This window comes from Pan troglodytes, chromosome 5, assembly GCF_028858775.2.
Source record: "Pan troglodytes isolate AG18354 chromosome 5, NHGRI_mPanTro3-v2.0_pri, whole genome shotgun sequence".
In the NCBI taxonomy this organism is placed as follows: Eukaryota; Metazoa; Chordata; class Mammalia; order Primates; family Hominidae; genus Pan; species Pan troglodytes.
In genome coordinates, this window is record NC_072403.2 from 144939150 (window position 1) to 145011238 (window position 72089).

At 36.9% G+C, this 72089-nt stretch overlaps 1 long non-coding RNA gene across 3 annotated transcripts; it reads left to right on the forward strand.

The window, feature by feature from the left end:
• The first annotated feature begins 22986 nt into the window (after positions 1-22986).
• On the forward strand, positions 22987-41416 carry LOC104006981 (uncharacterized). 3 transcript variants are annotated; one of them, XR_008548670.2, is made up of 5 exons: positions 23008-23499; positions 29542-29627; positions 31430-31483; positions 34988-35165; positions 41094-41416. It is a non-coding gene; the product is annotated as an uncharacterized LOC104006981 (long non-coding RNA). The 3 variants fall into 3 exon arrangements; XR_001718742.3 differs by lacking the exon at positions 29542-29627 and having other exon boundaries at positions 22987-23499; XR_681019.4 differs by lacking the exon at positions 29542-29627 and having other exon boundaries at positions 22987-23499; positions 41189-41416.
• Positions 41417-72089: the final 30673 nt, after the last annotated feature.

Consider the following 72089-nt stretch of genomic DNA (forward strand, 5'->3'; position numbering starts at 1 on the left):
GAATAGCAGCTCCCTTCCAATAACTAAGTCTTTCTAGGGGTCAGGCTTATTTTGTTGGGGATTTCCTCTCAGGCTTCCTGCAATAGCAAAATCCCAAAGACTCCAGACATATTCACCCCTCTCTGATTTGCCCTTAGAGTTGAAGTGAGACAATCTCTCTCTCTCTCTTTTTTTTTTTTTTTGGTATCATATGCCCATGAAATGGAGTTGATTTTTTTTCTTGTATATGTCTTAAAGTTTCTCTAAATCTCTATCATGAACTGGCCTTACTTCTGTAATTTTAAAATGCCATTTTAAGAGTAAATATATGTACTGAAAAATACAAATTTTATTTTGTGAGTTCCTAGCCCAGGGATGTTGACTGCTTAGCAAGACCTTTTTCCTGAGCTAAAGATCAAGATCTATATTTTACCTTATCTCAGGCAGGATAAGCAACATTTACAGATATTTTAAATTGAATAAATGGAAGTTGAAGTTAAGCCTTTAGTTCATTTTTAGATGTCTCTAGTTTTGTTAAGTCATCTGATTTTTTTTTGTTCTTTGTTTTTTTTTTTTTTTTGCTTTTAACGTATAGCTCAGTCTGTTAAATAGAAACTCACATCTTGACCCTGGCATTTAATAAATTCCTTTGAAGGTTGCTTTCAAAATAAAATAGAATATTTCCCATATTTGCTATAATTATACCTCCCACAAAACACGCAAAGGATATGTGAGAAAATGTTTCTAATTTACATAGTGTCTCCTAAAAGTTGGTTTGAACTTGGAAAAGAGCTAAAACTATAAATATTTTAAGGGTGTTTATGGGCAACTACTAATTTGTTCTAAGCCTACGTTTCATATATTTAAACCCTATTATAATGACAAAGTTCTTGACATACACTGTGATACTTATGCTTTTAGATAGTTTACATACTTTATTTAAACAATTCTCATTTATTTACTCCATAAAGTTTGATTTTAAATTGTCTAGGAACAAAGATTATGGACTTTTTTGTTCTTTAAGCATTTCTTCCTGGTGATTATCTAAGTATTTAGTATATACAAGTTACTAAACGAAACAACCAACATATTTATTGCCCACTTATTATGTGAAATATTCAATAATAGGAATTGAAGGTCATTTAAGAGAAAAAAAGTGTAGTGCATTGTACTTGTCCCCAATCTTGAGGAAACAATCTATGTACACATAGAAAAGAGTAACTATGGGGCAGCACCTAGTGACAAACAAGTGACAAAGTTGATATTAATGTAGATGAGTAAGTAGCCATGCGGAGGAGCAAAAAGGATAGTCATGAGCCTGCCATATAGTAGGTGCTCAACAATTGCTGTTTGAGTGAATATATTTGTTAAATTAAGTACCCAGTAAGTACTTATTGTCCCTTATTCTTATAACGCCCTGAAAGAAGGCATCATTAGCATCACTTTTGATGAGAAGAAAATAGACCTTCATAGAGGTTCTAGGTAGGAAGCATTCTAAGTGGTACAGTAGGGGGTTTCATAGCCACATCTGTTTGACTCGAAGATCTATGCTTCCCCTCTCCAACTGTATTGCTTCTTGTAGACAGAATGCTTTTGCTATGGACACCTTGAAAAGGTGGACCTACTTTTGCAGGGATGTTCATTTGTTAAGTCATTCTTGCAACAAATGCTGACCACTCATAATATGCCACGCACTGTCCTGGGCACTGGAGATACGATGGTGAGTAAAAGTGGACAATGTCCCGTATGAAATTTAAAATGTCTTCAAAAGGATAGCAATAAAAATACCACATATCAAAAAAAAGTAGTTAGAATGAATAAAACCTACTATTTGCTAGCACAACAGGGTGACTGTAGTCAATAATAAATTAATTGTACATTTTAAAATAACTAAAAGAGTGTAATTGGATTGTTTGTAACAAAAAGAATAAATGCTTGAGGGAATGGAAAAATATCACAAACTTCGATAAAAAGTTGAAATTTGAATTGTATGAGAAAGAAGATATGCGTGGTACTAGAGAGCTTACAGTAAATAGACTTGGTCTTATTAAGGTGTTCAGGATCCTAAAGTCTGAAGAGTAAGTAAGCTTGAACTTTACAATTTGGAAAATAAAGAATATTCCAGATCCAAAGGATGAGGAGCAAAAGGGAAAATGGTGATTAAGAAGGTCTAATTATGGCCAAAGGGATCATGGTGCAAGATGGAGCTGAAACAGCAAGTAGGCACAAGGCCATTCTGGGTCTGAAACGTCATTGTAAATATTTTTTTCCTTTTTCTGAGATCAGTGGCAAGCCAGTGAAAAGTTTTAGCTGGGGAGTAGTGAGGTTGAGGGAGCAATGGAGAACATATGACAGAACGTGCAGATGGATTACAGAAGGCCAAGGTGGATTTGGATAGACCAGAGGGGAGGCTTTTTTTACACCAGCCAAGAGACTGTGGTGGCTGGTTCTACAGGGTTCATAATAAAGACTCAGGAAAAGGAGTAGATTTCAGAGCTTATTTAGGAGATAAATTAGCATAATTTCGTGAGGGATTGAATGTAGCAAGTTTGTTAAAGAAAAGGTAGGTCTCAAGGATGAGCTCAGGTTCCTGGTTTATATAACTTGATAGATATTAGTTCTCTTCACTGTGACAAGAAACAAAGTCTGGAGGGGAAGATATGAGTTTATTTTTTGACATACTAAATTTGCAGTACACTTGAGACTGGTTGGTAGACATATGAAATCAGCTGCTGATTATATGCATCTGTAACTCAAACAAAGGTCTCAGCTAGAGAGATAAATCTGTGGGTCGTCTGAGTGGAGGTGGTGATTGAAGTTGTGAGTGTAAATGAGATCACCTAGGGAGAGATATAGAGCAAGCAGAGGAAAGAGCTACTAAGCACGGAGCAACAACAACCTTTAATGGCCAAGTGGAAGAAAAATGTGCTTCTTAAAGCGACAGAAGCATGGTCTTCACCTGTGACTTGGCCTGGACTCACCCTCACTGGGGCGGAAAGAAGTAACAAATAAAATAGAATAAATGAATAAAGAGAGAGGTAGAAAGTAAGAGAGTGTTATATCTGAAAACAATGGAAAATAGTAATATTAAAAGGAAAGAATGGACCAGTAACTTTGAAGGCTTTTGCAAGATCATCTGAAATACTTTACATGGAGCTAGAGAAGAAAGAGGGAATTTCTGACTTCCTCCCTTCCTGTTACAAAGAATTGAGGTGGAGATATAAATTACTCTTTTTTATTACTGGAAAATATTCATTGGATGGATGGATAGATAGACAGACATAAACATAGATAGAGATACAGATATGGATATGAAACCTAGTCCATTTCTGAATAATTGCTACCCAGGAGACCTTAGGGCTAGACTGAATGAAACTGGGGGATAGGGCTCCACCACTATCTCCAGTTTCATTGCCAACAGATTGCCCCATAGAGATAGTACTTACATTACTAATACAATATGTAATGTATTTATCCAAAGGTCATTCATGCTGTCTAAAATAAATTATGGTTGGTTATATTTCCAAAACTGATAGAAAACCTGCTGTTGTTAATTTCTCAAACACACAGCTATTTCAAGCAGAAAAATTTTCACATAAAGGAAACTTTTTTTAGGGTTTTTAAATTTGCTTCATTTGGAAAGTCAACTTATATCCTCAAAATAACTTGAAATTCTTTTCAAACTTGGTTTTAACAAAATATTTTTGTTGCCTCATTGGGATTGGAAGAAATGTCTTGTCATTTAAGAAAAAGCTTTAAATTTATGCATACATTTGGAATTAAAATGATTTAAGTAAAAAAATGACTAGATCACAAGATCTCAGAGACAGTCTAGAAAGAGGAAAAATTGGGAAGTTGATACTAGATCAGATGCTGTTGCAATAGTCCCAATTTAAAATATTTCTAGTTCTAGACATCTACAGCGGGAAATGGGAATGGGAAAAAAATCAGTTTCTGGAAATAGGTAGAAAAATTGATATGATGCCAAGACTAAGTAGAAGTGAAGGCATACAGTTGAGATTCAGCAAATGTCTCCATTTTGTGGAAGAGGAAATTCAGAGAGATGCGATAATATGTCCCCAAACACTTGTTTAATAAGTTGCAGACCTGGAATCTATGCTTTAGACTTCTGACTTCAAATGCAAGGCTTTATCTAATATAAAGCCATAACAAATGCTGTTAGAAAAACAAGTTAAATATATAGAAACAGAGAGTAGAAAGGTTACCAGGGGCAGGGGGGTGGAGGAAATGGAGAGATAAAAGGTCAAAGGGCACAAAGTTTCAATTATGCAAAATGAACATGTCTAGGAATCTAACATACAGTATAAAGATGATAGCTAAAAATGTTGTATATTGGAAATTTGCAAAGCGATTAGATTTTTAGGTACTTTTACTACATACATACACGTAAAAGGTAACTATATGAGATGATATGTTAATTTGCTTGACTGTGGTAATTATTTCATTATGTATATGTATATCAAACATCATGTTGTGTATCATAAATATATACAATAAAAAGAGCTAAAATAAGTAATAAAAATTTCATGGAAGTATGTTCTATAAAACACATTTGATTAAGAAACAAAATGAGTCAGAACTCTCTTTCTGATGGAAAAGTAGCTTCCTCAAATGAGTCCTTTCTTGTAAAGAACTAGCTAATTACCACTGGCTCTTGATGGAGAATGAAGAGAGTGAGGATGGTCTATCTTGGGCTAGCGCATGGTACCTGCCTGGCCACACTGAAGATACACACTCTCAACACAGTTGAACCAGGGTAGGTGGTTGGACTAACACCTGCTGGTTCATGGTTCCACAGTGAGTTACCATGCTGGAAGAAATGACATAGTGACTATGGATTAACTCATGCCCAAGCCCTCAAACTTCCTATCTAAGGATTTCAGGAAAAAAAGAAAAAGAGCAAAGTTGATCATTTACCTTTTTTTTTTTTTAAAGCTGAGGGAAAAAGACTGTGAAAAAAGACAAACATCTTGCAAAGAAATAGAAAATGAGGCCTTTAAAGACGTTTATACACCCCAAAGAAATCAGCTCTTATTTCAGTCAGGATCACAGAAGCCTTGGATATATTTTATATTTTCTTTTCAGAAGTGTAAAAAAATACTTAAAAGTGCATATATAGACTGAACATAGATTTATTGCCAATGACTTTTGTAAGGCGGGTGGATTGAGGCCGCTAATGTAGGTTTATGAGTACAGCTGGTCCATTTAACAGCAGGTTTATAGGCACTCCTCAAGAGCGGCCCATGTCTGTAGAAGGTATGGTATCACACAGACTCTGTTGGACAGATGGGCCCATCTATGGGCAATGCACTATAAACCAACCCATAACTACTGCAGCTGTGACCATAAACCTTTTTAGAAAACAACTAGAAAAATCTGACGTAGAAATGTTTGCTGTGTTTCCAAATAGAAAGGTGGAACAGGCAAAGTGAGTGCCAAGGCAATGGCTTGGATGAACTTACCACAGACTCAGGTTAAACCAACAAAACCTACTTCACTCTCACTCTGCATTGTTTTCATAAACCTCTGTTGAAGGATCAATGGCAGCTCATTTTCTGCTTTTAAAATTCTGAGTGCCTGAGACCACTGGTATTCCATTGAACACCCAGTATTCCTCGAATAAGTCACTGTGATGTTGGTACTCACCTACAATGTTAGTATAGTGTTTGCTTACACGGGCATACCTTGGAAGATTTGTCTCCTATGTAATGAAGATACATTTCAAAGCTGAGATTTTTCATCTGTTAAGAAGGCATTTTGCTTTTCCTCTGACATTTTGAAATATTTATTTTTAAAACAATTTTGTGGAAAGGACCACCAGCAGACGAGTTAAGTGCATTATAGAAATAACTATGACAGGATTTTTGTTTTTGTTTTTTACTAAGGTAGTAAGAGAGCGAGTATACTTAATTTATAATAAATATGGCTGCTGTCCAAAGCCCCTTGAAGGATAGAACCATCTCTTAACATATTTTTGTATTTTCATGATACCAAAAGTTAGAATTTGCAGGGAAGTCATTGTCATTTGGTCAGTATAAGGATTTCATGTTAAGATGGGATACACAGATGAAATTTCCTTTACTTACTTATGTAATACCAACAAAATTTCTCAATTTTCCCTTCTTTTGGTTTATGTTGACCAGTTGCAATTTGTGATGTTTTACATGTTTTTTTAAATTACCTATTAAATAATATTTTTAAAATATGTATAAAAACATCTAGATTTTATATGCCATCATATTTATTTGAGAGAAATAAATAGTGATGGGAAATGGTATTGTGTGTATGTGAGTCAGTATGTGTTTGTGTGCATGTCTGGTCTGTGTGTGTAACCTTATTATGAGACTGACCTGGTCTCTGGTCTCTATCTTTTTTTTTTTTAGTAATTTACTAAATCTGATGAATCTACTTGGGCACATTTTGGGTTGCACTGAGAACATTTTGTGGTTAATTAATATCGCTTTGATGAAGGAATCTATTATTGACTTTATAGCATACTATAGTTAGCAAGTATGATTCATTCCTTTTTAAAAGGAGGAGTATTTCTTACATTAGATCCAAATGTTTTTATATTTACCTCTGTAGTTGGTTCCTTTACTGGACTTGCAAAATAGCTAGTAAGAGGCTTAAATTTCCTATTATCATAGTATTTAGTCAGTTTATAGAATATTTCTGAAGGCTGATTTGATATCTTGTACATTGTTGTAGAAGATTACATTACTTGTTCTCAAACAGAATAAATGGGTTTGGGTAAACTCCCATTTTCTCTAGATGACTTTTTAAATTTTGGTCTTTTTGAACCTAGGTGAGTAGAAATCAGGGAGTACATGAGTATATATTATTTGGAGGAAAATTGGATTTCCCAATGCAGAATAACTAAATCATTTCAAGATGACTTTTAAAATATTTGAAGAAAATGTAGATGACTACTTATGTGTTTCAGAAGAAAATTACACAGAACTATGATTATGTGTCTTTTTCTTCTGAAGAATAATTCAAGTGATTTAATGTGATTATGGTTTAGATGAGAAAGGAAGCAAAACAGCCCCAAAATCTGGATAAGCATTTAGCAATAATATGAAAGGTGACCTAATTCAGAATTGTAAAATGACACCCAGTGGGATATTTATATTAATACAGTGAATAAACATATGGGATTGGAAATTTCGCATTCAAATAGAAATTTTCAAGTCACCCAGAAAGGTAACTAGATTATTTTTTTATTTGAAGAATAAATAACACTACTGTGAAGATGCCTGAAAAATATTCAGGGTCCAAGAAGTCGTCATATTCAAAATTATCTCTAGTAAAGTCAACCACTAGAATAAGACTTAAAAAACAATTAAAAATAACTTGTGGAGATTTACACATTTCAAATACTTTGATGTATTTTATCTCATTTACTGATTACAATAATCCTTTGAGGTGAGCAGTTCAGGTATTATTCTTCCATTTTGTAAATGAAGAACTTAAGGCCCAAAGAGATTAGCTATTTTTCATGTCTCACAGCTAGTAAGAGGTCTACCTTGACCTTCAACACAAGTCTTGAATTAAAATTCACATATTACGTAAGTAGAGGAGGGTAAAAGAAATCCAATTCCACTCACACTACTGATGATATTAGTGTTGCATTGGAAGCTGAAAAAAGAGAGTCTCATAGGAAACAGAATGCAGGACAGTTACATTTATTGTAAGAGGGCCATTGAAATATGTTGCCATTTATAGCACTGGTTTGGGAGGGAAAAGTTAAGTCACACTCTGGACAGCTGAAGGGAGGAGCTGAATGAGCACATTGGTGATGATGTATGAGATGTTAAGATGAAAGGACCCAAACACGAATGTCACTATTTGACTAGAGCCAGTCCCACATGGGTATCAAAGTGAACCAAAGCAACTGTGGAAAAGAACAACATATATTTCTTTTATTTTTAACTTTCTTATATTTTTAAATATATAAAATGATGGCTCTTCACTTTAGCAACCTTGGGTCGAAGATGGAAGAAAAAAACCACATCAGAAGGAACTATTTCATTCAGCCACCACATCTGTTCCAGTACAACTGGACATTCCAAAAATCTTTTGTGCTTGTTCTATCATGCCAGATATTCTATCTGTTAGAGAAGAGGTCACAATATATTATCTAAAACTCTGACTGTTTAATTTACTTTAACTTTAATTTTTGGATTGTTCAGTGATTACATAATTTGCTGCATATTCCTTTAAGTTTATAATTTAATCTTAGCTGAATTATTTTAAATATAATAATATACTGTGGTTGTTTTCCATTTGATAGTATCTTGAAGAAATGTTAAATAGTCCCATCTATATATTTTTCCTATTTCATGATGAGGATTTTGAACTTAATTCTTAGACATGGGGAGCCATAGATAATCTTATTTTATTTAATCCTCTTTATTTCTTCTGTTTGCTTGCCTTCTTTAACATTGATCAAGTTTTTCCATTCCTTTTTTCTCCCATTATAATTTGAAAGCTTTATAGTCTCTTTCTCTATAAGAGATCAGCCTTAAAATTTAACATGCTACTGTTCTTAACACAGTCTGTGGTTCTTAGAAACCCTAACGTTTCTCCTAGCCAATAAAGGAACATTGAAGCAGCTTCACTCCAGTTTATTTCCTATATGTAACAGTTATCCAGTATTTTACTTCCATCTTATTTTTATATACTTCCAAATGAATCATTTAAAAATATATAACCAAACCTTATTTATAATTGTTCAACCATTGACCAATTTTATTTCACATCATTGCTTATTGCATTCTATATATTACTTCTGTGTTAAATTTTCTTCTTAAAATACATTTTAAAAGAGTTTTATTCAGAGGAAACCTTGTCAATTATAAACTCCTTCAGAATCTTTGTCTCAAAACTCCCTTAGAGTGTTTCCTTTTAAACCCCTCTCTCGAAAACGTTGGTTTATTTGTTTTGCAGTTGTTTTCACTCAGCATGATGACTTGATATTCCATTTTCTTCTGACTACATCCTTGTTGAAGAAATCTGCTTTAATCTAATCATTGTTCTTTTGTAAGTAAAGGGTTTTTCTTTTTTTAAAAAAAAGATTTTCTAAATTTGTGGTTTTCTGCAATAATTCGTTTAGATAAGGAGTTACTTTTACTTATCATGCTTGGTATAATATTTATTTAATTTGAGAATTCAAGCCTTCATCAATTTAGAAAAATTGTCAAGGATCAACTCTTTAAATATTGCCTTCTTCATATTCTCCTTTTTTTTCTTTCCACATGTAACTTACAAATAGATTGTATCTTGTCATTCTATATTCCATATCTCTTAATCTCATTCGTGTTTTCCAACTCTTAATATCTACCTTTTCTGTATTTGGAACAATTTCTTAGTTTTTTATTTTTTAAAACAAAATTATCTATCTTCCAGTTTAGCAATTTTATTTTACCTGTGTGTATTATTTGATTCTTTTTCAAGTCTGACATTTTTTTTTCATGATGCCTTTCGGTTCTTATATAGTTTCAACTTTTCCTTTTGTGTCTTTCATCATTTTAAAAAACACTTACTCTGTATATTCTGTCAAATTATTTCTATTATTTCATGCTATTGAGGTCTAAATGTGCTGTTTCTTATGCCTTCTGAATCTTGTTCATGGAAGATTATATCCCTGGATATTTTATTATTCTGAATTATAAATCCTATACTATAGGAGTCACAGCATCAGCTCATGAGCTAACCAAGCTGATGTTCAGTTCTCATTTTATCCTAAGCACATAGAGAAACTTACTTTTGGTGAATTTCAGCTATGTATTTAGATGACGTGTTTTTATTTTATCTTGAATTTCTGTGTGTTGGAGGTGAGTGGGCTTACAGGCTGTCATTATGCCTAGTTACACATGGATGAAAAAGGTATTAAACTTGCTTCGGGTAGAAGCTTTACCTAAATACACAAAACTAGGAAGAATTAAAAGTCAGGTTTTTAATTTTGATCGTCAGACTAATGCATTACAGGGATTATTAAGTCATTATTGAATCTCCAAGACAAAAAAATAATGACCCCCAAAGTGAGAATTTGATCAGAATTCAAATGAAGCCTTGTATTCATAGTCATATTATTAATTCTTCAAATAAATAAACCATTCTAGTTACTTTCTAGGGTGATTCAAAAATTTATATTTGAATGCAAAATTTCCAATCCCATATGTTTGTTCATTGTATTAATATAAAAGTCCCACTGGGTGTCATTTTACAGTTCTGAATTAGGTCACCTTTCATATTATTGCTAAATGCTTATCCAGATTTTGGGGCTGTTTTGCTTCCTTTTCCATATAAACCATAATCACATTAAATCACTTGAATTATTCTTCAGAAGAAAAAGACACATAAGACTCACAGTTCTATGTAATTTTTTTCATGATTTATCAATTCTCCTTCCTCTGTGGTGTACTTGAAATAGGACTATGAAACTACAAAGTTGGCCCTAAAATAGGAGATTTGGTTGCTTCCTGCCTCTTTTGCAACAATAATATGTATTTTATTTCAAGGAAAAAACTTTAGAAGGTTTTCTATAGTAGAGTGACTAATTTACTATCCTCCTGGGGAGCAGTAATATTCATGCCAAGAAATTATGAACATTTTACATATCTATGGTTTTTGCTCTGGTGGCCCTCCACTTACTAGCAGAATAATGTGGGAATCACATGAAACAGATGGCCTGTGAATCAGTGTAAATGTACATATAGTATGAAAATAAATGCAGCAAGTGTATGCATATGAATGCACATTTATGAGTAAATACTAATAATTGTTAAAAGTACACTATTGGTGTAAATCACAGAAGTGTTCATAAAATAAAAATTCATATAAATTAGATTTACATACAAGGTGATTCTATGTAAATGGCTATAAAAAGAAAAAATATTCATTTTGTAGATATGATCTAACCCAAGGATTCCAAATCCTTTTGTACTTTACAAATAAAACGAAACTTGGTGAAATTTAAATTGCAAAGAATTGATTTTTATTGTATTAGTCTTACCTATTTTTTTTAATTTGTCAAATTATAGCATTCCTGTCAGCTGTGCTAAGCTATTTGGGAGTTATCTGGGTATTAAAAGAAATAAATAGCAACAACAGCAAACCAAGAAGAAATTCAACTTGCTACAGCAGAGAAACAGGACAAAAATTGATAGCCTGTTTTTGATTTTTAAAACAGGCAATTAAATGAGAGAATGTATTTTTCAAGTCTCATCAGTGTAGCCTTAAAGATTAGGAAAGATCCCATTTTCTAAGCTTTGGGCCTTACGAAGATTCCTGGGATCGGGAAGAATCAAAAGATCTAACTAGCAGAATATGAGTGAAGTGACCAATTCCATGTCTGATGCATAAAAACATCCTACTTGATCCTCCACATTCTTTCTTCCCTGATCTACTGACCAGATGCAGATGACCAGCCGAGGATCCATGAAATTGAAGAATCCACAGTGCTTGAAGAACCACGTGATAAACTTCCCATTTATCAGGATATCCATATTGGACTTACATGAGCAAGAAACAGATTGATGGATTTAAGCCACTGAGATTTGGGTCTTTGTCATATTAGATAGCATTATATAACTAATAAAAATATGTTAAAAGAAGTTTGACAGCACAATTTGATAGCACGACAGGGTGACCATAGTCAATAATAATTTAATTATACATTTAAAAATAACTAAAAGAGTATAATTGGATTGTTTGTAATGCAAAGGATAAATGCTTGAGATGATGGTTACCCCATTTACCCTGATGTGATTATTGCACATTTTTTGTCTGTATCAAAAACATCTGATATACCCCATAAATACATATACCAACTATGTACCAACAAAAGTTAAAAATTTAAAAATTTGAAAGAGGTATTCCAAACCTACATTTCTAGCAATCACAGAGGTTATTTGAAAGATAGCAAATTCTAATTTGCATATAAAAATAACTTATTTTAATAATTGTTTAGCTGTTAATAAATGAGATAAAAATAAATGTTAAAGATACTTGGCTTTGAGGAATAATGGGCTTTTTAGAATAAAATTTTAAGGTAGAAAATCTGAGCATATTAACCTAGCAATGAATAAGCTCTCCAGTAACCAAACTAGACCCTGTGATGGGATCATCTGTACAGAGGATGACACTGTATATTTTATTAGTTATCTATTGCTCCATAATAACTTATCCCCAAGCTAAGCATCATTTGGGATAATATTATTATCCCAAAACTAAACATTGTATCCCCAAACTAAACATCAAATAAGAAACATTTGTTATCTCACACCGTTTCTGACAGTCAGGAGCTTAGCTAATAGCCTTCATGAGGTTGTTGTCAAGATGGTGGCTGGGTCTACAGTCATCTGCATGCTCAACGAGGGCTTGACAATCCACTTTCAAGCTCCATGATGGCTGGCAGACCTTAATTCTTCATCTGGTGAACCTCTACCTCTTCAATGGGCTGTGTAACTGTTCTCATCATGAGATATCTGGCTTCCCCCACAGCACTAATGAGAATGAGGGACAGAGAGAGACGGAGAAAGAATTCTGAGAGAAGCCTCATCGTGAGGAAAGCCTCATTCCCAGGAAAGCCTCAGTCTTTTGCATCTTAATCTCAGAAGTATATACATCTCTTCTGCCATATTCCACTGGTCATACCAACCAAACCTAGTGCCATGTGAGAGGGCAACACAGGAGGCTAAGAATACGAGGAGGCAGGGATCACTCAGGGGGCATTTTGGAGGCTGGCTACAGCATACATAATATAACCTCTTCGATGGTTATGAATATGGAATAACTATCATTAGCATTACAAAAATGTTAAGGTAAAAGCAAATGTTTATTACTTTTTTTTACAAGGAAACACATGTTCATTTTGAAATAAAGTATTTGAGTAATATAGATGGGCATAAAAATAGGAGACGTCTCCCTGCAATGTCCATCCTGTACCCTACCTGCCTTCGTAGTTCAAAATTTTCTTTCATCCAGGAGCTTGTTCCTCCAAAAGAGTTTGCAAATGACAGAATATCTTAGAAACAAAGATTTGTTCAAATTATTTATTTATTTCAACTGATGAATAGAAATTTCACATGTTTATAGTACACAGCATGTTTTGAAATGTGTATAAATTGTGAAATGGTCAATTCGAGCTAATTAACATCTACATTACCTCACATACTTATCGTTTTGGGGTAAGAACACTCAAAATCTACTCCCAACAATTTTTGAGTGTACAATACATTGTTATTAACTATAGTCAATATGTTGTACAGTAGATCCCTTGAACTTATTCTTGAGAAATAATTTTTGAGGATACCCATAACTTAACACTATATTACTCGAAATCCTGGAAGTCCAGGGTTGTATTTTAGGTTCCATTGCTCTTCCAAAACACCTAACACAACAGGATTTTGCAATAAGAACTCAGAAATATTTGCCGATTTGAAACAAATTCAATGCCAAGAAGTAGAGAGATGTATTTTCTACACACAAAAGGAGAAAATCATGTGGGTCTTTTTTTATAAAACTGTTTTTCAGTGAATCCATTAAATAATTGGAAATAAAGAAATCCAGACTCTAAGATATATAGCGTGGCCCCATTTAAATGATGCTAAATTAGCTGAAACTTAGGTACTGTAGCTCCCTCAGGACTTTCAAAGAGTTTTGGCTTGAATACAAGGCTCACAAAATACTATTAGCTGGGGACCTAGGGCATGTTTTCCAAAGGGCTGCTTGGTCCCTATTCATGTAAAACTTTGTTTATCCAGAAGTTTCATAATGTACATTGCTCGACTCTGTCCACCTTTCTAGCATCCGATGACAGAGAAATCTACCTAACTAGTCTTAGTTAACACAATTATAACTTAAATATTAGTAAACTGTATTTTTCCATTAACCAAACAGTCCAGAATATCACATTTATATACAGAACATCTTTATGGTAAAAATTTGAACTGAACTGTGCCATTTATGCTTCGTTTCTTGTCGTAACTATTTCCAACTAAGAAATTCACACACTCCAATCAAAATATTTTTCCTAACAATGGATATTTGTAAGCTTTTATTCCACAATATGAGTGAATCCGTTAGTTAATCGTAAATTTTACCCTGAAGAAAGGTATCAAGAAAAAGACTTTTATGTATATTTTGGTTTCTCAGAGATATTTTGATAGAATAGACATTGGTTTTAAAAGGGAATCACTTTGTTTCATGAAAATCTTCCATCCTTTATAGTCAAAGGTGAACATAGCATAGATTCACCAAATAATCTACTTCAGTGTGAAATACTTTGGTAGAATATTTGCTGCAGGAAGTTTTAGCAGGTTTAAAGACTCTTATGTCATGGATGTTCTTCTCATTTTATGTCACTCAGGTATTATGATCAGCATGAAATTTGTGTGTGTGTTTATTTTTTTTATTTTTTTTATTTTTTATTTTTTGAGACGGAGTCTCGCTCTGTCGCCCAGGCTGGAGTGCAGTGGCGCGATCTCGGCTCACTGCAAGCTCCGCCTCCCGGGTTCACGCCATTCTCCTGCCTCAGCCTCCCGAGTAGCTGGGACTACAGGCGCCCGCCACCACGCCCGGCTAATTTTTTTGTATTTTTAGTAGAGACGGGGTTTCACCGTGTTAGCCAGGATGGTCTCGATCTCCTGACCTCGTGATCCGCCCGCCTCGGCCTCCCAAAGTGCTGGGATTACAGGCGTGAGCCACCGCGCCCGGCCGTGTTTTTATTAACATATAATTATTATGCATATATAGTATGCAACTGTTGGTTGCCAGCACAAGGGCCATTTTCCTCATTTTTCTTAACCAACACCATTCTGATTTTTTCAGATATTTGACAATACTGCATTCAGGGAAGATGCACCCCTTGTCTAAATTTAGGGGATAAACCACGACTGTTTTAAGCCAATCCTTGCAATTCGTCCTCCTTTGTCAGTGAATGTTCAGGGGGAAAATATGTGATTCATTTCCGGATAATGAGACACAAAGTAAGTAGGTTATAGGATTTCTAGGGAAATACCTCCTCCCTGATAACAAGAGAGATGTGCAAGGATTAATGTCCTTTTTATTCTTGCTTTGGAGGCAATACTGAGAGGAAATGATTGAAGCTGCTGCTACCAGCTTATGACCGCGAGAGGAAACCAAATTCTCCCTGAGCATTTGACTTCATTAAGCTGCTGAATTAACCAACCATGAAGTCCTCTACATTTGGACTTCTTGTTATGTGAGCCAAACACAAATTGATCTTTATTTATTTCACTATTTGCACCCCAAAACATCTTAACTGATAGATCATTAGCCATGTGTATCATTTAAGGGGCTAGTTTTATGCACTTACTTTATTCATCTATACTTGATGGAATTTTGTTTCCATAATTGTTAGCAATGGCAACTGTGAATAATGTTTAATATCTTGTGAAGACTTTTTATGTTTATATTTTTATGAAGTAGGCAATATTGTCTCCATTTTACTGATGCCAAAAGAGGGGCTTACAGAGTAAGTACATCAAAGTTACACAGCTGGTCAGTGCTAGAGCTAAGATTTGCTTCTAGATGTGTTTAACTTCAAAGAATGTGCTTTTAGTTACCATGCTGTACTTCCTCTCTACTGGGCAGTGATGCTGCATAGTATCATCTCACCCTTTCAGGTCTTTGTGTTCTTAATGCACTTCTCTTAGCTATCACTTTTTAATGTTTCCCTAAATCTTGCTTTCACCCATTATATTTAGAATTTTCTCAAGTAAACAGTGAAGTTGAAATAATTTTATAGTGAATTTACATACTCACCACCTAGACTCTGCCATTAACATTTTACTATACTTGTCCAATCAAATATTTTGTGATGTTTTACTATCAACCCAATCATGCCTTTTAAAACATTTTCTCCTTTAGTTTTTAGCCGATTTCTAACATAGGCTATATCTGCACATTTTCATTTATAGTGAAGTTGATGATCCCTTGCACGCTCGTTTAGTTTTCTAAGATCCAAGTGTTTTAAGTAGTTATTTGCATATAAATGATAACTTCTCTTTAGTATTTTGCTTCATGTTAGAATAATGTAATGGTGCAATGCTAGCATTAATGATTTAAAATAGTCATTATTATAACCAGGCCAGGTCTGAATTTGTGAGGTTCAGTATAGAAAGGGGATATGTGATGTCACTATAATAGACTCAGATTGTCTTTCATTTACGATTATGTTTACACGATGGTTAATAATTGTGTCATTACATACTTACTGAAACAGACAAAAGGCTTATAACATTCCTAAAGTAGTTCTGGTTCAGAGCACTCATGCCTATTTTTTCTAATTTTAAGAGTTTAAAGAGGTTACTCTCTTGATTCGCCAGCAAGAAAGTTGTGTTTTTGTGTGAGTGTGTGGGTGTGTGTGAGTGAAGCCACAGTTCTTTGTCTGAGACTCCCCTGTGCCCTTTGCAATATGTTTCTGTTTCTGAACTTCTGGCCAGACGTACTTAGGCCAACAGAATAATTCAGCAAAGTTCTTTAATTCAGTTCTAACAGTCCAATTGGGAAATGTAAAAGAAACCAGGTTTGTAGCTTGGGTCTCCAGCCTCCCCTTTCTATTTCCATAGCTTCTAGTTTTTTGGTTGCTCATAACTAAAAGCCTTAGGGTGGGCAAGTGGTGATATTTTAAAACTTATTTTTATCTCCCTATCTTCATTCATATAAACAAATAGTGATAAGGCTCTTTTATTTTCTAGGCTTAAATATTCCATGTAATAAAGGAAAACGAATGTCTATACCAACTCTTTGATGCACAAGATATTATTATCTGGCTTTTAAAGTTTATTATTTGCTGTCTTTTCTCCTAAGGGAAAGCAATGCCTTGTTTTATTGTTCTGTGGTTTCTTTCCTTAATATTAATATTCTTTGCATTCTTATTGTCCACATAATACAAATATTTTATTATCATTCTCTCTCCTTGCAATGCATTTGCTGATCAATTACATGGTTATCACTTATTTTTCATTTTTTTAAACAAATATTTGTTGAACTCTTTTTTTGGGCAAGACACAGTCTGGGACATAGAGATAAAGCTGCCATTAATCCTGTCTTCAAGCAGCTTATACCTAATAATATGCAAAACTCCTTTCTATTTTATCTCCTTCTTTTATTTAATTCAAAATACAATTAGTAAAATATATTTGGTAGTAACAGATACTTTTATAAAGTTGTGGTTTCCTATCCTTTTTCTCCCCCATGATTGGATGGCTTTTTTTTTCCCTCTCAACTATTTGATCTATGTGTGGAAATGGTATTACATATTACATGCTACCTTTAAAAATCAGAAACTTGAATAATTCAAGAAACAAGAGCCAACTTGCAATAAGTCCTGCAAAAGTAAAGTTTTTAAAGTAACGTTGCTTTGGTGCTTCAAAACCTGCCTGAGGAATGGGACCTGAGATTATCTCATATAGTCAAGGCCTGGTAAACATGCTCACACCGTTAGAAAGTGAGAGTCACGTATTATAATGAATACCCATAGTATCGTCCATATTTCCTTTACTCCAAAGAAGCGATTCTGCCTGGTGTCATGGGAAGAGCATAGGCTTGTAGTTGTTCAGAAATTGGTTTGAATCCTACTCCTCCATTTTCTTGTATCACACCTTACCATCTGCATTTATCTTGGCAGTCTGTCTTCTCCAGTGTTTTTTTTATTTTTTATTTTTATTTTTTTCAAGACGGAGTCTCACTCTGTCGCCCAGGCTGGAGTGAAGTGGCATGATCTTGGCCCACTGCAACCTCCGCCTCCTGGGTCCAAGCAATTCTACTGCCTCAGCTTCCCAAGTAGCTGGGATTACAGGTGCCTGCCACCATGCCTAGCTAATTTTTGTATTTTTGGTAGAGGCAGGGTTTCGCCATGTTGGTCAGGCTGGCCTCGAACTCCTGACTTCAAGTGATCTACCTGCCTTGGCCTCCCAAAGTGCTGGGATTACAGGTGTGAGCCACTGCACCCAGCCTGTCTTCTCCAGTTTTATCCAGGGCTGGCTCCTCCTCCTCCTTCGGATGTTTGTTCAAATGTCTCTTCTTTAGTCAGGCCTCTCCTGTCCTCCCTCTGTCCTCTTTGTCCCTTACCCATCTCTGATTCTCCATCTCACTGATAAATACTATGAGGAAGATGAGCCCAGTGAAGTGAGTGTAGCAGGATGGGGAATCACTGGGCTTGTTATTTGGCATCTGTCTCTCCCAGTGGAATGTGGCCTCCATGGAAGCAGGGGCCTTTCTTTTCCCATTCACTGCAATTTCCCCAGGATCCATCTACAACAGTGCCTGGCACACATGAACTGGGCTCTCAAAATAACTGTTATTATTTTTAACCTCATGCCCAGGGATAGACTCTGCCCTCCTACTTTACAAAACAGTACAGTACCTGAGTTTCTCATGTTTTATCACAGGGCAGACTCGGAGTGATGTGATAATATACAATGCCTTAGTGCTTAGACAATTGTTTTGTTAGGTTTAGCTGATTAACTATTTCACTGGGATGGAGCCAATGAGTATAATAATACTGGCAGGTGTTTATTAATATTACAACCTTATTTCCTCCTGCTGTTCAGGATCGCTAGCTTCTAAACAGGCAGACACCTGAGCCTTTTGTGTGCCACATGACAGTCTTGTATTTTTTTCACAGGTGTTAAAACAAAACAGGGATCAGCAGATTTTGTAATCTTGTGTGCTATGAGCCAAGCAGAAGCTGTGCAGCTTGTTTTCATGGCACAGTTCACAGTGGCCAGAGAGGAATTAAGTAGGACATCACCAGGGGCACAACATACTTCTATTTATTTAATTAGGCCTGTGACCAAAGATCTGTTTAAAGTGAGTGGTGGAGTGATAGCAGGTAATTTTTTGAAATATTCCACATCTTCAGTTTTGCATTAGTTGTATCAGAAAATGTTCAGGAGTTAAAATAATTATATTCTTCATGATATTCAACATAATTTGTTAATGAAACCAGATTTCAAGTATTGAAAAACTTACAGTGGCATAGGCTTCCAGTGGTTACTCCTGCCATTTTTCTTAAGAAACTTATCTTTCAGAATGCTCGTTATGTAAGTTGCGCATTCAACAATTAGCATAAAACTCTTGCTATTTGTTTGATTTCCTTTGGCTCATTTCTTTTAGACTGAGAGAGATTCTAATATATGCTAGTGTTTTAAATGTTAATGAAATTCTAAAATTATTTTTAACCCTTGTATAGTCACTTCTTACAAAACCTGAAAATGTTGTGCAGCATTTGACATGACATAGAATGAGAAGTAGTAATTTATAGAGCTCTCACCATCCTTCATGTGTTACTCCAGGTGCTTTCTCAAGTACATATATAAATATACTATATAATATCACTCTTTCTCTATATATGTAAAAACATATATTACTCTATCTTTACCATAATCTAGTGCAATACATTGCAAATGATTAAAGTGAGTCCCTGAGAAGTACAGTAATTTGCTCAGAGTTGCACAGTGAATAAACAGTAGCACCAGTATATAAAATACTTTGTTCAACTCCCAGGTCCCTACCATTTCCATGGTACTAGGGTAATTTTCATAAGATTAAAAACATCAAAATTCCTTTAAATAAAGCATTTGAATGTAAATGCCGAAACAAATGAGAGCAAGGCAGATTTATGTAATAATGTGAGGTTCAAAATGCAATCACAACTAGGGTTAAAAAGAATGGTTCATGGAGCCAAAGAGAGACATTTCAGTGAGTCCAGGCAAGGCCAAGACAACTTGATGCTTCATGATGGTGGTTGTATTACTGGCAATTTTGTGAAATTTTCTTTGAGGCTGCATCAAATTACAATTTGAAAACAGAGTCCAAGTTTTGATTCACTTTTTCAAATCTAGAGAAATCTGGACACACAAAAAGGTTCTGGGGGCCTCTCCAAGGAGATGCTATGAAAGGAAGGATACAATGCCCACTTTTCCCACTGTCCATCAACGTTCCAGTGTTCTGGAAGCCCAAGACCTGATAAAGAGCAAATCAGCTAACAGTAGCAATAGCAGAATAGGGTTGGTTCACTTCCCTGCTGTTTGTCTCTTGGCCAACTATTCTTTTCCATACTTAATCTTACCAGTAAAAGCAAACCCACTCCAGTTCCTCAGAGTCTCTTCATTTTAATCTCACTTTTCTTCTATCTCCCACACAACTACCACCAAAACACGCACACGCACATATACCCACACAAATTAGAAACTGAATTAGTTTCTATTCTTTATTAATATTTATCATATTGGAATTTGTATTTTCTCTTTTAACGCAGTAGCAAGTTTCTTGGGCTTATTAAGGATATGGGATGTGAAAATACAGACTGCTTTCTCGCTAAGAAAGGACTTTGATCATTAAGAAATGAAGCTGGCTGTCTGAATTGAATGAGAGTAAGAGTGGGATAAGGCTCTCAGACATTTCTTCTGCAATTATACATTTATGCTTGACCAGGTTCTGCTATGATAACTTTATTTTTGAAATGATGCATTTTCCTTACACAAATAATATCCAAATCCTGAAAAATTCTTGGGAAATTATGACTTCCAGGACTAGAATTGAAACAATGCCAACCTGAAAGTTTTATAAATTGGGCTCAAAGTGTGAAATCCTTCCAGCTGTTAAATGCATCCCATATCAAATTTATTCACAGTTCTTCAGAATATTTCCTTCTGTCTGAAGACTCCTGCAAATATATATGCCTAGAAGCTAGGAGGTAAACATTCTTTTAAATCCTCTAAAGACTATGCAGAAAGCAAATAGAAAAATTACGTGTATACAGGTCATATTTTTAGATGGTTTTGTAAGCATTTTTCTGTGTGGCTTTCTTAGGCTAAGAATAGCTCTTCTAATACAAAATGAACTATGAGCTATAATCTGCCCATTTTATAATTTTGAAAGCTTTAGGCAATTGCATATAAGAAACTGTGGATTGCAGTCTTTTTTTAGTAGTCGTTGCTTCCAAAGACTGACACATTTCCCTGCTGATACAACAGCTGTATGAGTCCCTGGAAGCAAGGCATGCTCTCTTGACTTCCCCTTCAGCCTTAACCAATTTATTCTGCATAGAGCCTGGTCACATCCTCTAGCTTACAGAATGTAACTGATTTGTAGTCCAAATTCCCAAACTCTGTTTACTATTGAAGAATTCAAATTTTAATTTGTATTGGTGAGAAGCATAAGATTTATTTCGTAAGCTTTAAAACCTTTGACTTTCTGATCATCATTTTATATCCATGCAGGCTTCAGTAGCAGAATATCCCTAGGGAAGCAAGTACTTCTCCAGAAAAATGTAAGGTAAATTTTTTCTGCCTTACCAGATGCAAGAGAGGAAAGTATAGTGAATGGAAGATTGCCTTGATACCTGATCTGTGGATATTTTCCCAGCCTGTTTTGTGAGTCTGTCAAATCCATAGACCTTAAGACATACAATTCCTTAAGATTATTAACTGATTCCAGCTAGTATTTATTTTCATTCAATTCACAACTATTGTGAATATGTAAAACATTAATATCAAAAAATCTATGTGAAAGACTATGTAAGTTATTAAAATAATTTTATTGGCATCTCAAATCCTTATTTATTTATTTTTATAGGTGGCATCCCAGTTTTGCGACTTCTTGAAATCTTCCTTTTGCCTCCTGTTGCACCTTAATGGCCATTAGGAAATGGCCGTCATTGTATCAGGGGAGGTGCCAAGACCAGTCCTTTGCTAGTTTCTGGAGGATATTGCATTCTGGCTATAAAAGTAAAATGCTCATAATATTTATTTATGATTACAAACAAAAACAATCATTCATGGCCTTTACCAACATTAATATTTTAACATATCACTTGCTATTCTCATGTTCTATTCATTTTTAAAACAGAAATTTTGCTACATGCAACAATTATGGGAAATAGTCTTATAAATATGAAAGTTTGAAGCAACGAACAGAATTAACACATATAATTTACAGTTTGAGTGTCATTTAATACTTCTTTATTAATCCATGAGGCAAGTCTGTTCACAGTATAGTCACAGAGGTTGTCATATGGTAATAATAGATCTATAACATTAAGAAAACTATAAGAGATGTCCATTAAAAATATCTCCTTATATGTATTTTTACAACACATCATCAGCTTGTTTATGAACGAGGACACAAATCAAAATAATGACAGATTGCCCAGATTAGGTTAATCTGTACTTGATAATAGAATTTCTTTCATTTATTCATCATTCATTCATTTATTCATTCAACAAATGTTACTTAAATGTTCATGCTGTGTCAGGGACTATGCTCGGAGCTTAAAATACATCAGTGAATAAAATCCTCCATCATCGTTCTTGGGGAATTTACCTTCTAATGAATTCTTCATTTTTATTCCCCAAGCTAGTTTAAATAATAGAAATTTTCATTAGCTTTTCAGTAATTCTGAGTCCAAGAGGCACAAGGTACAAGACATCTAGTCCAAGAAGCACTGGTTCCACCAATGTCATATAGCAAGCTAATAATTCTCCCTGGATGGCTGCCTTTTGTTTTACTTTAAAAGTTATCAATTGAAAATTTATTTTAGGAGATAATTTTACATAAGTATGGCCCATTGACTGGAATATTGCTTTCTGAATAATGACACTGATGTATTACAGAAGCTAAAAACTGAAAAATCCACTACTTTTCTGTTTGGTCTTTTAAGTAGACTTTGTGGCTACTGAACTCTGCTTTCAACTGGGAGGTGGTTCACAGATAAGGCTTCCATTGGAAACATCACATAATGGATTTTCTCCCCAAGTATGTTGCCTATCACTAGGCCTGTCAAAGGTGGATGCACATAGACCAAATCCAGTGGAGTGACTTTTTCCTTTGTAATTTACCTTCTGTGGAAGGTAGGTAGGATGTCCTCCAATGATGCCCACATCCTAATTCATGGAACCTATGACTATGTTATGTTACACAACAAAATGGACTTTGTGATGTAATTAAGAAGAGAGACAATCCTAATCACACAAGTCCTTAAAAGCTGAGAACTTCCTCCTGCTGGGGACAGGACAGATGAGGCAGAAGGGGAGGTTAGGGAGGTTTGAAGAGTGAGAAGAACTTCTGCAGTGGCTGACTTGGAAGATGAAGGAGGTTATGAACCAGGGAATGGGGGCAGCCTCTAGAGGCTGAGAACCTGCTGACACCTACCCACAACCACTAAGGAAATGAAGACTTTAATTCCACAACTGCATGCAACTAAACTCAGCCAACAACCTGAATAAGTCTGAAAAAGGCTTCTCCAGAGCCTCCAGATAAGAGGCCAGGCTGGCGACACACCTTGATTTTGACCTTGTGAGACCTAGAGCAGAGAAACTAGCCAAGATCACTCAGACTTCTGATCTACAGAACTGTGAGACCGTAAATTTATGTTGTATTAAGCCACTAATTGTGTGGGAATTTGTTACAGGAGCAATAGAAAATGAATACACCGTCTGATGTAGTTTAATCAGTTGACATTAGGTAAGTCTTCAGTCATGTTTCTTTTCAGAAATAAATACACAAATTATCATATCCTGGGGGTTTGTGTATTAACATGTTACATTATGTCAGTAAGTGATATTTCTGATAATTTGGCACTTACATATGTGCCTGTATTTCCTAAGTGTTTTATTAAACATTCCTTATTCATTAAGTGTTGACCCTGGTTAAAATATTTATAATACTTGAAAGTGCTGCTGTTTGGTGTTCTTTCTGTGCCAGACTCCTCCCTTTTGTAATATGGAGATTTATTTACAATGGCGAGAGCTGCTATGGGGCTATCCATAATAACACAGAAGTCTTGGCCGACAAACACCAGAAGGAGCTGTCTGGAAGGTTTGAATAAATAAACCTGGGTGGGAAGTATACAGTTATTGTGCATCACCAATGAATGAATCAGGTTGAGTTCCATCCTCCTCACCTAAAACTTCCTTAAGTGAGTGACAAGCATAGTATAAATCAGAAAACCGAGCCATCAAGAAGCTTGCCTTGACCAACGACTCAAATCACATCAAGCAGAACCAGAAGAGAACTTTACACCTGTATCTTCAGCCCCACAGTAAAACCCAATGACACGATGAATGCCATTTAATCTGTGTGATTTCACTATGAAATCTAAACCATCATTTGAAAGGCTGCTGAAGGTAGTACCAGTGACACACTTTGTGCCTAACTCTCTTAACTTTTTGCTCATTTGATTGCCATACAACTATAGAAATCTGATTTTAAAACAATTACCTTGGGTTCCAGGGAATAATTACTTTAATGATCTTTTAAATATTTTCCCCCTAAGAGTTGACCTTGCTGTAAATTCTTTATTGCCTATTTATATGGTGATAGGGGATTAGGCAGGCACTGTTCTTGAGTCTTTACTGAGCTAAAGGAAAGTGGCCAATAGATGGCCTAAAAGAATCATGGGGAAATGTTTAAGGGGGAATTGAAAATTCGGTATTTTCACAAGCTACAAAAACATCCAAAGTCAATGATAAAAACAGATGTATTATGGCAAATTAGCAGTAGAGGGAAACAGAAAATGTCGTTTTCTGAATGAGGACTTAGAGTGGGAAGCTGTCCTTTAACTATTATATATATTTTAAAATAATTTTATTGATATACAAAAACTAATTTAGAAACCACATTAATAAATTAATAAAATTATTAAAATGATGGTACTCCATGAATTTTTAACAAGCATATTTCCTATGTTACACTTACAAGAAATCTTTTTTGATAATGCAAAGTCATAATTTGCAAAATATTTGGCACTGTTGTTTGCTTTCTGCTTCACTATCTTTGAGTCTGTGACAGGTAGCTGATGGTAAACCTCATAAGATTTGGAGTTATATTTGAAGACACTATCCAAGATATTTATTTGAACTTACATAAAAAGGCTATTTTCACCCTTAATATTAAAAAGCTGAGATGCATCCCAGGAGGCAAATATCATTCATGTACCTGGAAGCTCTTACTAAATGTAAGTTACTATGGCAAAGGAGTAAGAAGAGGGCACTATTCATTTACAGAATACAAGAGATATTGAATCTGAGAAATTCAAGGGGCTATGCCCATCGTATAGCTGAAGACAACAAGTAGAGAGTTTGGGTGATGGAAAATGAAAATATGTTATTATAATATGCTAACATTCCATTCCATCTCCAGTCTGCAAGCATTTCTTGAGCACTCACTTTCTGCTACGCCCTGGGAAAATGCTAATCTATTTAGCACTTTTCCATTTACAAAGCTTTTACAAAGCCATATACTTTGGCTTATTTGACACACTCATAAACACTTGGAAGTGGAAAAGGTATTATTAATAATACCATTTAAACAAAGAGAAGACGTGTCCATGTAAATGGCAGAGATGGAAATCATAAGGACAAAGTGTGAACCAAAACCAAAAAAAAGTAGATTATTCACCATGTATAAGACCCAAAGAAGCATAGCGTGACGTGTTGAGGAATCATAAACCAATAAATGGTGAATAGACTTTGAAATAGCGATCAATCTTCTAAATTATATAACATTTAACCACAATTAATGCACAAGGCTTTTATGGGACAATCTTTAAAGCCTCCTCAATTAAATAAAACAATGCTTGAAAAAAATAAAATTGTATGATACATTTGTGAATGGCAAAGCTTAACACTTCAAAGACACAAATTCTTACCAAATTAATCCAAGAATTCAATACAATTCCAATAGACATTTCACCAGGATATTTTGAAGAATTTGACAAACTTACTCTGAAATTTAGGGGCCAAGAATCACTAAATCAGTCTTGAAAAGAAGATTCAGTCTTGAATCCCCATGTGGATTCACCATATTGGTAACAAAGGGGTGCCCCTCTCCATCTCTAATGCAGCAAGCATGAGTGGGCCAGTCCCTAGGTGCTGCACTCTGAAATGCTTTACCATGTTGGTGCATTTGTGCCTGAGAATAGGCTTGCTCCTACTCAAGCATTAAGCATGGTGGGAATAGTAGGGTAAGCCCAATACTGGAGGACATGAAAGGCTTCTAATAGGCAGCTTTGGCTCCAGGACTCTCCAACAACCTTAACAAACTCTCCTTAAAACTGCACAGCAGCCCAAGAGGGTTTTTGGCAACCTTTCTTCTTTCCTTCCATAGCCTCTCCACTCGAGGTCAGACTGGCATGATGGTCTGATGACTCCCCTAGCTCCCAGCCCTCTCTCCACCTTTGTGTCTGCTTCTTATAGGACTCAGACTTAACAATTATTTTAAAAAATAATCACTGAGGCACTAGTACAGAAACAAACAGACTCAAAAAGTAGAATGGATAGCCCAGAAATTAATCTGTTTATTGTACTTGATATATAATAAAAGATGATACCACAAATTAGTGGGGAAAAATAGATTGCTAATTGAATGTGTTGAGGGAAATTACTGTTAGTGTCTTGTAAAGGTCTTAACAAGTGGTTAAACTTTGGTATGAGGGATGAGAAGTCCACAGGAGGAAAAGTAAGATTAGGTGCCTTCCTCATATTGCATACAAAAATAAATTTCAAATTAAATAAAAAACTAAATGTGAAAGGAAAAATTGTGATTCTGTGGTGGGAAAGGTTTTACAAAAAGTACCCCCAGAGTCTCAATCATAAGAAAATAATTGATACATTAAAATTGAGGATTAAATACATAGGTGACAGAATGGGTAAATATAATGATAATACATGTAAAAAGAGATCAATATCAGAATGTATAAGAAACTTCTGCAAATTAAAATAAAAAAGGAAGGAAGCGAGAGAGAGAAAGGAAGGAAGGGAGGGAGGGAGAAGAAAGAAGGAAGAGACTGAGGGAGAGAAAGAATGAAAGAGAATAGGTAAAGTACATGAATTGGAATGTCACAGAAGGGGAAATTCAAACAGCTAATGAGGTAAGATTTTACAGCCATCGAATTGAATAAACTAAAAAAAAAATTAAACAACACTAAGTTTTAGTAAGATTATGCAGAAACAGGAACTCTCCTGCACTGCTGGTTGAAATGTAAGCTAGCCTTCCAGAAAGCAATCTGACAGCACCTAATAAAACCACGTAAACACATACCCTACGATCAGTCAATACCCCTTTTGAGTATATTTCTCCAGCATACACAGACATGTTTGAAGATACTTACCACAGTAATGTTGGTGGAAGAAGGCAGTTGGAAGCTAGGTAAAGGTCCAAAACCTAGGGAAATAGATAAGTGGCAGATGAATTTTAGATAATAATGAATAGTACCAATGTGGCTACATTTTGAAATCATAAGCTTGAGAGAATAAAGTTAGAAGTAGAATGAGAAGTATGACACAATATCATTTATATGAATTAAGAGCACACACACACACACACACGCACACAATTGCTCAATAACACTGTATTGTGTGAGGATCATTACATAGCCAAAGATATATATTACAACATGAAAGAGGGTGCCCATTGGGGGCTGGAATAGCAGTGGGGATCTGGAGTAAAGTGGAAAAAAATAAAACATGAGAAAGTTGTACAGACCAATGCTGATGGATGCCATGGAAGGGCAGCCTTTTTACTTCCCTCTTCCAAAGTCAATTCATATTTCCAATCATAACACACAAATCTAGAAATTCAACAAAACCCAAATTTTAATGTTAGAGTGGCTCTGGATTAGTTTTCCACTGTTGACAACAAATTATGACAAATTTAGCAGCTAAAAGCAACATACCTTTATTAACTGACGGTCTGCAGGAGTCTGGTCATGAGTTTAGCTGGATCTCTGCTTAAGGTGTCACCAGGCTAAAATCAAGGTATTAGCCATGCACATGATTTTTGTCTAAGCCTCATGACTCTCTTTCAAGCTCACTGAATGTTGGCAGAATTCAGTTTCTAGTGACATATGACTGAAGTCTCCAGCTCCTGGAGACCATCTGCCATTTCCTGTCATGTGATTCCTCTGCACATCACAGAAGTTTGCTCCTTCAAGGCCAGTAGGTGCTTCTCTGGCTGCTACTTTGAGTCTCTTTTATTTTATTATTTTTATTTTTGAGACGGAGTGGCCCTGTCACTCTGCCTGGAGCACAGTGGTGCGATCTTGGCTCACTGCAACCTCCGCCTCCCAGGTTCAAGCAAGTCTCATGCCTCAGCCTCCTGAGTAGCTGGGATTACTGGTATGCGGTACCACGCCCAGCTAATTTTTCTATTTTTATTAGAGATGGGGTTTTGCCACGTTGGCCAGGCTGGTCTCAAACTCCTGACCTCAGGTGATCCACCCGCCTTGGCCTCCCAAAGTACTGGGATTACAGGCATGAGCCACCATGCCTGGCTGAGTCTGTTTTAAAGGGCTCAACTGATTAGGTCAGGCTCACCCAGCATAACCTCTCTTTTGACTGTCTCAAAGTCAACTGATTAGTAACCTTAATTTACCTACAAAATCTCTTTACCTTTGCCACATAACATAACCTAATCACAGGAGTGATAGGTGATCCTTTTGAGATAGCAGGCAAATACTCAGCTGTATATTTGGCAAATATTCATGGCATACCTACTATGTGCCCCATACCAACTAAACAATTGGGTATAAGGCAGATAAAATATTAATAAAATACAGTCCTTGGTCTTAAGAAACTCTCATTTTAGTGGTCAGAAAAGATGTGCACTCATTTAATTAAAACGAAAAATAAAATAAGTGGTTAGAGTTTGAATTTTTGGCACCATATTGCTTGAGTTCTGGCTCTATTTCATAGCAGCTGTATAACTTTGGATATATATTTGTTATAGGAGGAAGAATATATATATATACTCATATATATGTATATATATATATACTTGTTATGCGAGGAAGGAAGAAGGAATAAGAGAGGTAGGGAGGGAGAGAAAAAGGGAAGGAAACGGAAAAACTTACAGAGTTTTTGTTTCCATTAATGAGTTAGATATAAAAAGCTTAGAACAGCATCTGACATAGTGAGAAATCAATAAATCTCAGCTCAGATAACAGAGGCAACTGTAAGGTCTTATGGGAGCGTAGAAGCGCAGAAGATGGTAGCATTTTATAGATGAAAAAAATGAGACTCAGCAAACAATAGGCTTCTCTGCATTCACACAATTAGTGAGTAACAGAACCAGGAACAGAAATGAATTAACCCTGATCTGCAGTAGTTGAAAGCACCCTGCTTAGTAAGTTAGGGCCCAGGTATGATCAGGCTGAAGACTAGCCAAGGACTTTGAGGAGGATGGAAGCTATTTCATGTGGATGCAATGACCTCTACACTATTCCTTCACTATGTAACTTTGATTCTCTAAGTGTTGGCATGATGATTATAATAAAAATAAGGCTCATAGTTATGAAAAACTGTAAGGTCAACAATAATTTTCAAAAATATGACCTCAATTCATTCTTTAAAAAACCTATAAATGACTTTCATACAAGCCTTCTCAAATCCTTTTCCAGGGAAATCAGTGGATAACAATTTTATCAGTTCAACAAATGTTTGTAAGTGCTGTGTTTGCCACACTATATAAATTTTGCTAAATTGTATAAAAAACTTGTTAAATCACCAGGCGCAGTGGCTCAAGCCTGTAATCCCAGCACTTTGGAAGGCCAAGGCAGAAGGATTATTTGAGGCCAGAAGTTCAAGACCACCCTGGTCAACATAGCGAGACACCCTCCCTACAATTTTTTTTAAAAATTAGCTGGGTGTGGTATGTGTGCATGTAGTCCCAGCTACTCAAGAGGCTGAGAAAAGAGGATCACCTGAACCCAGTAGTTTGAGGCTGCAGTGAGTTATGATTGTGCCACTGCACTCCAGTCTGGGCAACAGAGCAAGACCCTTGTGTCTAAACAACAAAACAAAAACAAAAACTTGCTAAATAAGCTGAAAAAAAAAAAGCCAGAACATTTTATAATGAGCCACTACTATATACCAGATAGTGTGGATACAAAATGAATAAGACAAATTTATAGCATCTCTGGGCAGAGAAAAAATTTCAACTATTCCTCAAACTGGGGCATCTGCTGTGGAATAACAAGATTCTAGAGGGATTTCTGGCTGCTTTGAGCAGCAGAACAGCCTGCAACTGATTAACTCTCCTCACCTGTGCCTGTCATGGCCCACACTGAAATGAAAAGTTATTACTCAGTATTTTCTGGGATTAGTTTGAGAATCTGTTTATCCTGAACAGTAGATAGAAAAGAATTGCTACGAGATAGTGAAGTTTGATCAGCTTAATAAAATCAGCAGGGCAATTCAATTCCACCCACCAGGCAAATTTTCGAATTCACATTCAAATTGATAATAGTGTTGTTCAGTTAAAAGATGCTTTGATCCAAAGAATTCCCAGGGCTTTGCAAATTTAGGTGGTTGATGTTCAAGAGTGGGGTTTACAGACAGCTGTTTGAAGTAGGAGAACAGCCTGGTAGTGCCTTCTATCAAAAGCAGAGTTATACTCCAAAACGTTTCATTGTGTCATGGTGAAAACAGCGTTTGAGAATACAAAATCAGGACCTTGTGACCAAGTTTATATTCTTAAAATTAAACAATTAAACTATTTGACTAAACATTAGTCAAATAAAGAGAGATCAGTGAATTCTAATAAACCTTAAATTTTATAATTAAATTGGTATAGTATGCTAATTTCTATACTATTTTGCTCACCATAAACTTTCACCCCAAATGAAATATAACTAAAGTTGTATTTTTTAAACACACATATATATTTTTTTCTTTATCTGATGTTCCATTCAAATATCTAGTTAAATGTTCTAGATATTTATTCATCACAACAACTGAGACTCTTTTGAGAATGAAAGGGGGCACTTTTAATAATTACACTGAGGGAACAGGTGTCAACTGGAGACGTCCTCGGCAAACCAGGACATATGGCCACCCTATGATTAGTGCTTTTTCAAGTTACAACAGTTGTTGACTCCTGCATTCTGGGCCATACTTCTCATCTCTCTGAATCCCACCTCCCTTCATCTTGTACTTTCTCTTTCAGTGCTTTCTGTGTGAGATCTCTTTATCCTCCCCCATTTATTCAATAACTAGTTAATGAGCATGTTCCACCTGTCAGATATTATTCTAGTAGCTGGAGACACAAATATGGCCCTGGGTCTCTAGATGCTTATATTCCAGCCCGAGTTGGGAGCACGCTTTAACTAGTTATATAATTAGGTATTTTATAACAATTTTGAAGCATGCTACAAAGGTGAATCACACAGTGCCTGGGAGCATATAACCTGTCCTGCCTGGAAAGTCAGAGAAACCCCTTTCTTTACAGATGCCATCTTAATAAAATTCTAGGGACTGTGTTTATTATTCCTCATCTCTATCAATTGTTAAAACTTTATTTTTTCCTGCTATCGTTGTCTTCTGCCTCCCTTCTTTTTTTATTATTTTTGTTAACATTTCTGGTCTTCAGTTTATTTTTTTCTACTAATATTTTATAGGGGTGACACCAAGATGTGCTACACTGAACCCAACTTCTGCATGTTTAAGACAAGGTATGCAAAATTAAATGAATCTATACTCCAGTTTTGTGAATAATAATTCACAGATACACAATATAATGTAATAAAAGATGGCTGTGCTACCTGATCAGATGCCTGATTAGGTACCAGTGGACAAGTTTGCCAAGGAGGAGTCCAAAAATCTTGCCTTAGTCAATACATGATTAACTTGCTTCCCTTCAGTACTTGCCTGTTCTTTATTTCATGCCTCTTCTTGACTCTTCCCTTAAATGTCAGCACTCCCTAAGGTTCTGTCCTTTACCTTCTTCTAATTTTTTTTCTTTGGAAAACTCTTCTACTTCCATGGCTTAAGCCACCACTTCCATACAGATGGCTCTGGAAACTTTTTCTTCTGCTCTCTAGGGAGTTCTCTACAAAGAACGATCCTGCATTTGCAGCTGTGTGCAAGATAGTGTCACAGCCCAAGCCACTGGCACTGCCCAGCTCATGCCACCATAATCTTTCACCTTGATTATTGCAAAAACCTTCTGACTGGTTTCCCTGTCTCCAGCCTTGCTCCCACCCAAATCAATTTTGCCTCTACACCACAGCAAACGTGATCTTCCTAAACTGCTTGTTATTGTGCTAACCCTCTTCTTAAAACTCTTCCCTAGCTCACTGTTGTTCCTTAATTAAAACCCAAGCTCTTAACAGAAACTGACACTATCTTCATAACCTGGCCTCTGTTTTTCCCTCTAGACTTGCCAACAACCACTTCCCACCTTATATAGAGAGAGCACTTCCTGCTCTATAACCCATGTTGTCTCTTGACTCTAAGCCACCACACATGCTCTTTCTTGTTCTGAACATGCTCTTTTCCTCTCCTGACTTTCACTCATCCCTCAGGCCCCAGCTCCTTAGGAGCTTTCCTAGATTTCCAAGTCTGAGTCAGGTGCTCTTACTATGTGCTTTCTCACAGCACCCTCTACCCTTGTTATCAAGCCCCATTTTACTCTTGCCTTTAGCTTACTCACTTTCTCCACTTGGCTGTGAAGTACAGTATGGGATGTAAATACTTCTATAGAATGGGAAGATTGAACACTCAATAGCTGTTAGTGTCTTGTAAAGGTCTTAACAAGTGGTTAAACTTTGGTATGAGGGATGAGAAGTCCACAGAAGGAAAAGCATTAGCAAAGATGTGTCTAGAGATTGGAAAATGCAAGGCAAATGTAGTTATTAAATCATACAGAGTGACATATACACTCATATAGGAAAATAATGGGAGCCAAGGCTTGAAGAGCTAATCCTCGAATGCCAGATTGAGACATTTGGTATTTTTTCCCAACATTTGCTGGACATTAGATTTAGCTGGGGAACTCTTATTAAAACACCAATACCTGGGCTCCACCTTCAGAGATACTGATTGAATTATCCAAGAAAGAGACTCAGACAAAAGCATTTTAAAAAAGCTTTCTAGGCTAGAATTGAGAATCATGACTCTAGGAGGCAATGGAAACTTTGGAAGTTTTTGAGTATAATCTAGTATATATTAAATTTGTAATAAAAAATGTGTCAAATGAATGTTGATGTCGCACACACCAGATATCTTTGTTATTGGTTTTCAGAAATTTTTCATGTTTTATAAAAATATGTCTATTCATTAAAAAAAAGCCTCAATGACTTTATTCCCCTTTGTTACAGGTAATGTGTAAGAGTCCACAAAAGTCACTTAATTATCTCATGCTTTAAATTTTATTTTTTCTTTCCTTGTGCATAAACACAATTGTTTTAAACATGATTTGAACTGTTTTTTTTTTCCAGAATGTGCATCTTTATTTTTCCTGAATATTTCTATTGTCTAAATACCTTAGGTAAAATTTACTGCTTCTACAGATGGCCTAAAAGTTCTGGCAATGAAAGAAGTAAAGTGTGAATGTATCCTTAATACCAGCTATTCAGATGTCTTCATCAATTATTATGTGAAGTCTTTCCAGTTCTATCCTAAACTGTAGAAACTCTTCCAGTTAAACTACAGAGCATGATAAGAGTTTCATAACATGCTGCCTCCAAGAAGTAATTTCGTTGTACCAAATTCATTTTCACTTTTAATAATCTTGATCTGATCCTGTATCACTAATAGAGGCTTTAAAAACAATTTATATGTTTACTAGACACTATGAGGTTCATGATGCTCTTAGTTTTTACAAATAATAAATATGTATATACATTTTTTTACAAATAATAAATGTGTACATACAGATTTTTCCTGCTATTATCTGTACATACACATTTATTATTTATTATTTTCAAAAATGATAAATTACTTTTTACACATTTATTGTTTGTAAAAAAATGTGTGGTAACGTCAGAATTCCTAACTGTTAACAGTTATCTCTAAGAAGGTCTAAAGTTTTTATTCTAGGACTTGAAGGGGACGTTAGCCGTATTATATACTACTTTTCTCAAACTTAGTTCTCAACTCAATATACTGTATTTGACAGGCAAACACAGGTATTATATCATGATAAAACAATAGTGGTGCAATTATTTCTTAGATTGAAAGAGGTGCAATCATTGCACTCTTGCAAGAGTAAAGGAAAAAACAGAATTGTCATTATACAATGAATTAATAGGGTTCTAATCCCACTTAAAAAGAATTTTGTTTTTCTGAGGAATTCCAGTATTTATGCTCCTGTGAAGCATTTTCTAATATTTGACTCTTTAGTTAGGGGCCAGGAAATATTTTTTTTCTAAGTGAGAAGGAAATTGGTTATAAGCAAATTAATTTGGGGAAATAGTAAGATTTAAAACTCCCATATTTTCATCAGATACCACATTTTTCTGGAGTTCTAGCTATCCTTTGTTCTTATATTTCCAAAACATCTAGTAAATTACAAAATGCAATGGGAAACTTTAAGCCCACAGCCCAGCCCTTGATAAATAATCAAACAACAATTGAGTATTTATGCTTGCACTGCAATAGAAAGGTTAGAGTTCATTGAAAAATCCTCTTAATTTAAGAATTGTAGTTGTTCCATACAATCATAAATAAAAGAAGTAATTATAAACTTCGGGGGAAAAGGACTAAAAATGTTTTTGAGAAAAATATGGCTTTCTAATCTAATTGAAAGTAAGGGAAATTTTTTTTTGTCTTGTAATGTATGATTATATATAGTTGTGTGTGACTGGTGAATGATGTTTAAAGAGGTTGCTCAAGGTTACAGGAAAAACCCTAAGGAATTCTTGCAGCAACATCCTGAAATAAGAGCTCCTGCATAATAGATTCACTGTGGTTTCCTTAGTGAAGTGAGCCTTCTGTGAATACACAATCTTTAACTATACAGGATCAAGAGGAGAATTGAGTCATGCATTGGAATGCTTTTAGCTTTGGTTTACCCCTCTGTTTAAAGAAGAGAGTTATGAGATTTGCTTAATTTGATCATTTTCCTCTTTCCTTTGGTAATCTCCCTCCTGTATTACAAGATATATAATGCTTCCTTCACGCTTCAAATGAAAGTTGAAATGATTTTTTCATTTCAACTTTGTTGTATGTTGTAGACGCAAGGTCAAAAATTTACATCAGGTATCTGAATGTGTAGCATATACAACTGAGTGTTGAAAGAAGACAAAATCGTTTTCATCACGAAGAATATGTGCTCAGTAAGAATCAGAATGTTCAATTGTGTGAAGGTGGGAGATGGGAAGATTGGTATTATGGCCTGGATCCAGAAATCAGGTATTTACCCAAAATTATCTCTATAGTTTTCACCTATCACCTATTCATTTAATATCTTTACCATAATTTTTTATTTTAATTAAGAGTCAGTAATCTTTTCGTGCTGCTAGATAAGAGCCTCGACATTTTAAAGGCAGACATTTTTCTCATATTAGGTTCTAGATATAGTGTATGACAGTGGGACTCCTAGTGGGATTTTCTTGAGTTCGTAGCACCTGTTGAAGATGCGTATAATAAAAGAATAAAAGATAAAAAATCAAAGAAATGTTTGAAGAGGTATTCTGGGGGACTTGATCTATTGGTTATTAAAAATGTAATACAGGGCCACATTAACAAGGCAGAGTGGTTTAGATTCAAGAATCAAAAGGCAGATTCAAGAAATAGGAAAAAAAACTAGAAACAAGTCCTAATTATGAAAAGTATTTTCTATATGACAACAGTACCACTGCAAATAACCATAAGCAAACAAATAAACAAAACTCCAATAAACCAAATAAAATCATTAAATAAAAATACAATTGAAAAATCAAATAAATTACAAAGATATATAATGAATGCTGCTGTAACAGTAGATTAAATAAACTATCTTCAAATATTATAACCAAACACATTTCAGATAAATTAAAAATTAATGTCAAAAAATAAAATGATACATAATTTATATAAATAATAATATAATTCCAGATTTCAGAAAAAGAAGTAATCACTAAAGAAGAAAAAAATCAATATAAAAAGCCCAAGCTGTGATGCATTAAATCCTTTCATAAGCAAAATTAAGAGATCAGCAATAAATTCGAAAAGTATTTTCAGAAAAATGACAAAGGGTTATGTCATTAAATAGAGCTCATGCCAACCAGTAAGTTTGCCAATAGGAAAGAGGTCCAAGTGTTTCTAAATAAGAGCTCACAGATGAGGAAAATATTTGTGACTAATAAATATAATAAAACATGTTACCAACTTAAAATGAGATATCACTTTGTCTGCTGGATTAGTGAGGACTAGGGGATATGCAATGGGATTTCACACATCCTCCATCCCACCTGCCAGCCCAACCCTATACTAGACGGGTTTGCTCACCCAACTTCCCTTCCGAGACCATAGTCTGAGAATAATAGAAAGAATAAAAGACAAAAAATCAAAGAAATGCTTGAAGAGGTATTCTGGGGGGCTTGCTTTACTGGTTATTAAAAATGTAATACAGAGCTACAATAACAAGCTACTCTTCAAGTACAGGGAAGAGACAGAGAACAAGTATCCTTTTATAAGAGCAGATTCATTGCTGTGTTAATGTTTTGCTGTGAGCCTGGGTCTGGAGGAGCTGTTTTTCTTGATTCCCTCCTATTTTGCAGGATTGCAATGTTACTGGAGATCCCTCTTTGACCCCAGGACTAGGATGGAGAGAAAAAAATAAAACTGAGATAGTGGGAAAGGGAGGATGACTCTCTAATGTCTGTCTGAGATAGCCTCAGTATGCACAGTTGGTCATTTAGAAGGAAAGTAAAGAGGTGTTTTGTATCATGCTGTGAGCCACATGTGTATGTCAGGTTGTCTAATCCGATGATGTTCTTTTGAGTAGTGGACTAGTAGGACATAAAGGATGGTTAAGGGGTTGGTTATATTAGCAGAACTTGTCCAAAATAGTAATGCAGGATGTAAATGAGAGAATATTGAGATAGTCACTCTAATACTGACACTGATGACAGTTGTAATTGATACAAGCTTTCTATAAAGCATTTAAAGTACCAAGAGTCTTACATTTTAAAAAATATCTTCTTTGACCCCCTAACTACATTTCTTAGTATTACTCATTGACCACACTTTTGAAAAACACCACTTTATGACAGGCAAAGAAGATGACAGATACAGCAATTATCAAGGCAGTCCAGGTACTTGTTCTTATGGTACTTTCATTCTAGTGGGGCCAAGAGAGAATAGACAATAACCATGTACATAAACAAATAAGTAAGATATTATAGAAAGTGACATGTAGAGTGAAGAAAATAAATTGGAGTAATATGTTAAAGAGTGACCAGGGGTTGTCAGGGACACTCTCTTTGAAGAGGTGATGTATTAGTGAGGGTTCTCCAGAAAAACAACCAGTAGGATGTATATACATTTTAATAGTGTGTGTATACATATCTCTAGGTAGACAGATGGATAGATAGATAGATAGATAGACAGTTACATACTTATGTACATACATATGTGTGTGTGTAGAGAGAGAGAAACAAAGACAGAGAAAGGTTTATTTTAAGAAATTGACCCTGGTGGCAGGCGCCTGTAGTCCCAGCTACTCTGGAGGCTGAGGCAAGAGAATGGCGTGAACCCAGGAGACGGAGCTTGCAGTGAGCCGAGATTGTGCCACTGCACTCCAGCCTGGGCGACAGAGCGAGACTCTGTCTCAAAAAAAAAAAGAAAAAGAAAAAGAAATTGACTCACATGACTGTGGGAGCAGGCAAGTCTGAAATCTGCAGGGCAGACCAGCAGGCTGGAAACCCAAGGAAGGATTGATGTTGTACTACTGCATCTGAAATCAGTCTGCAGGCATAATTTCTTCTTCTTCGGGGACCTCAGTCTTTTCTCTTAAGGTCTTCAACTGTTGGATGAGCCTCGCTCATATTATGGAGGATGAGATGCTTTACTCAAAGTCTACTGACTTAAATGCTAATCCCACCTAATTTATCTTCACGGCAGTGAAGACCAAGCAAGTTGGTTTTGCTCTTATTTGACCAGGCAAGTGAGCACTGTAGCCTACCCAAGTTGACTCATCAAATTAATTACCACAGGTGATATTTCAGCTGATAATCAAATAACAATATGTAACCAGCCACGTGTGGTCCTGGTGGAAGAGATGCAAAGGCTCTAAAGCAGAAGAGTGTGCAGTGGGAACAAAAAGACCCAGTGTGGTGGGTCCCAGTGATGTGCTGTGGCCCGTTCATATTGCCTCTAAGAGCTGATTACAAACATCTCTTTTCAATAGCATGGTCAGTGACATCACGCTGGTAGCTTGAAATCAGTAAGGATTTATACCAGAGGAGTGTGTACACCAGAGTAATCAGCAAATGCTACAAACCAGGACTTTTATTACTCCCACTTTTTAACATTTACCAGCAAAGTACTGATGGGAAGAGCACAAGGGGTAGGCATGGGCCTTAGATGGCACATCTAAAAGCTTAGCTCTCAGTCTCAGTGTGATGATTGACATTTTCAAGTCGTATTACAAGTCAAAACCATTCATATTGTGGTGTACTCTTGAACAGGCTTCATAGGGTGGCAGGATTTCAAGTAGGAAAGCTAATGAGAAGATTACTGAAGCAGTCTAGAGACGAGATGATGGAGACTACACTAGAGTGTGGCAGGCACCAGGAGAGATAAAAAGCTTTGAAGGGCACATTTTGAATGAGGTGCTGATAGCTCTTGGATGGAGGAAGCTGCAGTGAGAGAAATTAAGAACGACCCATGGATTATTGACCTAAGCAAATGGGCCTACCCATGTTGGGGGATCTTTTATGACATGGGAACATTTGGGAGGGACAGTTTCAACAGGGAAATGTGGCAGGGGAATCAGTTGTTGCTTTGGCCCCATTGACTTTGAGATGCCTGCTAGATTTTGAAATGCCTGAAGCCATTAAGGAAGAACTTTTATATGTGAGCTTATATTTGGAACTCAGTGGAAAGGTCAGGACTGGAGATGTAAATTTGGGAATCATCTCCATACAAAGACTAACTTTCCTAAGGAAATAATCAGAAATTCAGACAGACTAATAGGTTAAAATAAAAGAAGGACACAGAAATGTATATGCTAAATGGCTGAATAAGGAGGATATATTGACATAATTAGTCAATAAGCCATAATTCCACGTGCTGTAGCTAGTGTAATTATGAGTAATTTAAATTTTTTGTCCTTTAGATATTCACAACAAATAAGTTCTTCTTAAAATTAGAAGAAAACAATCTTGTTTTAAAAGAAATATAAAAACATTAGATTTGTTAATGATAACATTAAAATATCTAAGTAGCTAAAAATTTTATTTAGCCACTGGTTAAACTGTTTCTTTGACTTAAAGAGCTTATAGTTATGTAAGCACACTATTTTTTACTTGTCTTTCCCATTATTAAAATAATACATGTATGTTACAGATACATTTGAAAAGATAAAAGAATAAGGAGAAATAATTTTTACATATTATTGAATATTTAGTTTTCTTGATCCAATTTTATCTACTTTTTTGTGATATGCTCCCATCATTTTACATCTTATTTATATCTTATATCTATCTTTTTGTATCTTATATCTTATAAAAGCTATGTTATTAATCCCTTAACAGTGCATTTTTATCAGAGGTTAAAAAAGGTTCACTACTTCACATGGTTTTACGTCTTGTGATAGTGATCTATAATATTTAGCCTCTATGATACCGCTGCAGTATAGTGTTTCACTGGAATTTTTCATTTTCACTTCAATGCCATAAAACTGCAACCTCAAATTTATTGCAATATTTACATATATGACAGCTGTTAAAACTACAGTAGTTGAAATACACTTAGGGAATAGTTACTGGGGCAAATGTGTGTATACACACACACACACACACACACACTTTCATGTAAGTTATTTATTGTAATGTTGAACTTTTATTCCCTCGTGGTGAATAAAAGGACATAAGTGTTGATATTTATGTTATAAAGTTACCTGCTTCCCTTACTTCATTCATGAATTTCTTTATTCATATCAATACTTACTGAAAAGTTTATAAAGAACCTACTATGTGCCAAGCAGTGAGCAAAACACAGCATAGTTGGGGAGACGGACACATAAGTGGAAAAACAGTATTGCCATATGGCGAGAACTGTTGAAAGGGTATAATCAACATAGTTTGGAATCACACAGGGGAATGGGAGACGGTGACCCTTGAGCTGGGTGTTAGAGGATGAATGAGCATTTACCAGGCAGAAGAAATAGCATTTGCACCTGCATGGAGCCATGAAAGGAGAAAGAATGATTGAGGCAGGAAATAAAGTGCAAAAAGGAGGTTTGGACCAGCTTGTGATGGGTCTTGTATGCCAAGCTAAGGAATTTGGATTACATATTGCAGGTCATGGAAGTCAACAGAGATTGCTTTGCATTGGAGACTGTCAGAATCAGTTTGGGCTGGAAAGAACATTCTGCAACAATGTGAGGAAAGATTAGATTGGAAAGAAAACTGGTAATAGGAGCACTAGGGATAGGCTGAGTTCAGTGCAAAAGAAAAGGAGGGCTGAAAGCTTTGGCAGTCTCTGAGGATGGGAAGAAAGAAGACAATTTGATTGGCAAGAATGACAATATTTAATGAAACGATGAAAGCAAGAACAGGATGAAGAAGAAAGAAGATAGGGAATATAATTTTTAAAAGAAGGTTGGGTGTGAAAAGTAGAGGGCCTGGAAAGTAACTTGAAGAAAGGTTAGAATCAAACAACTTTTTAAAGGGTAAGTAAAATTTGAGGTTGGTCTAAATTGAGACCAATGTGTTAGAAATAATGTTTTAATATTTCCTGGGTTGAGATAGGAGATAAAAAGGGGCTGATAACAGGTCTACTTTCATCTAGACTACATAGGTGCTCAGAAAGAAAGAGAAATGAGAATTTACTTAGTTTTTTATTTTTAATTGTTTGGGCACATAGCAGTTGTATATGCTTATGGGATACATGAGATGTTTTGACACAGGCATGAAATGTGAAATAAGCAAATCTTGGAGATGGGGTATTCATCTCCTCAAGCATTTATCCTTTGAGTTACAAACATTCCAGGAACACTCTTTAAGTTATTTAAAAATGTACAATAAAGTTATTATTGACTATAATCATCCTGTTGTGTTATCAACTAGTAGGTCTTATTCATTCTTTCCAAGTTTTTTTGGTACCCATTAACCATTCCCACCTCTCCCCTAGTCTTCCACTATGGGAAATGGGAATTTAAAGATGATCAGAAGACAGTTGGGAGCAGAGTGAGAATAAGAACCCTCAACTGCTGTCTCACCTTTCAGATCACGAAGAAGTTTTTTACAATGAGCAGAACACTCAACCTGAAAGCAGAATGGATTGAGTCACTGCAGCGTGGCAGTGGAATGGTGCTTGATGTTGGCAAAGGAAACATGTACTTCTAGACTGGACAGTTTTCCCTCAGTTTACAGTTTCCAAATAGAGACATCACTTTGAAATAACATGGAGAACATACGTGGATGTACTGAACGAAGAATAAAGTCTGTGTTGCAGTCCTGTCTCCATTGACTTTTACAAATATGGCTTTGGATGAATCACCTAACTTTTATTTTTGAGAATTTACACTTACCATGTATAAAATGATAGTGCTAATATGTTTGCTGCCTACCCCATTGGGTTTTGTGAGGAATAAATGATAATGCTAAGAAAAAGGCATTGAGAATTATAACTCATTATTCAAATGCAAGTTATTTATGTGGTTATTGTCATTATTATTAATACTTTCACTCAGCTAAAACCTTAGAACCAAAAAAATCTGAGAACTTGCTTACTATTAATAACTGTCTTATTTGATTCAGGGACTCAAGAAAGTATCAGCTCACATGACTGAGTTTCATCAATTCCAAGTTGTACATTGAGAATCACGATAAAGATCGGGAATATGAGACTTTAAGCATAATTCTTTTTCATCACCATCTGGCTATTTCTACTTCTCCAGTCCTAACTTCTAACCTGATCTTAGTCACCAGGGCTAAATTGCAAAGTAGAAAATTTCAAGGAAGGCTTCTTTGGGTTCCATACTCTGCTTTTATGCCTTCTACATAAAGAAAGGGAAACAGAAAAAAAAAAAAAAAAAAAAAGTGGACCTCACATTCATACACAACTTCCTCCCAACAATTTCCTTAGTAGAGCCTGGGAGGTCCTAACTGAACCAACCCTGCTCCCTCCACTGGCTCTGCGCCACCTGATTACCTCCATGCCATGCTCCCTTGTATCTCAATACTGCTCATAGGTCACCTCATCAGAGACACCTTCCCTGATTACAGCATACGAAATTACAAAACAAACCTGATCTCATTCCATTGTCCTTGCTCTGCTTCACAACTCTCAATCACCAGCAGATGTAGAATATACTTATTTGTTTCTTATCTGTCCCCTCTCCTATCCATGTGAGCACCACAAGAATCAGACTTGGTTTTCCATTGTAACCCCTGAGCCTGCCACATGGAAAGTATTCAATAAATCATTGTTGAACAAAGGAATGAATGATTCTGTGAAGAGATATATTAATTTAAAATGTCCTGGTCCTTAGAAGGATTTTCAAAACTTGAAAATATGAAGTGGTGTGAGGACTATTGCTCAAGGTTAAAAGAAAGGAAAAAGAATGCATCATTCAGACAACTGATGGTCTTTGAAGGAAGAGAGCAGGAGTAGCAGGGCAGAGCAAGTTTGGACAGCACAGCAGGTAAAATGACAGATTCTAATAGGGTGACCAACTCATTGTGGAGGATCTAGACATTTTCCAGTTATAGGACTGAAAATCCCTTATCCTATGCAATTCCTCAGTGCCAGGCAAACCAGAGCTGTTGGTCGCCCTGAATCTTAGAGTCAAATATTCCCTAAGTATTAGAATTCCTTATGCACATTTATTAGCAGTAAGACCTTGGGCAAGACAAACTGTCTCTGATTTTAGTTTCTTATTTGTAATTGGGGCTAGAAATACCTGGTTCAAAAGTTTGTAGATATTTCTTTTAAAAGACTCTATATAAAACACTTAACACATTGCCTGGTATGAAATGTGTGCTGGATAAACAGCAAGGTAGTATTATTAAAGTGCTTGGTTGATAATTGGCACTCAATAAATGTCAGCTTAAAGAGAAAGGTAGATGCTAATTCCTGAGTGTTTTGTGTGACATGGATAATGCCTTTTAATAATAGAATTACACTATTTCAAAAGGTATAATAAAGAGTCTTCGTGATGAAATTTTAATACTGCATTTGCCTTTCTGCTCTCAAAGTATTTATCACAATATCTTCATCTAGAAGAAAAGCATTTTTGGTTTTTATAGTGTTCATTTTTTTTTAAACTATGTAGTGTAGTAAAACGTAAAAAGTAAGCCTTTTATGAACATTTATAAAGTTTTATACATTCTAAAACATAACATAAATATATTTTACTTGCCAGTATCAATAATTTATTCAAAGTCTTTCAAATAAGGCTAGCATAGGCTGGAAATATCATATTTTAGGAAAGCATAATTCTGCTCATCAACAAAAACAAATGTTCCAACTAGTTTTACGAAATAAAAGCCTTTAAAATAGTCACTTGCAGTTGATTTGAAAAAAAGTTCTCTTGTCTGTTTCTGTTAATGCCCACATGAGTTTTACTAGTTGCAACTGAAATCACAAAAACCAGGGCTTGATGCTTAACTGGCAAGAAGCCAGGATAATGAAATTAATAACATATGCTGAAGAACCCATTTGTAACAATTTTTTCATTAAAAAAAAAATGAGGCAGCTCAAAGCTACTGACAGGGCTTTCTCCCCCTTCCCCTAACTCTTTATTTTCTTTTGCCTGTAGTATGTCTGTATGTTAAAGCTGATAGCTCTTAGTTACTCTCACAATTCACATGACTTCAAGATTTAAGCAATCCTGTAGCTGATAGGCAGAAAGTTTATTTTGTTGTTGTTTTTGTAAGCCTTTATTTTTTAGGTCACAGTTTGGTTCTCTGTCTCTGCCAACCAGCAACACTCTGCAGTTCAGAGCCGAGCCCTCTGCTAGGGATACTTTTAAACACAAGGTCTCGGTTGCTTCGGCTGATCTCATCTGTCAGCAGCCTGAAGTGGAACTCTTCTGCATGTAACTCTCAAATCACAAACGCCATGCCCAAAGGTATGTGCATCTGATTTAGAAAAGAACCCTCTGAAGCCCTCTCTTAGAACTTCTTCACCTTCACTTTATGCACATCTCTAGCAAGACTGGTAGCCTAATTTGCAAATGTAATAAATTACGGACAGCAAACTAGAAGGAAAGAAACAAGCAACTGAAAGAAGCAAAAGGAACAACTGAGAGCTAAGCAGGAGTTGGAGAAATGCTGAAATCAGGCATAGGAAAAAATACAGCACTCTCTGTCATCGCTGGGTGAAGAACTTGTATCGACTCTACAGTTTTAGGGGGCATCACAGGATTTCAGCAAGTGTGAGGCTCTAAATTACTGTTGTGTTGTGATAGGTGTTCATATAGATAAGCTTGAGTCGTAAGGAAAGATCAGGTGCCATATTCACTGTTGAAGAACATGGGCTAGATCGTCATGCATTTCTTCATAGTTGTTCAAATAAAGGATAGATAGATGATAGATAGATAAGATAGATGATAGATAATAGGTAATAGATAGATAGATAGATAGATAGATAGATAGATAGATAGATCTGCAGCAACTCATATATTATAAATGTGTTTGTGTGATTGTGCATAGAAGTGCCTCATTATCGGAGTGTTCAGGTTACACACCAATAATGGATCTCTCTGAGCAGTGGGCTAGAGGAGAAAAAGAAAAGAGGGTCTCTACTTCATATAGTTCTGTTTTGTTGAAGTTTTCAAAATGAGCATGTTTATTTTTTAAATAATAAAAATATTTAAATATATTCAAGGAAGGCTAAATCACAGCTGCGTTCTTACCCATGTACACTTTATTGGTCAGCCCATAAGTCAGCAAGATCTTGAGGCACAGGGTCAATATTCATTCTTTCTACCACACATATATTGAACTTTTGCACTCTACTATACCCCTGCAGGATATCCCTGTTTTATACGCAGAAAGGATAAATCAGATCTCATTCTTTCTCTCAACAAACTAATAAATGAGCAAGAAACTGAGAGGATAATAAAATGTGATGTGAGCAATGTAGGGAAGTGGGGGGTGGGGGGAGAAAGAACACGTGGCCTTGAAGCCCAGACAGGACAGGGTGCAGCCAAGGGTTTGCCAGGTGGCCAGTGAGAGGAGGCAAGGGAGCCTCAGAGAACGACGAGAAAGGGCACCAAGAGCCTTGCCAAAGCCCTGACGAGAAGAGACTGAAGACAAACTGCAGTGATATTAGAATGTTAGAGAGGTCAGAGCCATCCCCATCGTGGTACCTTGTTTGGGGGCCTAGTTTGTTCCATTTAGGATAGCTTTAATGAACACAGATGTCACAAAAAGCCTTCCATTGTGTATCTCTGTGTTTGTCTCTGCTCCTACCCACTCCTCTTCTTTGTGGCCCAACTCTGTCTGCTACTCCGAGATACTGGAGCCCTTCAAGACAACACCAAGCTAATGCAAAGCACAGACACATGTAACAACTGCTCTTGTAATAAACTTCTTTACAAAACATTGTAACTTGTAAAGCGTCTACTTTGTAAACTCCACCAAGAACCTTGCATATAGAACACTAAATATTGGTTTCTTCATCATAAGCTATTCTTTGTCTTTTGAATTCAGGAATAAGCAACGACAAAATTCAAGCAAAGATTCTTTCTAATCAAAGAAGAAAGCCACAGCATTTGGTTTAAGGGTCTTAATGTGTCTGTCACTCTATTTCAAAGATGAAAAGGACAGCAACAAACTGGTATCAAAGGCATGCCGTCTTCTTGAAGATTCTTCCTACACTCCACTGACTTATATGCGTTTATATGACTGTATTGGGTGGGTGGAGGTGGAGGGAGAAGTGATATTTAGTTGAAGGTTGTCATAATATTGGGTAGTTGACCTGGTCATTATCTCTAATTCAGAGAGGAACATGATGCATTTGAGCTCTGCAGCACAAATTAAAAACAGCATTTCGTAAGTGCGGTTCACTGCAGTGACAAAAGACTACACATTACATTAAAAAGTTCTTTTTGAGGGCATATGAAAGCTTTTCTGAGAACACATGGCTGATTTCAGCAAAAAAGTAGGTGTGACAGGAGAAGAAAATCACAGCTGTGTGTGTGAATGTACAGATGGGAACACAGAGAAGCTGAAAGACATAAAAGTTGGTGAGTTGGGCATCCAGAATTAGTGAAGGGAGGACAGGAAAACTGAGAGTGTGATGAACAATGTAGTGGTGGGCAAACAAGTTAGAGACACTGAAGGTCACAACATGTAACTGAGAGGAAAGGTTACAGCAAGCAGGACATTGGCTGTGTACTACACACAAAATACAAATGGAAAGAGCAATCTGTGGCACACGCCATGGTGTTCTGAGGCTATAAAACCCCACGTTGCTAAAAGATATCCATAAGGTTTTCAGAAATCATAAGAGAAAATTAAAACCTTACTAAGTTTTAAAGCTGTTGTGAAAGAAAAGGGACATTTACTGTTGACTTGAACAGAATGCAATAATGATAAGTCTGAGATAAGAAACTATTATTGACTCTAATCAACAATTCTGACAAACCAGAATACATCTAAACACCGTAAAGATGAGGAAAAAGTGCACATTTTTCTATCACTCTATTCAATAGCACTCTATGTCAACCAGTACAAAACCATCGTAGGAGGGGAAGATATTATAGAAAAGAAACAGCATAAAATATGGCCAAAACCAAGAAAATCTGGGCTACCTTTTAATATTTTTATATTCAATACTAACAAACACAATATGATGTGCCAGGCACTCTTCACAGTACTCTAAAAATGTCAAACCATGGAACCCACACAGCAGCCCTATAAGACAGTTACACTGTGAGTATTATTCCCAGATGAAATGGATGGATAAATAAACTGAAACCCCAAGAGTCTAAGTATCTTTTTCAAAATAATCAGCTAGTAAGTGACAGAGCAGATTGGAACCCAGTGTCTGTGCTTTCAACCTCTCTATTATATTTACTAACTTTTGCCTTCAGCCATAACATCCAACACAACCTGGAAGACTAGTACATTCTTCTCGTTCAAATACACGTGACATAATAACTACTATAGATTGAAGATAGCCTTCTCCAATGATCACCCAATTGTTAAACTATACTTATTTAAGCACATTTATCTTTTTCTTTTATTTTCTTCATTCACAAAGCATTTACTGTCTATTAGATATATAGTTGTGTGTGTATATATATATATATATATACACACACATATACATATACAGACGTATATACTTAGCTCCATGAGAAAAACAAAAATTGTGGCATATAGTCTGCTAGAATCTAAATGTTGGGGTCCCCACAAAACTCATATGATAAAAGGTAATCACCAACATGATGGTGTTAGGAAATGGAGCCTTTGGGAGGTAATTGAATCATGAGAACAATAGGATTAGTGCCCTTATAAAAAAGGCCCCAGAGAGCCACTTTGCCTCTTCCACCATGTGAGGACAAAGCAACAAAGCACCATCTATGACCCAGAAAGCAGACCCTACCAGATATAGAATCTGCCAGACTCTTGATCTTGGACTTCCCAGCCTCCAGAACTCTGGGAACTTCATTTCTGTTGTGTATAAAATATCCAGTCTTAGTCCATTATAGCAGTCCAAATGGACTAATACATAGTCCCTACTTTCAGGAACAATACATTAATTGGAGTAGGATAATTGCTATAAAAAATAATCACAAATATTTCAGTGGCTTCTCACAATAAAACATTGTTCTTCGTATTCTAGTGAAGATTTCAGAGGGAGGGAGGCAAAAACAGAGGAGCACTATACCCAATCTGGAATATGCAGCTTCTCCATCATGAGCTCTGACCTCCTCAGGAGTCAGCTCCATTCAGCAGGTGGTGGGGAAAGAAAAGTGGATGGCATCTGGGAGGTTTGTTAGTGCCAGGCTGGAGGAGGGAACCTGGTTTCTGCTCCCATTCCACTGGCCAGCTCTTGGGTGCGTGGTCACACCTGATGGGAAGGTGGAGCCCCAGAAGAGCCAGGAAACCTCTGCCTCAGTCCAAAGTTAAGAAAAGATTCTGCTAGTCTTTACCTTTGGTACAAACCTCTGTATCAGTCTCAATTAGAGAGGGAAAATAGAATCTGCTCTAAGATGTTCAAGTGGGAAGGGATTTAACAGAGGAGATCAAAGATTTACAAAATCATGTTAAGAGCAGAGTGCACAAAAGCCAAGGAAACCACTGCTACTCTTCAGGAAATCGGGAAGGGCAGGAATGTCAGGCAACCACCACTGATGGCCTGATGGACTGTAGTCCTGAAGCAGTTTCCAGGAAATAGGAGCAAAATTATCAGATCTGTCCTCTGCTGAAGCCCATGTGATTTCCCTCCATCATGGGAGCCCTTATGGCCCTTCTTCCCTTCTGCCATGTAACTCACACAGGCACCACTGATTTGCAGACCCTCAATGGGAACCCAGTAGCCAGGACATCTGGGTAATGTACTCAGGCCTGAAGCTCCTGCAGCAAAGGAAAGAGCAAAGGAGGGAGTGGAAATGGTTCCAAGGTGCCACTAGATGATCCAACTCAAGGGATGCATTTTTGTTTTCTTTATACAAGTTTTATTTTGAAAATGAGAAATAAAAAACTCTATGTATTAGAATCGTATGTACTAGAATTATATTCATCATTCATATTTGTTAACCTGTGTTTTATTTTTCAAAGCCAGCTTTAAAAGTATAATATTAGGGAAGTTAAATAGCACAATTGTATTTGAAAAGTTGTGCTTAACTGGGGGGTTAAGATTGATTTGTTTCTGAAGAGGTTTGAGGACAACAGATAAATATAAAGCCATTAGATTGAGCACAGATGCCATTGCTCCACCATTAAATTGATGAGCAGTAAGTAGTCAGTGAACTAAATCAATATTGCCATTAACCCTTACCATTTTCAGCAACAGTGACTTCATCTTGTCTCTAATTTTTGCTCCAGCTTCCCAGGGAAAGGTTGGTCATATCATAGACTCAATGTTATTGGTGATTTTATGTGTGGGGTCTCAGTGGGCTGCTCAGTACAATGAGGGGTTTATTTATTTACTCATTTTTACTTTGCTTGAGTTCTCTGGTTGTTATTATTTTAAAACATAGCTTTAATTTTAATAGTTATTGATAATTTTGTTACTTTATTACTCATCATACTGAAATAATAGGTAGGTGTTAGACTTAGTATATGATATGGTTTGGCTCTGTGTTCCCACCCAAATCTCAACCTCATGTTGAATTGTAATTTCCAACGTTTGCGGAGAGATCTGGTGGGAGGTGATTGGATCCTGGGGGGTGGATTTCCCCCATGCTGTTCTTGTGATAGTGAGTTCTCACGAGATCCGACGGTTTATAAGTGTGTGGCAATTTCCCCCTCACTCTCTCTCTCTTCTGCTCCACCATGGTAAGATGTGCTTGCATCCCCTTCGCCTTCCGCCATAATTGTAAGTTTCCTGAGGCCTCCCAGCCATGCTTCTTGTACAGCCTGTGAAACTGTGAGTTGATTAAAACTCTTTTCTTTATAAATTACCCAGTCACACGTAGTTCTTCATAGCAGTGTGAGAACAGTATAATAGTTATATATACTTATATCAATAACACTTAAGTATTCATGCAGGGACGACTACAGTGAAGTAAGTACAGTTGCAGACCACTGTCTAAACTTAAAAATCAGGAGTTTGGGGCAGTTCATAAATGCAAGTCCCTGTCTATGCTTGCATGAAGAATTGGAGGTTGTGCAAAACTATTGATACAAATGTTAGCTTCTGGTCAGTGTGCTTGGCCATATGGCTCTGCAGATTCTCATCAAGTTCGATAGCTCTAGGCAGGTATGTGAACAACCTCTAAGAATGCCCACCTCAACTGTGTCTGCTAGTCAGCTAAAGGCAGAATGTAAGGATTTTGCTGTTATAATGAATGATAAGTACATTTGCTAATGTTTACTAAAAAGAGTAATAATATTAACTAACAGGTAGTGTTACTTATCAGACACTGGGTAAGAGCTATTACTATTCACATTTTAGAGAGGCACTAACTTCAGATGCAAATAAGTTAATTTCCTCAAAGTCACAAGTGGAAGCAGTGTGGTTTCAAAGTCTAAGTTCTTAACCAATGTGGGGATATATAGCTCATAGCTGTAGCTATTATTTTTCCTGCCTCAGTGCACATGAATTATCTGCCTATGTGTGAGTGGCAGAAATGAGTGAATTCCTACTACAGTTACCATGCAAGCAGGGGCAGGAAACATGGGAGATGGCCTTTAATGAGAAGCTCTCCAGGAATCTTTCATGATTAAAATGGGAAATCAACACATCATAAATTAGAACATAGATATGAAAAGTTACCTTAGATTGTTAGGGTGGTTCTAGGCCATCGATATATGATTTCACTGCAAATGAACCTATTATCTATCTAGAATTTTAATGTCAATCTACCTGTAACTGTCATGCCAATTGGAAAACACTGTAATAGCAAGAGTTTGAAATCAATATAAATGTCTATCAATAGTGTACTGGTTAAATAAATTAAAATATATCCTTATAATGAAATAATATGTATGATTTAAAAATTGAAAAGGCCTTTAATATATTAATGGAAAGATATTTAAAATATACTGTTAAGTATAAAACAAAGTTTAGAGAAATGTATATATGATGCTACCATTTATATAAAAAATGTAAGAAAAAAGAGACCCTATAACTGTATTGGCTTTCACAAGCATAAAACTTCTCTGGAAAAATAAACACAAAAATAACAATAGGGATTACATTTTGTGGTGATGGAAACTGAGAAGATAGGAGGTCAGATGGGAGAAAGACTCTTCACTATATGCTACTGTATCAATTTTAACATCTGAACTATGGAAATATGTTCCCTATTTTGAAAATTGATTTAAAAATTAAAAGAAGCATTTATGAAACACTTGGGTATGGACCACTAAAGCTAGCACTATGAGTGGAAGAGAATAGAAAAGACAGAGTTCTCAAATTCTTTATTTGGACAAACAAACATGCATCACTTAACACTTACTTAGTAAGCAACATGTAAGTAAATACAAATTAGGACAAGACAAACTGCTGTCATAAGTGTAGGAGTATGCAGACTAATTGCATGCAGAGAATTTGCTGAGTATAATTAGAGTTGTCCTCCCGGGGGAATTGAATTGCAGGCCTGGTTTGAGAGAAAAGAGATACGGTGTCATAAACAGTGTGGTGTTGCACGTGCAGCATTCTGAAAACTATAAGAGTGGAGAAATAAACTAAACTCTTAAGTCATTGAGGGAGATTGAAGGGCTGGTGCCTTCAGAAGGTAGAACACTGGTATCTTGAGTCTCCTATCATCAAAGGAAAGGGGCCATGCTCATCTTATTTAGACTTGATCTTGGTTTATATTTATTTCCACTGTTGTTTTACTGGATCCCATTATTGCCTATAATACTTTTTAACTGATTCTCTTAGGTGTTCCCGGTACTTATTTATTGTCATTTACAAAACCTAACAATTTTACTTTTTCCTTTCCAATTTTATGTCTCTGATTTATTCCTCTGTTTTAATTGCATTGACTGACATTTCCAGTACAACTGCACATCCTTCTTTTTCCTAATTTAGAGGGAATCAACTAGCTGGCTATCAAGCTAACATATATTTTATTATGATAAGGAATAATTTAATTAAGTGTTAAGTACTTAAATGTTTTTAAAAATAAGAATGGATGCTGAATTGTGTTAAATGCCTTTTTAGCATCTGTGGAACTATGGAAATGATCTGTTTTTTTCTTTTAGACCTATAAATACAATGGATTATACTGATAGATTTACAAATGTTGAACCATCCTTGCATTTCTGAAATTATCTCTACTAGATTACAATGTTCTGTTTTAGGATGTTGATATATTTTTGTCACTATTTTATCTGAGAGTTTTGTGTTGATATTCATGAATTAGAGTTTTACATAGTTTTGTGTCAGGGGCTATGGTGGACAGACTTTAACGTTGCTTCCTGGTGTTCTTGCCCTTGTATAATCAAGTTTCTTTGAGGATGGTTTGGGTCCATGATTTTCTTCTAACCAGCAGAATATGGCAAAGGTGATGGGGTATGACTTCCATACTTACACTACATTATATAAATCTTCATCTTAGTAGTAAACTTGCTCTAGGGGCTCATTCTCTGTTGGTGACTTTGGGAAAAATCAAACTGCCATGAATTCTATACCACAGATGTATGCATGATCTTTATTAAGTTTTGGTATCTAGGTTACACTTTATTTATATTTTCTGGAAAAGACTCAGAAGCCATCCTTTTAAACTCTGAAACTGATTAAATAATATTATTTTCCAAAACATTGGTGAGAACCCTCTGTTAACTTGTTTTCACCTTGTGCTTTCTTTGGAAGAGGAAGTTCTCTGCCAGCCTTTTCGATTTCTTCTATGTAATTTGGTCTGCTTAGATTTTTCTGTTTCTTCTGGAGTCAATTTTAGTAAATAATATTTTCCAATAAAAATGACCTTTGCATCTAGATTTTTTGAGAATTAAGCAAAAATAATCTAATTATTTTCTTAATTTCTAAACAAAAACAAGTTAGGTCAGTGAATGATTTAATCAATATTTCTTTTTTGTTTGTTTATTAGTTTATGCAACCAGTATTTTATTATTATTATTATACTTTAAGTTCTAGGGTACATGTGCACAATGTGCAGGTTTATTACATCTATATATATGTGCCATGTTGGTGTGCTGCACCCATTAACTCATCATTTATATTAGGTATATCTCCTAATGCTATCCCTCCCCACTCCCCCCCTCTACAGACCCCGGTGTGTGATGTTCCCCACCCTGTGTTCAAGTGTTCTTATTGTTCAATTCCCACCTATGAGTGAGAACACGCGGTGTTTGGTTTTCTGTCCTTGTGGTAGTTTGCTCAGAATGATTGTTTCCACCTTCATCCATGTCCCTACAAAGGACATGAACTCATCCATTTTTATGGCTGCATAGTATTCCAAGGTGTATATGTGCCACATTTTCTTAATCCAGTCTATCATTGATGGACATTTGGGTTGGTTTCAAGTCTTTGCTACTGTGAATAGTGCCACGATAAACATACGTGTGCATGTGTCTTTAAAGCAGCATGATTTATAATCCTTTGGGTATGTACCCAGTAATGGGATCGCTAGGTCAAATGGTATTTCTAGTTCTAGATCCTTGAGGAATTGCCACACGGTCTTCCACAGTGGTTTAACTAGTTTACAGTCCCACCAACAGTGTAAAAGCGTTCCTGTTTCTCCACATCCTCTCCAGCACCTGTTGTTTCCTGACTTTTTAATGACTGCCATTCTAACTGGTGTGAGATGGTATCATATTGTGGTTTTGATTTGCATTTATCTGATGGCCAGTGATGATGAGCATTTTTTCATGTGTCTGTTGGCTGCATAAATGTCTTCTTTTGAGAAGTGTCTGTTCATATCCTTTGCCCATTTTTTGATGGGGTTGTTTGATTTTTTCTTGTAAATTTGTTTAAATTCTTTGTAGATTCTGGATATTAGCCCTTTGTCAGATGAGTAGATTGTAAAAATTTTCTCCCATTCTGTAGGTTGCCTGTTCACTATGATGGTAGTTTCTTTTGCTGTGCAGAAGCTCCTTAGTTTACTTAGATCCCATTTGTCAACTTTGGCTTTTGTTGCCATTGCTTTTGGTGTTTTAGTCATGAAGTCCTTGCCCATGCCTATGTCCTGAATGGTATTGCCTAGGTTTTCTTCTAGGGTTTTTACGGCTTTAGGTCTAACATTTAAGTTTTTAATCCATCTTGAATTAATTTTTGTATAAGGTGTAAGACAGGGATCCAGTTTCAGCTTTCTACATATGGCTAGCCAGTTTTCCCAGCACCATTTATTAAATAGGGAATCCTTTCCCCATTTCTTGGTTTTGTCAGGTTTGTCAAACATCAGATGGTTGTAGATGTGTGGTATTATTTCTGAGGGCTCTGTTCTATTGGACAATATCTCTGTTTTGGTACCAGTACCATGCTGTTTTGGTTACTGTAGCCTTGTAGTATAGTTTGAAGTCAGGTAGCATGATGCCTCCATCTTTGTTCTTTTGGCTTAGGATTGACTTGGCGATGCAGGCTCTTTTTTGGTTCCATATGAACTTTAAAGTAGTTTTTTCCAATTCTGTGAAGAAAGTCATTGGTAGCTTGATGGGGCTGGCATTGAATCTATAAATTACCTTGGGCAGTATGGCCATTTTCACAATATTGATTCTTCCTATCCATGTGCATGGAATGTTCTTCCATTTGTTTGTGTCCTCTTTTAATTCGTTGAGCAGTGGTTTGTAGTTCTCCTTGAAGACGTCCTTCACATCCCTTGTAAGTTGGATTCCTAGGTATTTTATTCTCTTTGAAGCAATTGTGAATGGGAGTTCACTCATGATTTGACTCTTTCTTTGTCTGTTATTGGTGTATAAGAATGCTTGTGATTTTTGCACATTGATTTTGTATCTTGAAACGGCTGAAGTTGCTTATCAGCTTAAGGAGATTTTGGGCTGAGACAATGGGGTTTTCAAAATATACAATCATGTCATCTGCAAACAGGGGCAATTTGACTTCCTCTTTTCCTAATTGAATACCCTTTATTTCCTTCTCCTGGCTAATTGCCCTGGCCAGAACTTCCAACACTATGTTGAATAGGAGTGGTGAGAGAGGGCATCCCTGTCTTGTGCCAGTTTTCAAAGGGAATGCTTCCAGTTTTTGCCCATTCAGTATGATATTGGCTGTGGGTTTGTCATAAATAGCTCTTATTATTTTGAGATGTGTCCCGCCAATACCTAATTTATTGAGAGTTATTAGCATGAAGGGCTGTTGAATTTTGTCAAAGGCCTTTTCTGCATCTATTGAGATAATCATGTGGTTTTTGTCTTTGGTTCTGTTTATATGATGAATTACGTTTATTGATTTGCATATGTTGAACCAGACTTGCGACCCAGGGATGAAGCCAACTTGATCGTGGTGGATAAGCTTTTTGATATCCTGTAGGATTCAGTTTACCACTATTTTATTGAGGATTTTTGCATCTATGTTCATCAGGGATATTGGTCTAAAATTCTCTTTTTTGGTTGTGTCTCTGCCAGGCTTTGGTATCAGAATGATGCTGGCCTCATAAAATGAGTTAGGGAGGATTCCCTCTTTTTCTATTGATTGGAATAGTTTCAGAAGAAATGGTACCAGCTCCTCTTTGTACCTCTGGTAGAATTTGGCTGTGAACCCATCTGGTCCTGGACTTTTTTTGGTTGGTAGGCTATTAATTATTGTCTCAATTTCAGAGCCTGTTATTGATCTATTCAGGTATTCAACTTCTTCCTCATTTAGTCTTGGGAGGGTGTATGTGTCCAGGAATTTATTCATTTCTCCTAGATTTTCTAGTTTATTTGCAGAGAGGTGTTTATAGTATTCTCTGATGGTAGTTTGTATTTCTGTGGAATCGGTGGTGATATCCCCTTTATCATTTTTTATTGCATCTATTTGATTCTCCTCTCTTTTCTTCTTTATTAGTCTTGCTAGTGGTCTGTGAATTTCGTTGACTTTTTCAAACAACCAGCTCCTGGATTCATTGATTTTTTGAAGGGTTTTTTGTGTTGTCTCTGTCTCCTTCAGTTCTGCTCTGATCTTAGTTATTTCTTGCCTTCTGCTAGGGTTTGAATGTGTTTGCTCTTGCTTCTCTAGTTCTTTTAATTGTGATGTTAGGGTGTCAATTTTAGATCTTTCCTGCTTTCTCTTGTGGGCACTTAGTGCTATAAATTTCCCTCTACACACTGCTTTAAATGTGTCCCAGAGATTCTGGTATGTTGTGTCTTTGTTCCCATTGGTTTCAAAGAACATCTTTATTTCTGTCTTCATTTCATTATCTACCCAGTAGTCATTCAGGAGAATGTTGTTCAGTTTCCATGTAGTTGAGTAGTTTAGAGTGAGTTTCTTAATCCTGAGTTCTAGTTTGATTGCACTGTGGTCTGAGAGACAGTTTGTTATAATTTCTGTTCTTTTACATTTGCTGAGGAGTGCTTTACTTCCAACTATGTGGTCAATTTTGGAATAAGTGTGATGTCGTGCTGAGAAGAATGTATATTCTGTTGATTTGGGGTGGAGAGTACTGTCGATGTCTATTAGGCCTGCTTGGTGCAGAGCTGAGTTAAATTCCTGGATATCCTTGTTAACTTTCTGTCTCATTGATCTGTCTAATGTTGACAGTGGTGTGTTAAAGTCTCCCATTATTATTGTGTGGGAGTCTGAGTCTCTTCGTAGGTCTCTAAGGACTTGTTTTATGAATCTGGGTGCTCCTGTATTGGGTGCATATATATTTAGGATAGTTAGCTCTTCTTGTTGAATTGATCCCTTTACCATTATGTAATGGTCTTCTTTGTCTCTTTTGATCTTTGTTGGTTTAAAGTCTGTTTTATCCGAGACTAGGACTGCAACCCCTGCTTTTTTTTGTTTTCCATTTGCTTGGTAGATCTTCCTCCATCCCTTTATTTTGAGCCTACGTATGTCTCTACATGTGAGATGGGTACAGAATACAGTACACTGATGGGTCTTGATTCTTTATCCAATTTGCCAGTCTGTGTCTTTTAATTGGAGCATTTAGCCTATTTACGTTTAAGGTTAGTATTGTTATGTGTGAATTTGATCCTGTCATTATGATGTTAGCTGGTTATTTTGCTCGTTAGTTGATGCAGTTTCTTTCTAGCATCGATGATCTTTACAATTTGGCGTGTTTTTGCAGTGGCTGGTACTGGTTGTTCCTTTCCATGTTTAGTGCTTCCTTCAGGAGCTCTTGTAAGGCAGGCCTGGTGGTGACAAAATCTCTCAGCATTTGCTTATCTGTGAAGTATTTTATTTCTCCTTCACTTATGAAGCTTAGTTTAGCTGGATATGAAATTCTGGGTTAAAAATTCTTTTCTTTAATAATGTTGAATATTGGCCCCCACTGTCTTCTGGCTTGTAGTTTCTGCTGAGAGATCCACTGTTAGTCTGATGGGCTTCCCTTCGTGGGTAACCTGACCTTTCTCTCTGGCTGCCCTTAACATTTTTTCCTTCATTTCAACCTTAGTGAATCTGACAATTATGTGTCTTGGAGTTGCTCTTCTTGAGGAGTGTCTTTGTGGCATTCTCTGTATTTCCTGAATTTGAACGTTGGCCTGCCTTGCTAAGTTGGGGAAGTTCTCCTGGATAACATCTTGAGGTGTTTTCCAGCTTGGTTCCATTCTCCCTGTCACTTTCAGGTACACCAATCAGACATAGATTTGGTCTTTTCACATAGTCCCGTATTTCTTGGAGGCTTTGTTGGTTTCTTTTTACTCTTTTATCTCTAAACTTCTCTTCTTGCTTCATTTCATTCATTTGATCTTCAATCTCTGATACCTTCTTCCACTTGATTGAATCAGCTACTGAAGCTTATGCATGCATCACGTAGTTCTCGTGCTATGATTTTCAGCTCCATCAGGTCATTTAAGGTCTTCTCTACACTGTTTATTCTTGTTAGCCATTCGTCTAATCTTTTTTTAAGGTTTTTAGCTTCTTTGCGATGGGTTCGAACATCCTCCCTTAGCTTGGAGAAGTTTGTTATTACCGATCATCTGAAGCCTTCTTCTCTCAACTCATCAAAGTCATTCTCCATCCAGCTTTGTTCCATTGCTGGCAAGGAGCTGCATTCCTTTGGAGGAGAAGAGGCACTCTGATTTTTAGAATTTTCAGCTTTTCTGCTCTGGTTTCTCCCCATCTTTGTGGTTTTATCTACCTTTGGTCTTTGATGATGGTGACGTACAGATGGGGTTTTGGTGTGGATGTCCTTTCTGTTTGTTAGTTTTCCTTCTAATAGTCAGGACCCTCAGCTGCAGGTCTGTTGCAGTTTGGTGCAGGTCCACTCCAGATGCTGTTTGCCTGGGTATCACCAGCAGAGGCTGCAGAACAGCAAATATTACAGAACGGCAAATGTTGCTGCCTGATCATTCCTCTGGAAGCTTCGTCTCAGAGGGGCACCCAGCAGTATGAGGTGTCAGTCGGCCCCTACTGGGAGATGGCTCCCAGTTAGGCTACTCAGGGGTCAGGGACCCACTTGAGGAGGCAGACTGTCCATTCTCAGATCTCAAACTCTGTGCTGGAGGACCACTACTCTCTTCAAAGCTGTCAGACAGGGACGTTTAAGTCTGCAGAAGTTTCTGCTGCCTTTTGTTCAACTATGCCCTGCCCCCAGAGGTGGAGTCTACAGAGGCAGGCAGGCCTCCTTGAGCTGCGGTGGGCTCCACCCCGTTCGAGCTTCCTGGCTGCTTTGTTTACCTACTCAAGCCTCAGCAATGGCAGATGCCCCTCCCCCAGTCTCACTGCCACCTTGCAGTTCGATCTCAGACTGCTGTGCTAGCAGTGAGCCAGGCTCTGTGGGCATGGGACCCTCCAAGGCAGGCACAGGATATAATCTCCTGGTGCGCCATTTGCTAAGACCATTGGAAAAGCGCAGTATTAGGGTGGGAGTGTCTCGATTTTCCAGGTACCATCTGTCATGGCTTCTTTTGGCTAGGAAAGGGAATTCCCCGACTCCTTGCCTGCTTCCTGGGTGAGGCGATGCCCCGTCCTGCTCCATGGGCTGCACCCACTATCCGACAAGCCCTAGTGAGATGAATCCAGTACCTCAGTTGGAAATGCAGAAATCACCCATCTTCTGTGTTGCTCACACTGGGAGCTGTAGACTGGAGCTGTTCCTATTCGGCCATCTTGGAACCTCCTTCTAAAACTAATTTTTTATTTTATTTTTTAAACGGAGTATTTGTGCTTTGTGCCCAGGCTGGAGTGAAGTGGCACAATCTCTGCTCACTGCAACCTGCACCTCCTGGGTTCAAGTGATTCTCCTGCCTCGGCTCCTGTGTAGCTGGGATTACAGGAGCATGCCCTCAATATTTTTTCAAAAAGGCAGTTTTTGGATTTATATATTGGTTTCACTTATTTATTCATTGGATTACTTTCTTATGAATTCTATCCTTATTAATTCCTTTCTGATATTTATTTGTTCATTTTTTAACTCAACACACATTCTTAATTCACTTTTTTCAATCTTTCTGTTTATTAATAAAATATTTAGGACTATGTATATTTTTTCTCTGGACACTGTTAGCTATATCTCATAAGTTCCGATGTAAAGTGTTTTCATTATCATCACTTTTTAGACATTTTATAATTTTAGAATAAATTTTCTCTTTGAGAAAGTTGGTGTTAAGAATTTTCTAATTGTTTTGAAATGTGCTGAGATTGTCTGTATTGGCTAGTATGATTCATGTCTGTAAAAGGCTTATGGGCACATAAAAACAAGATGTGCTATTATTTCCAGGATTTAGTACTTTCTATAGGTCATCTGTATATAAGATATAATAATATTAGTAATAATATTCATATTATATTCTGATATTAAATATTGTTATGCAAATATATGAGATGACTAATTTTTTTCTACCATATAAGTGACTTGATATTTCTTGATATTCTTTGATATCTGCAGCTGCCAAAAGGATTTTATTTTTTAAGTCCAGTGACTTTACTAAAAATGTTCAGGTGTTGAATATCCATTACACATGACCTTCTCTTTGTATTTAGACTCATGCTTTTGTTTTACTCTAGAAAAGTTTTCTTGAATGGTAGCTTTAAATATTTGTTCTGTTACATTTTCCCTCTTACACAGAATCCAATTATGCATATTATGTGTCTCTGCCTCCTTTTACTATTTTCTATTTCAACATTTTCTTTTTAACTATTTATCTTGATTGTATTTTCTTTTTCTCATTTCTCTCTTGTGTCCATTACTATTTTATTGTTTATTCTAGTATTTATTCAATTTTGAGCTCCTTCTAATTTCTTCTTTGTTTCATTTAGCAAACTGTCGCAAGGACAGAAAACTATACACCGCATGTTCTCACTCACAGGTGGGAATTTAACAATGAGAACACTTGAACACAGGGTGGGGAACATCACACACCGGGGCCTGTTGTGGGGTTGGGGGAGTGGGGAGGGATAGCATTGGGAGAAATACCTAATGTAAATGACGAGTTAATGGGTGCAGCACACCAACAGGGCACATGTATACACATATGTAACAAACCTGCACATAGTGCACATGTACCCTAAAAACTTAAAGTATAATTAAAAAAAAGAAATTATCATTCAAAACATTTAATAATATACTATGCATCTGAGTATTTTCTTTTTTTTTCTTAGTAGAGACAGGGTTTCACAATGTTGGCCAGGCTGGTCTTGAACTCCGGACCTCAAGTGATCCACCTGCCTCGATCTCCCAAAGTGCTGGGATTACAGACGTGAGCCACCGTGCCCGGCCTTACTATGCATCTTTCATACATGTAAATTTCTTATACATTAGGAACTTACATGCTGAAATAAGTGACTGTGGAAACAAATAATATTTTTGAAAATATAAGTAAAAATTAATAATTACATATTTACATAATACTTTACCCAAAATAAAAGACTGAGACATGGTGGTAATGTTAAATCCTGGGTAGTTAAGCACTTCTAAGTGTCTATCAAATTAGAATGAGTGTCCAGAGCCCCATACTAATGGGTTTGGGCTGGTAGGTCTGTGCTATGTCTCAGAGGGGACTTGTTAGAGAACAGATTGGCCCCTGCAAGCCAGCACTAAAGGTATCCCAGGGTTCCCAGCTATAAAATTACTTCCAAATCCACACTTTCTTTTCCATCCTCAAGACAAATGGGTGTATGTGCCTTTACCTTTCCTCCAGACACTGTGGATACTCTTATTGTGATTAGTTTTCTCCTTGCAAGCTGTCCACAGTGTTGACTTTACCCTGATTTAAACTTAAAGACATGTTTGGGTAGGGGAGCATAGGCCATATGGGGAGCCATAGTACAGCTCAGGGTTTCTCAGGCATAACATTTTTGGAAATGATATGCATGACTCAAGATTTGGAAGGAAGATTGTAATGAGAGCAAAGCATTTGTTGAATGCTTATTAACTGCCAGGCACTGTTATTGGCACTTTACATGTACTAAAGCATTTAATTAACATACCATAGTTTAAAATAACAGTACCTATAAGATGAACACTGATATTATTTCCATTTTACAGTAGAAGGAATTAAGCGCTAAAACAAATCACTTAACTTCATACACCTAGTAAGCAGTAGATTGGAAATTCAAGTCTTGGCAGTTTGGCCTCAGAGTACAGGCTTTTAAGTGCTATATTTTACTTTCTACAATGTGGTGCTCAATTCTCTTCAATGGTTTTTAGGAGACTACAGTATGAAGCAGTATTGGAAGAAAGAAAAGGAAGATTGACCCCTAAAAACAAGACAAGAAATCAAGGAGCTAGAAGGTGTTACAGAGGAAGAGCTGGGAAGGAAACAACTATAAAATTTGCCAGCCCCTCTCTCAGTCCCACCCACCAAACACACACTTTTTCTCTTTTTCTCTCTCTCTAATCATCCTGAGGCGGACTGGGAAGAAGAATAAGTAAGCAGAGAACATGCAAGAGACTAAAGAAACTATATTTATACTCAATGGAGAGTGAATTTCAAATACAAAGGATTCAAAGTCCATCGAGCCAAATCGAGAAAAAGATTCTCAAGAACAAAATTATGCACTCAGTTACCAGACAGGAAAAATTCATACCTACTGCTTTCAACCCTAGCAATTTGGCTTGAACCCAGTACAAACACAGCTTCCATGGTAAGCGAATGCAAAAACTGAAAAACGATTTAAAGCAATATGCAAAGTGTTCCTCGTTAACTGTAATTACCTCGTATCTAAACACATTAATGTAATTTAGGAAAAGGGAGTTTTCACATGGAAATATATGCTAAACGTTCCCTAGTTTATTTAGTGTAAACTTCCAACATAAAAATGGAAAATTTAACTTTTTGCCCTGTTCTATGGTGAAGATGTTTGTCTTTTAATTATCAGTATGTCATTGGTCATTTCAACACTGAAAGGACAAGGTGCAAGCAAGATGAAAATGATAATGCACTGCCTCAAATGTATTTTAAAATAACTAGAGCTTTTCCTTTGCTCTGGATTTTTTTTTAAAGACAGTCTTTTAATGCCATTAATAGTAGTTCAAGTACTTCTGGTGAGACTAAATATTGAGAATGATAGAGTGGAGTATTCTGAAGATATGATGTTAATATTGTGTTGAGCAGGGAACCCAGGAATGTCTGAATCACCTGCCAGACCAAAAACTCCTTCCTGGGACCTGGGAGACATACATGTATAAGAAAATGACTGGTAAAAGCAAGAATTAAAGCTTTTTATTATTAACTAGTCTAATAATTGTCTAATGCAGAACTTCAATGAGTTAAGAAGGATAAAGCACAGGATTCCTTTTCTTTTTATTATAAACAGGCCCAAGTCACCAAAACCAAAGCATGTCAGATGCGATCTTTATCTACTTTAATTCTAAAGACCAAACCCAAGCCTCAGATCTTACCACTGCAACATAATAAGAGATCGATTCAAAGCACAGCCATCAACACCAGAGAAGAAGAGGAGAGCGAGTGACCAAGAGATCATTTCCTAGACAAGGACAGCAACCCTGGGCTTGACTGCCATGTAGCAAAAGAATAAACATTCTCAAGATTAATAAAAAGAAGGAGGAAGAGGAGGTGGTGGCCAGAGCTGGTGAGATTGGTCCTGGATTTCCTACCATTCTGGTGGATCAAAAGAAACAGGTGGCTGCTGAGTGGTGAGTGCTATGAAGAAAATAAAGCAGGCCAAGGTGACAGAAAGTGAAAGCACAACAGTGGCTCTTTTAGATATTGAAGACAGAAAGGGTCTCTCTAAGGAAATGACATTTAGGTAGATACCTAAACTACATGAAGGAGTAACTCCACTAAAGATGTGGGAAGAATGTTCCAGCGAATGGGACTACCAAGTGTGAAGGCCTCAATACAGAACAAGCATAGATTGTTTTGTGATGAGCGGCAATTCCAGCGTGGGTGGAGAGGGCTGAGGAAGGGGAGAGCACTAGGAGATGAGCCTGGAGTGGAAGGCAGGGGCCAGATGAGGGAGGGCTCTGCAGTCCGTGCAAAGGAGTTTGGATTTTATTCTTACTATAATGGGAATAATGGGAACCTATTGGGAGATTTTAAAGCAGGGTGCAAAATATGAATGTATTTGCTTTTAAAAGATCACTCTGATGGTTTTGCTGAGAACAGATTTCAGGAGAGCAAGAATAGAACTTGGGAGGCCAATTAGGAGAATGTTCTTGCATTCATTTAAGAGACGATGGGAACATGGATTAATGACTCACACTAGAGATGGGCTGTCCCCTTGAGAAACAAGCTTAGCAGAGTGTCAGAGACATCCTGTCAGCACCATTGTGACGCTGTTCTGCTAGTCTTTGGCCACTATGTAGCCACATGGGAACAATGAGCTGATCAGTTCAGTCTCCCACGGCCTTTTATGAAGGCCTGTTTGATGTTGCCTCCAGAAGCTTCTGCTAGGGGTCAATACAGGATAAGAATATTCTTCAATAGTAACACTATACAGTGTCTCCAATTGTTACCTTCCATTCTGTTTTCCATCTGGATTTATGTTCTGCTCTACTTCTGCCCAGTTCACCAGAAAGAGTTATACAATGAATACAGATTACCACATAGCCCAAGAAACTCAATGCCAAGATAAATGCCTGATGTTTCCTGCCACCCTACAAAATTTACAACACAATCCCCCTCATTATCAAACTTACACAGATAAAGTCTCTGCAATGGGATGCAACCTTACCCAACTTTTCCCCAAAATAAATTCAATTTCCAAGAAAATGAATCTTCTCTCCTTTGATCCACTGATAAATGAAGGCCTGCAATATTAACATCTTTACATCAAGGCCATCTCCCTGCCATTTGCTCCCATTCTTTCACTGGAACATGTGTAGCAACTTCAGCAAACTACAAAACTGGCCATTCTAACTGTAAGTTTGTTATATTTTTCACATTCCCAAAATTCCACAGAACTGAAAGCACACATGAGAACCTTACTAATCTAACCCCATATCCATTCACATTAAAAAATAAATTATTCAAGTGTCACTGCATTTATGCAGTAGGAACCTTTTCAAGAATAAGTGCCTGAAACCCACAGATGTCGTACAACAGCCGCTCATCAAACTCAGAATAAAATAACTCCAGGCCATGGTCTCCAGGGACCCAAAAGACCTCACCCTGCCTACCTCTCCTACCCATCCTCTCTCACGGCCTTTCATTTGGCATGTGCAGCCACGCACAGGGTGACCAACTCCTCCTAGTTTGCCCAGAACTTTCCTGCTTTTAGCATTTAAAATCCTGTGTCCTGGCAACCTTCTCAGTCCCAGGTAAACTGAATAGCTGGTCATCCTATCATGGGTGTTCATGCAGGCTGGTTTCTCTGCATGGAACATTCTTCTCCAAGGTGCTTCTATGGCTTATTCCTTCTCATCATTCAGTTCTCTATTCAAATAACTCTTTTCAGAAGGGCCATCCCTAACCACCTGTAGTAGCATTTATCAGTCGGTATCTAACAACGTATGTTTTCCTTTTCCATTTAGTTACTTGTATGTCTCCTCCTCTAGCATGTAAACTACATGAAGTGCCAGTGCTATATCTTCTCTATTGTATCTCTGCCTCTAAGACCTGTGTTTAACACATGGTAGCCTCTCCAAAAATATTTGTTGAGTGAATGAATCATTTTTTATTCTAGTCTAGTTGTTATGTCATAAACCGCAGGCATCACAGTCATCAATATCAACACAAACAACAATTGTGTTCATTCATTCTTTCAGCAATTTAGGCTGGGTGCAGTGGCTCATGCCTGTAATCTCAGCACTTTGGGAGGCTGAAGTGGGCAGATTGCCTGAGCTCAGAAGTTCGAGACCAGCCTGGGCAATATAGGGAGACCCCATCTCTGTGAAAATAAAAATACACAAATTAACCGGGCATGGTGGTGCATGTCTGTAGTCCCAGCTACTCTGGAGGCTGAGGTGGGAGCATCACTAGAGCCTACGAGGTCAAGGCTGCAGTGAGCTATGATTACATCAAGGCACTCCAGCCTGGGTGACAGAGTGAGACCCTGTCTCAGAATTAAATAAAATAAAATAAATAATAAAATATAATACAATTCAACAGCTTAAAATTTAAGAGCTAGTAAAATTTTGTAAAATCTGGCAAGCTAGCAACTAGGGGAAGCCACAGGATTCAGTCTGTCCATGAAAACTGTACTTGCTGAAAAGGCTGCTTCCTTCATGCCCTTTTGGAACTGATAGGACTCGCTTTCCCCCATTCTAACATGAGTCAGTTCTTCAGATCTTGGGGATCTGAATGGGGATGCCACCTTCTGCAAATATTGTCTGTGGACCCATACATGGCAGAAGGGTAGCCATGTTCCTGAAACCTTATCCCAAGCATACACAGTACCAGATGCCTAGAACAAGTTCTGGCAGCTTCTTCAAATTCCAGGTTCTTTTCTGTTATTTCTAATTCTAAGGTTTTCCAAAATAGAATTGCCTCCCTGACCCACAGATTTGTTCATCCCAAATTACCACACCATACCACTTAGAAACCCTCCCTCCTTAGCTCCCCAATGTTCCTTTATAGGTTTTTGGCACTGGAGCCACTAGTAAAAGGCCTTATACACCAGAAGGACAGCAGATGACTTTGCAGCTCCCAAAGAATATCAGGCATGACGGGGTGGGATGCAGATAGGCCCTTTTTAACTTTAAGTTCCTTTTTTTAGGTTGCCAGGTACAAGACTTGATAACTTAAAAGTCCCTCCCAGCAATGGACAAGTGACCTCATTTAAAAATCTGATTGGAATAAACTTCACCCAGGCCAGACTCTCCTCAGCTTTAAAGATTAACAAAAGGTGTAGAGATTGTAGTGTCTACATCCCTGCACCTCCAGAGAGTTCTCTGGTAACTCTGCCAGGAAGGTAGGTGGGCCCCTGAGCATAAGTGAATTGGAACAGCCTGTTTTAAAACAGGCACCAGAACCTGGCTACAGAATGTTTACTGTGCAGTCTCCTGGAGTGACTAAGTGGGCAGGCATCTCCAGGAGCCCAGCCAGGAGAGCCCTGCTTTGGAGAGACACGTCCCCACCTCCCACATGCTCCCAACCACCACCCTCTCTGCCTTCCTGCCACTGGGTGTGCAATGACACAGGAGACAGAGTGAGTCTATCTGAGGTGCTATAAAATCCATCAGTGCATATGAAGAAGAAAAGCTAAAACCGTGGGGACCACAATTTATTTCCAAATTTTATGTCCTTCAAAATCATGTTGCACATTCCTGGTTAGAGGCAGCAGATTGTGATGTTGGTTTGCTGCTTGTGGAAAAATGCTGAGGCCCATCAATATCATGGGAAATCCTTTTAGATACTGCAAAGATTCTGTTTTTTGGAGAGTGGGCCTTTTCTACCTGGCAAAACTCTGGAATTTCAAAGGTAGAACTCAGCCCTCTTATCTGTTTTCGCTCTCAACAGACCTCAATCCTCTTCAACTTCGGGGGCTTTGGTCTGGGCTCTAAGAAATGAAACATATTCCCCAATGTGTTTTCTTTCTTTTTTAATAAAAATATCAAAGGCATACTTATCGGTGGCTGAGGAGGGAAAGCTGTGGCAAAGGCTATTTTTTAACTGGAACATGCCCCGTGTTGTGCCTCACTCATCCAGGGGCGCTGGAAGATTGATGGTTGGACATGTGGAGGGAACTGCCACTGATTGAAATCAGACAACTGCAAGCTGTGCAGGAGAGCCAGGGGAACCCATTTTAACCACAGCCCTCCAGTCTTAGCACATTTGGACAGGGCTCAGAGGAGCTGGGCAACACTAGGAGGCCAAGGGCAGAAGGAGGGGCCGGGAAAGGCTGACGGATGTACACTTCTCTGTGTCTCTAACTCATCTGCGCCTTTTAAAAAAAGCACCGGGCAAGACAGAACACTCCTTGCCAATGATCAGCCATGGGCCTTGGGATTTGAAATGAAAAATAATCAGTCCGCTTGCACAAGCAGAGAAAAGAGATAAAAATGATAAAGCCTGCTGTTTCACTGACCAAAACCCCTGATGCTACTGTCCCTGAATTTTGGGCAGGATTCTTTTATTTGCTTTTCAACAGGCAGGGGCCAGGGAGGAAGCCATGGGAAATTGTCAGTGTGTTACTTAGTACCCATCACCAGGATTGTAGCCAGAGTTCAGTGTTGTTAACAATTGTGCAGCTATGCACTTGAACTGAGACATTTTTATTTCATTAGGGGTGTCGGGTTACAGCCATTAGCTAAGCAGATTGGCCAGGACCAAAAGGCTTTTTTTTTTTTTTTAAATGTGTTATCGCCAGATCTCTCTTCTATTATTCAGGTCTTTAAAAAAGAGAGAAAGGGAGGGAGGGCGGCTGTAAGTACAATTATGTTTTGTGACTTGTCTCTATCCTCTGGCCCGAACAGTCTAAAGTAGGTTTTATTAGAAATCATTATTTAGATTCCAGCCCAGGAGCATTATCGATCGCCTGTGTATAATGGTTCCCAGATCACAGAAAGTAGCAGAGAGGGTCTCTGCTGGGCCGACATAATGTCAGTGACAATTCATTTTTTGCCAGTTAGGATGCTGGTTTAATATCCTGAAAAAGGCACTTAACACCACCCTTTCATAACATCTGTCAGGGCCCGTCCAGTGGCTTGTTTCTCACACTGTGGGCTCCCAGGCAGTTTAGGGCCTTTCTCTGAAACATGCTTCTCTCAGAGGCCTCCGAATTCCTCAGACATTCAACCAGCCCCAGCCCCGGGGCCCAACACTCGCAGACCAGCTGTTACAACTTTCCAGGACGCTCCTAAATTTTCTAAATGTGTGCCATATAAAAATAAAATTGAGAACGGTGAGTGTTCAGGAGCCCTGTGTGTGAAGAATATAACTCATCCGGCGGCTTGGGCCCATTATTTCCACATTCTTCTGCAGCTCTCAGTTTCATCTCGGGCCTCAGAGCAGTTCAGCGGGAAGCTCAAGGCCTGAGATTTGGGTCAAGTGATCATTTTTTTTTTTTTTTTTTTTTACTTTTTCTGCCTTACTTTTCTTTTAAAGTCCCCCTTTTATTTGGAAACTTTTTTTTAAATACAAAAATATTGAAAGAAAAGTAGAAGGTACTCTACACCTGAATTTAACACTTGTTCAAATTTTGTCTCTGCTGTAGTTTGTTCTCTCAGGCACACTCACATACACACTCAACACACTCACACGTTCTCATCCATGTTCACACACACGGTCATGCTCACACACTCACACATTACCACACACACTCACACGCTCACACTTGCGTGCAAAATCACATTCACTTATTCTTCTTACACATACTCTTGAACTCTCTCTCACACAGACATACCCATACAATTTTTTCTGGACCATTTAAAAATAAGTGGCAGACATCCTGACACTTTATCACTAAGTACCATACAACATACAGCATTTCCTAAGAACCATACAACAATACTTTATCACACCTAAGAAAATTAGCAATAATTTTGTGATATAATCTATGATTTATTTCATATTCATATATCCCCACTTGAGCCCAATAGGTTTTTATAGCTATTTTTCCCCTAATCCGCAATCTAGTCAAGATGCATTAATTGCATTTGGTTGGTCTTTGTGGGTTGTGCTTTTTTGCATGTGTTTTTTTTAATGTTGCCTTTTTAAAAACTCCAGGTTAGTTGTCTTATAGAATGTTCCTTCATTTTATTTTTGTAAGCTCTGTAAATGAAATATCACATACAGTAAAGTACTCAAATATTAAGGGAACTGTTCCAAGATTTCCTTTAACGAAGTAAAATAGACTTGTGTAACTTCTACCTAGACTGGGACATGGAATATTACCTGTATCCATAAGCATCACTCAAGCCTCCTCCCAGCCATTGCTGTCAGCGAAAAATAACACTATTCTGACTTTTATCGTATAGTAGACACTTAGGAAATATTAGTTGAATGAATATATTATGAAAGTTTTCGTTATCTCCTGATGTGAATTTGGGCAAATTATACCACTTTAATGACCTGTCTTGTCTTATAAAATAAAATGTTAATGGACACTTTTTTAAAATCACTTCCTATTAAAAATAACTATATATTCTATGACAGTTATAGTAAATATTAGCTATTATTAACATCAGTTTTATGTTTCAAAGACTGTTTCTTTGCATGTTTCTATTTTGCAGTTCTCTTTACTCACTGTTTCATTTAGCATTAGTATTGAATAATAAGTTATCTCTGATAAAAGGAATAAACATATTTGTCTGAAAATATATTCACTATACTATTTTAAACACATGCATTTTTATATCCTTAAAAACAAGATATTTATTATAAAATGAGTACAGAATAAATTTCGTATTAAATCACAGTAGTGATCCTACTGCTTCAATATAAACTGCAGATCCCTGTTTTCTGCAAGTGTTTCAAATACATTGTAATGTGTGGCTATTATGTGAGTTATGGAAACATCTACTGCTTCTCAGTAGTATTTAACTTCTAAGTTTGTTTGGATAGTTTGAATACTTTTTATCGTTTTATGCTTTATTTCTCTTCTCTTGCTCATATAATAAATTACTAAATGGACTAAATCATTATGTAATAACCAAAAAATTGTTAGGCAGAACAATTGAAAACAGGTTCTTCGTGAATAAGCAATGAAAGAACACATCGTACAGCCACAGACTTCATCTGAAGTCATCTCTCTGATGATTTATTTTTGCCAAGAAGTAAAGAATTACTTGTGTCTTTCAAAAGCAATATTCTACACTCATTTTAGTTGTTGAATCTCTGTGTTCGTAACATATAGGAAGACATAAAAGGACATTTTATGCTAAAATTTTAATATTAGAGATAACATGACTGTTATATATCCATTTTCTATTTATACTGCATATATAATGAATTTCTATCTGATTGATTTTGACTACAGAGGGATGGTAGTTATCTCTGTATTGTGGCTCTTTAATACTCTGACAAATATTATTAGTGTTCTGACTCTGAATATAATTGTATTTTGGAAGCCAGCTTGTAACGCAAAGAGAAAAATTCACAGTTGGCTTAGATTGACTCAGTCTTTGTTTGAATGCCACAAATTATAGTATCTAAGATTTGGACAAGAGGCATCATTTTGATGGACAAAAATGACAGGGTTCAAATAAAATTGGGCAGATATTAGGATTTGATGTCACATTTTTAGAGAGAGAGTTATGAAATATGTAAAGCCCTAAGAAAGTAGGGCTTACCATCTCATTTATGGAATGTCTAATCAACCAGTTAGGGAGTTTAACCAATTTCCAACTTAAACCCAGTGGCACATGCCTGTAGTCCCAGCTACTCTAGAGGCTGAGGCAGGGGGAATCACATAGGTCAAGCCTGCAGTGAGCTGTGATTGTACCACCGCACTCCAGCCTGGGCAACAGAGCAAGACCCTGTCTCAAAAAGAAAAAAAAAAATCAATGTTTCACAAACACACTCTGCTTTTCTTCATGTATTCTTTTCATCTGGAGCATGACTTTTCTAAATGCCAACCAGAGAAATCCTCCATAATCCCATGGAAATTTATCTCAAACACTCCTTCTCTCTTAGATATTTTCAGATTCTTTTTTTCAGACATAATTTCCCTCTTCTTTAAACCTGTATAGCAGTTTCTAACTCTCTCATTACAGAAATCAAATTATGCCATATAGCACAATAGCTTGTTTATTTGTCTTATTTTTACATTGAATGGAAGCTCAGGTAGTGGGTCTCACACTTAGGAATTCATAACAATTGCTAGTAAGAGGTTAAACTACACTACGTATTCCCAGGTCACATCTTCAGAAATTCTTTTTTTTTTTTTTTTTTTGAGATGGAGTCTCACTCTGTCGCCCAGGCTGGTGTGTGGTGGTGTGATATCGGCTCACTGCAACCTCCGCCTCCTGGGTTTAAGCAATTCTCCTGCATCAGCCTCCTGAGTAGCTGGGATTACAAGCGCCTGCCACCATGCCTAGCTAATTTTTGTGTTTTTAATAAAGACGGGGTTTCACCGTGTTGGTCAGGCTGGTCTCAAACTCCTAGTCTCAAGTGATCCACCTGCCGCAGGCCCCCAAAGTGCTAGAATTACAGGCATAAGCCACCGCTCCCGGCCCCTTAGAAATTCTTATTTAATAACTTGGGTGATGGCAAGGTTATTGACATACACATAAGGCTGTAGATGGTCCTAAAATCATACCTTGAAAAACACTCTCTCAGACCAGAAATCTTGTGTCTTTCTCACTGCACTCTGCATCCCTAGCACCACCTTGCATATCATAAATGCTCAGTGTGTAGTGAATAACTGGGTCAACACTGGTGCTTGACTAATCAGTCACCTATCTGCAGTATAACAAACTTCAAGGGTTTACTCCCCACCTGTTGTCTACAATTCCTCAAACCTTTTCAAAGCTCTCAGTGAAACTCTATGAGAAACCACCAGCAGAGACAGTTCTTTTCCAGCCTTCTTTCTTACCATGTTATTGCTATTCCCTCTCTAATGCTATTCCCATAGAAGCAAAGTACTTCCAAATCTGTTTGGTCTCATCCATGAAATAAGTTGAAAATTTCTCACAGTGAGAAACACTTGACTTTGTTACCATGCCAAAGTTCTCTGAATTAATCACGCTGTCCACAGGTTGGAATAGTTCCATCAGTTTGAATTTTACAGTTATTTAAAGCTGAGCAGACAAGAATTGCTCAGCTCTGGAAAAGGAACTCACAGACTCTCTGAGGCATAATCAATTGGATTAGGAGTCTCTCTTCTGAAGCTGATTTTGTAACTTTGTCCCTTCTGAATTTTCCCAGTCATTCTGCCTTTCAAGCTCACTTAAAGAGAAGGTTCCTTTCTCACATGACTCAATAGATGAAAATAATTATGATGCAATTAACAGCAAATTTAATTGTAAACATTATATTTCTGTGCCAAATGTAAACATGAAAAATTATAGATTTATTTTGCTTTCAGATTTCTTAAAGAGCAACAAAATTGTTTTCTTTGATTTAAACTAATGCTAAATACAATGCTGTG